Source organism: Poecile atricapillus, chromosome 2, assembly GCF_030490865.1.
Source record: "Poecile atricapillus isolate bPoeAtr1 chromosome 2, bPoeAtr1.hap1, whole genome shotgun sequence".
NCBI classification, from domain to species: domain Eukaryota; kingdom Metazoa; phylum Chordata; class Aves; order Passeriformes; family Paridae; genus Poecile; species Poecile atricapillus.
The window spans coordinates 110,235,362-110,307,450 of record NC_081250.1 but is presented as its reverse complement, the minus strand read 5'-3'; the positions used below and the strand labels follow the sequence as shown (position 1 = coordinate 110,307,450).

General features: G+C 37.2%; 3 protein-coding genes across 3 annotated transcripts in view; 1 reads left to right on the top strand and 2 right to left on the bottom strand.

Annotated features, from left to right (window-relative positions):
* The first annotated feature begins 31,239 nt into the window (after window positions 1-31,239).
* B4GALT6 (beta-1,4-galactosyltransferase 6) lies at window positions 31,240-61,974 on the top strand. Its single transcript, XM_058832590.1, has 9 exons — window positions 31,240-31,851; window positions 47,265-47,381; window positions 47,698-47,811; window positions 52,017-52,141; window positions 52,635-52,751; window positions 53,620-53,807; window positions 55,960-56,082; window positions 56,891-56,992; window positions 58,284-61,974. Exons 1-9 carry the CDS (start codon window positions 31,737-31,739, stop codon window positions 58,429-58,431), a joined length of 1,149 nt encoding a protein of 382 aa, XP_058688573.1. The 5' UTR covers window positions 31,240-31,736; the 3' UTR covers window positions 58,432-61,974.
* A 922-nt stretch (window positions 61,975-62,896) lies between these two features.
* LOC131576185 (transthyretin-like) lies at window positions 62,897-69,415 on the bottom strand. Its single transcript, XM_058832591.1, has 4 exons — window positions 69,256-69,415; window positions 67,409-67,539; window positions 64,957-65,092; window positions 62,897-63,218 (listed from the first exon to the last, which is right to left on the bottom strand). The coding sequence occupies exons 1-4, from the start codon at window positions 69,322-69,324 to the stop codon at window positions 63,111-63,113; spliced, it is 444 nt and encodes a 147-aa protein (XP_058688574.1). The 5' UTR covers window positions 69,325-69,415; the 3' UTR covers window positions 62,897-63,110.
* Window positions 69,416-71,346: 1,931 nt separating this feature from the next.
* Window positions 71,347-72,089, bottom strand: part of LOC131576504 (transthyretin) — a 7,691-nt gene continuing 6,948 nt past the window's right edge. Inside the window, exon 4 of the mRNA XM_058833292.1 lies at window positions 71,347-71,630. Coding sequence (XP_058689275.1) covers window positions 71,523-71,630 — 108 coding nt within the window. The 3' untranslated portion in view covers window positions 71,347-71,522. The remainder of the gene's footprint in view (window positions 71,631-72,089) is intronic.

The following is a 72,089-nucleotide window of genomic DNA, read 5'->3' as shown; positions in this document are numbered from 1 at the left end:
CTGATGATATTAGTAATTTAGCTCCAACAATCCAGAAGATTTTTTTTTTTGTGGTCAGAATATTGAAACAATTAAAGAGTTGCAGCTGCACTGAATAGAGATTGCAATAAAGTTAGCATTCACCTTTAAATGGAATTTCAAGAGACAGGTAACATTTGTAGTAGAACACTGCCTAATTTCAAAGAAATTATTTGGTGTGTTAGAATGACATCTAGTGACTAGTTCAGGATCTAATGCTGAATTATAAAAATAGAAACAAAGAATTAATTTAATCTTCTTATTTTTTCTTTGCTGCCCCCTAATGAAAGACATAAATATAATGAACAGTAAATCTATCCAGACACAGCAAAACTTGAAAGAAAATCAAGCTAAATTAGGGTTAAAGCCATTACTGTAAGTGGGAAAAGCAATAAAAAGACTCTATATTTCTGAGATCCTAGGAATTTAAAATTATTATTGCATCCCACTCTTCAATCTGAATTTATTCTTCAAGAAATAATAATTTTTATTTTGTCTGGAACAAATCCAGTGAAAAATTAGTTAAAAGCCCTTTAAAATAGGTTCCTGATCAGAAATGCAAATTCACCTGCATTGTGAAAAAGGTTTGACAGAAGCCCAAAACATCCCTTTGGAATGATAATCAGCAGCCTTCTTCCATTCAACATAGTCCAGCAACTGACTCACAGAGCATAGTGCAAGAGGGAAAGAGTTCAAAAGGTATCTTATGCTCATTTAATGTTCACATATTTGATCAATCCTAACAAGATGCAAATATGTTTTTTTCCATGTCTTATACTACAACTACAACCTCTTAAGAATAGAAATTTTAAAGACAAATGGAATGGTAATGAGATAAAAATAATTTCTATGGATAAAAGTGGAGACTAAACATAATTTTTAACCTTATTGTTGATTTTTATTATTTTCATTCAGTATATAATTTTATTACGTATATAATTGCCTGAAAAAGATTGAACTGTGCTCTTTTCATGGGAACTGTGAATACACTCATTAGATTATTTTCTTCCTCTGAATACACATCAGACTAGTGTTCTCAAATAAGGAGAATCTTTCCTTTATAGGATAGGACACCTGCCAGAGCCAGAGTTTTCCTCTGACAGTAAGTTTCATTTCACAAGGAAAGTTAACTCTCCAGTTGCAGTGTTTCAAAGCAAACTGTGCAAATACAATGGACACAGAATCATTACACATATATCTGTCTCAATCTGTAAAGAACTGAAACAAATAGTGGTGAGGTACAAATGTCAGTCATGATATTCTAAAGGTCACCATTACATATTTTAATGCTCATGACAGTACAAGGGAAAGAATATGCAAGACAGGTATTTTTTTCTGATTGATAAAGTACTTGTACTCTGATTCATAATGAAAATGTCTGGGGATAAATTTATAAAGCATAGGAAAATATGCTGAAGTTATAGAAGACCATGAGGACTGGTTTTGTTTTCCCCAAATAGTTTATCATTATTTCAGGTAATGTTGTACTAAATTCAAACTTGGAAACACTCAACTATAAAGCTATGCCTGATGTTGCTAAATTAACTAAATTAAAGTTTAGTACTTTGCCCTGAAATTGGTAAACTCTATAGTATCTAGATTTTACCTGGGATCTTTCTTAGTGAGTGAATATGTGTTCTGATCTGGATCTCCCAAGCCTTTTGATAAGGCATTGTTGCTCCTGTCCTATGATAAGTTCAACATCTCATTATTTGTTGAAGATGTCGAGATATTACCAGTTGCTACAGTGCTTTTGGTACTGGAATTCCTGCGGCTTTGCATCTGGTGTGGCTCAGCAATCAAGACTATCCTCACTGTTCCCAGCACTTTCTGGTTAAATTTATCTGGGAACAATTTGTGGAACCCAACCATATGAAAACCCTGGAGAAACATTCCATTTCTGAACCCCATTTTGTGTCAGGATCCTATCTACTTGGCACTGGAAAGGGTTGGATGATTTAGGGCATCCTCAGGATGTGGTTACATATCTATTGACCTTCATAGTGCAAAATTAATTATTTAAGGACTTTATTCACACATCTTTTAGTGGGTCAGTAGTAGTGTTCTAGGGTTAGGCAGTGGGCAAATTGAGATTCTAAATTCTCATCATGTTTACACCCTGATAGGGTTGCTGGGACATTATGATATCAAAATTCTTTGGCAGATCCAATCTCTATTATTTCTATACCTCAAATTTCCATCTATGGAGGAGGGAGTGTTGTAAAATGTAGGGCTACCAAGGATAAATATATTGAATAACAGGATACACTTATACAACAAGGCTGGAGAAACAATATATGCTTCAGATAGAGGGCATTCTGCACAGTCAGTGCACACAAAAATTTTTCAGCCTTATTAATTTTCTAATTGACAGAACTGAACACTGTACTGTATGAGAGACAAAGAGCTTACAAATGAATAGGCAGGCACAGAGAAAATGAGATTTGAACTGGAACACTGGAAAGAATATATTGTTATTGTGTGTATTTTAATGTTTGGTTTGATTCACTTTGTGTGAGTATTTCTTGCAAGGGAACCAGTCTCAGAAAAGGTCAGAAAATGTCAGTGTCAGATAGTAAGGGTTTGATCTGACAGGCTTTCAGAGAAAAAATAGTGTTCTGTGTTTAAGGTGTGGACAGAAAACCCCTTAAAATTTCAGTGAGAACATCCTAGATAAGTTTCTGTTCTGCAAACCTAAAGCTGGACTTAATGGAAAATGTTTCCCGTGGGGTATTAAAACTTCATGATACAGTTACTGATGAAATCAAGAGTTTTTGCAAAGCTCTTTTTAATACTTACTACACACTGCTTACCAAACAGTTTGTTCTACAACAGCCCACTATGTCTACACAAACTTTAAAATGCATTTTCAGGTGGGTATTTGCATGCGCTGGTTGGCTTCTGTAGCTGTTGCCATTTCATTTGGATAATAAACACAAAGAAATTAGTAGAGTAACACTATGAAAACACCGAGGCAAAGAGCACCACAATATTTTGCTCATCTACCCACCTATTTGCAGGACAGGCTGATCCTTCAGCTCACTGAAGTGAGCTCAGCATTGTGCTGCTAACCAACCCAACAGTGTATCACACTCCATTTTACAGTAAGAAATGTTTTAAATAAAAATTACACTTGGATATATGTGCAATTGGTATCATGTCTTTTGAAGCATCATTAATCTCTGGCAAATCACCATGTCTGGAAACTGCACTGACAAAAAGTGTGCTTGCTGTTACTGCGTCTAGAAGCATTCCACAAAGTTTTCTGGTTACTCAGCTAATCCTTTTCTGCAGTACAAGCAAGAGCATATGAAGAAGCTTGACTTTCACCCAATTTCAATTCTGTGATGATGGCATCAAAACGAGATGAGGAAACACCTGCAACACAAATCATGCTTGGGAATGTGCCAAGGCCCCAAACCTTTCCTACAATACGTCAGGTGTGTGTATTCCCCCTTAACTCAGAGCACTGACCTGTTTCCCTCGAGAGGCAGGCTTGCTCAGGGACATCACGCATCTGCTGCACCTTGCTAGGTGAGAGCTGCTGGGGGCTGCAACCCTGCACGGTGTTGCAGCAACACAGGGTGAGGTGCAGGTGTGGGAATCTTGGAATACAGACAGCACTGAAGCTTGCTTTAAGATTGTGAAGCCTGACAAGTCTTCAGCAGCCAGAGAGAACTGATTCTTTATTTTAGCCACGATCCCTTCTTCAGAAAGAGTGCTGGAGTTAATCACAGAATTACAGGATTATTTAGGTTGGAAAAGACCTCTAAAATGATTGAGTCCAACCACTAACCCAGCACTGCCAAGTCCACCAAAAAAACATGTCTCCAAGTGCCACATCCATCCATCTTTTAAATACCTGCAGGAATGGTGACTCCAACACTTCTCTGGACAGCCTGTTCTGATGCTTGACCACCTTTTCAGTGAAGAAATACCTAGTTCTAAACCTTTCTTGGTGCAGCTTGAGGCCATTCACTCTATCGCTTGCTACTTGAGACAAGAGGCTGATCTCCACCTCACTACAGAATCCCTTCTGGTACTTATAGACAGTGGTAATATGCTTTATAAAAAAGGATTCTAAGAGTAATTACAAGGAAACGTGCAAATGTAACGTATAACATAAGAGATTCTATATTTATCAGCTTTGATCTTATGTTTGTTTCCTCAGACAGATACAAATTACTGAGTTACTGATGTCTGAAGAGAGTAGAATATAATCCAGAAGGTTCATGTTAATAAATCCTGAGTTGACAGTCTAGTGCTGGCATACTGTGTGGGTCTCTGCTCTCTGCAGTGCCTTGCTGAAATCAGCTAGACTGTGTGTGGGTGTATAAAGCTAAAATTAGGGGGTTTTGACTGCCGCAAAAAGCAAAGCGAGTGAGTGGGTTTGTCCCAATTGCCTGCAGATAAGTCATTATGAGTATTTACTTCCTTTAACCAAAGTCTGGAGTAAGTGTAGGATTTTATTGGAAATTTTTCTGACAGTTCATATCAAGCACTACCCTACTGTATATTTTAGTCTTACATTGCTAGATTTTTTTTTTAAATAAGCTGAAAGGAAATGAATGACCTGAATAATTTTTATTCTCTGACCATGGAAAACATTTCTAGCAAGAACATTGCACTGAAGCAAAAGATTGTTAATATTCTGGGCTTATATATAATAAAAAGATTTGCATATTCTTCATATTTTACTGGAGAGCAAGATCAGCTCCATAGCACCACAGCACTGCAAAGCTATTCTGCTTTACAGGCAGGCAAGCTGCTTAGCTGCAGATGTCTTAAATCACGACTCTACAGTTTCTTAACTCAGGTGGGAGCTGTTTGAAAACTTGCACAAAAAGTGAAATAAGGTAATAAGCATCACATGCTAGGCTGTACTTTATGTTCAACATCTCAAACAGTTTGAAGAAAGTAATATGTGATTTTCTAGTGATTTTCTAGTTCCCATGTCAAGTAAAAATACTGTAATTGAATCTTAAAAAACATCTGTCTTCATTAATTTCAGCCAGCATATGCAGATTTGTCAATTACCTACAGGTATACTCTAATCAGAACCACACTGAGTTGCTTCTCAAGATTCTTCTTGTTTTCAATTCTTGATCCATGCACAAATGTAGTTTTGGACAGATTTTCTGTGACTGTAATTCAGGGTTTCTCAGTGTGTTTATACCTGTAGGTACAACAAATATATAAGAAGAAGTGTAATTTCCCTCCTCTTTTTTCTCCTTTAATCAGTCTAGGTATGTTGTGGCATTTCTTAACTGAAATACAGATGTAGAACCTGTCACTCTCTATGAAGTGTGTTTACCTCTCCATATGTGATTTTTAAGTCAGATTGGTTTAATTGAAAAATAGTGGGATCCAAAGCAACTAGGAATTGAATGTGTTTTGTTTCCATATAATGACTAAGAGCAATCCTTTTGAAAGGTTGTATCATTTAGATATAATCAAGATCTGTGATCCCTCTACTTAAAGAGAATCACTGGAGCTGGCAGCTTTCCTTAAATCTGGTAATGGAATGGAATATGGTAATGGAATTAGTTCTTGTACTGTCTTTGACAGGTGACAGATACTAAAAAAGCAAACTTCATCTAGGAAATGTTGATTCTCTCGTGTACTGTGGATGTGATGAAGGTAAGGCTAAATTCCCTTGCTTTGGTAAGTGGAGTGAACTGCTCTAAATGCAATATTCTCACTTTCCATGGCGAAGAGAAATGTACTTTTAGTAAAGCAAGGAACATCTTGCACTACTGCTGGTATCTCATATCTACCCTGCTATGTCAGATGGAACTGGAAGATGTTTCCCTGCAGAGCATGAGCAGGAACACATCTCCAGCTCACTCCCTGCTCTAATGGAGCGAAGGGAGGATGTATTCTTTTCTCTGGAATTGGTAGTAATTCCATAGAAATTAATGGAGCTTTCCAGAACAAAATGAATGTGAAAGAACCTAGCATAGAGGTTATAAATTAAGTGTAAGTGAAATTCAGAGAGAAGGGTTTGTGCCATAAGAAGCCAAATAAAATGTATTCTACTCGACTGGCTGAGAACAAAAATGAATCAAAATATTAATGAATACTGCAGACCAAGAAATAAGTTCTGCTTCAGTGCCTCTTTCTTTCCTCTTCTTCTGCTGTTTTCACACTGATTGAGGTTATTGAGTAAGCTAACTCATATGATCTCCCTCATGCAAGTGATTAGGAGAGTCCTTTCAGACACAAATTATAATATCTGTAACCTGGAAGGAAAGAACATACTAAATACTTATTTAAAATAAGCTCCAAATTATGAGTCTAATTCATTAAAAAGAAACTACAACATACTAATTAAAAATATGTGTCTTTTTGTTCTAGAAAATTTCCAGGGTAATTTCAGGTGATGCTGAAAGTCTGAATGTTGTTGCAGTGTATGCCAGACATTGTACTCCACTAATAACCAGCACTCAGCCTCATGGGAATAGGGAAACATAAAAGACTGTGAATCAGTGCTTCTAAAAATAGCCCTGGCTACCCCTTTCCTCCTCAAAAGAAATATAAAACCTTGAAAAAGATGAGGCTGAGAACAAGGTGAAGTAGCTGAATGGAGAAAAGCAGCTTTTGCAAAAGCACACCACTTTTCTAGGAAGTGTTACTTTTCTGCCTGCCTCAAGTGCAGTAAAATAAGTGTCCTGTGCTGATTTAATTGTTGGAGTAGTGTTGAGATGGTAAGAGAAGTCATAAAAACCTAGAAAGATGCAGAAAAACACAGAAAAACAGACGTTTTGTTTAACTGGAATTGATTTTTATAGAAAATTTTCTCTGCAGTGAACTGCTCCTCTCCTCTAAGAGATAATCCTGAGGAACAATTCCTGTTCCAGACTGGCATCTGTAGCTGAAATTAATTTTTTGTCTTGTACACATTGAGGGTTGATTATTATGGGACATATTCCTCCTGAGTGGCTTTTCATGCTCAGGAGATGCTGAAGTTTTAATTTCCCTATAAACAGACGGGCATATATAATTATGTTTAAGAGCTTGCACTGTGTAACTGTCTTAAAGTACATCTTATAAAATTTGTCAGTTAAAAAACTTAATTTTCTATTTTATTTCAAGGCTACAATTGATCAGTCTTTGATGTGAATTGATTTTCCTCTTCCTAATATGTGAGGGTGTGTTTGTCCATATACCAATCAACTTGTGCAGTACTTCCTCTTCATTCCATGTGTGGCCTAATTTCTCATTGGCTACTGACTGAAGAGAGGAGGAAGACTGTACAAGCAGGGTAACAGAACCTGCCTCCCTTCCCAAAGTCAGCTGAAAGGAACTTTGCTTCAGAGGTTAAATATAGCCACTTCACTTGGAGGGAATTACTATTACTTCTCCACAGTTCCTTTTGCTGGTTTACACTTGGAAATTACAAAAGAGTAGGAATATATCTTTTTAGGGAACCTAATTTTACATCTGTTTCAGTAATTTGAAAATACCATCAAGCAAGCAGGTTTAAAAACCTTGATTTTCCTAATGCCCCACTTGTGAAACCAGGATGTCACATTTTGCTAGCTGCAATACCTTCCTAAAAACGTTTTGAACTAGTGGCTGACAAGTTCCTTTATAAGTAATGCTCAATCTTCTAAGCAGGCAGAATAATTTTTTTGTTCTTCCTGAGTTTGCAGAAAGGGTAGCCAAATTAAACACACATGACTGAAAAATGGTATTGCGGGTTTCCTTAGAGTTTCCATGGATGATTAGAATGCTGAAATGCAAATGCTAGAAATGCTAGTGTTATATTTTCATTACAGGGTTAATCTGAATAACTGGTTAAACTGAGTGAAAATCAGGTTTATGACTCCAGTGATCTTCTGAACTATTCACAGACTCACCCACCCCATCCCCTGTGGCAATACTGGGGATGCTGAACCTCAAGGAGTTTATGGATTGTTTTGGAGGGCTGTTGGCTCCTCACAAATTCTACACCTTTAAAACAGGCGAAACTCTAAATTTTGAACTTGGGGAACCCAGGCAGTCTAAATCAGAAGCTTTTCGGTGCCCTGTAGCCAAGTTTTGGACAACATACAAGCAACATCCCAGAATATCTTCCTGGACAAGAAAGGTATTAGTACATTTGGCACTGTGCCTTAAAATCACAGAGGGATTTTCTCAATTACTAGAATTGTTCTATGCCACTGGAACATTAATTGCACATTCCACTTTCATATAATAACCAGTGTTTTTGCTGTTCATTACATTGGCCATCAAAGTTTATGTGCCATTTTGAAATCTCCTCTCTTATGCTCATTGTGTTACACATTTCAGCAGTGCTGGGGCTCAGGTTAAGCATTGCACACTCATTATTTTTCAGCAGCTTCATTTAACAACAAAAGTCTGAAAAAAACGTGCCACCTACTTGACTCAGTGTTTTTCTCCATCTGTAATCCCAATGCTACACGTGAATTTTTTTACAGGAATTCATCTGCCAGTGAACATGTCAATAGCTTTTTGCCACAATTCCCGCATTTGGGTATACACCTTACCTACTTTTTAATTTAAAAGTTTACCTGTGTCCTCTTTGAAGCTGAGATAAACTAAAACCTTGTCAAACTCAAGCATGCAGCAACTTTAAAGAAAAATAAAAATGGTCTCACCTTTCAGAAAAATATAACAATTACCTGAAAAGTAAGGAATTCATTTGTAGTACTACTGCTCTTACATTTAAAGCCCTCACACACAGCATGGAACATTTTTGCTTTGAAACAATCAAATCCAGAAATAAATTATCAGATAACCAAATAAACTGTATTTAGGGAATTTCCTCCTATCTATATTTTGGGGAGAAGGAGCAAGCCCCATTCATTTGAAAAGGGGATTATACACCATTGAAAACCATATACTTGGTTGGTAGCAGTTGGTAGCATTTTTTTAAAGCAACAAAAAGGAAGAATGAACTTATGAATGGGCTATTTTTATATTTCATATACTTCTGACCTGCTCTGCCTTTTCTATTTGTAAAGGAGAAATAACATTCCTTTGGTTTTTAGCTCTTTACAATGGTGTTTTCTTCATGCCAGAATTTTGCTGAACAATTTTTGGGAGATTTTCGTCCGTCTGAATGGTGCAGAAAAGGGTTTTTTTAGAACAATCAAAAGATAGACAAGAGAAAACACAGTACAGTATTGCATCATTCTTTTCTGAAAGGAAAAAGAAGGTTACAATATTTGGAACTTAATTAACTTGCTTTTGACACTGAAAGGCAGCAATAAGGTCCTTCATATTACACAAAAAATTCTTCAAGACAAATTCTATTTCCTGCATTGCATATGAAAATGACTATTGCAATGAGAATTCAATTTCCTTTTAGTAAAAATGTAATAAAGTGATAAGCCTGAGAAATTGGTCTTTTACTTCCTTAACACTGTGAAGTACAAAAAAAACCAGACTTGCAGATTTGGGAATTTTATCACTTGCTTACTTCTCAGTGTACACAGTATATCTCCAGCTACTTGATTTTTGCTAAAAACAAATATACATGTGGGTGGATGTACAATTCAATGCATTGACAGCCAAGTGGCAAATAAGGTAAGTGTTCTAAAAGTTGCGTAAGGATCCATGGAGTTAGGATTAGCAACGTGATTCTAATAAATATTGATGAAGTATAATTTTTCAGTCATCCTACAAGGCAATCTGCATCATTCTTTTGTAATTGAATTCAAATGATATCCTTTCCTACCATCTTAATAAATTACAATATTTCAAAGAAGTCTAACCATCCAAACCATGTATTTCATGTTCTTAAAGAAAAAAAAAACCAAAAACTGGCCTATATCTTGGTAAATAAAATAAGAAAAAATACAGTCCTGTAATTTTAACTGATAATGTATCCATTATCTCTTAATAATTTTCCTTTGGGGTATTTTTTTCCCTTTGGATTATAATAAGGACATACTACAAAATGATATTTGACATACAACTAAAGTAGATGGTCCAAACTTCTAGGTCAGTTTCCTGTTATTAGAATTAATTGTTAATTTTTTGGTTGGTTAATTACTCATAACACCACCTTTCTAGTTAATTTTAAAGACTGGAATTTCTGTTCTAGCAAGTGTAATTAAAATGAGTTACCTAGGTTACAATGGTTCATTAATACGTGGAATCAAAACGACGTTTTGTGTTGAGCCTTTAACAACTGAGGCTTCCTGCAAATAACTGCCATGGAGTGCTTTAAGTGTGTCTTTTTTGCTTTAGTCACCTGGTAGTTTATTAAAAGGTGTGTTGAGGCTGTGAAGAGTGACCTGTGACAATGAACTCAATGTTCTTTCACAGGATCTCTGCGGCATGAGATTGAAATGCAACCAAATACACGTGGCAAATAACACATGCTTTTAGAAACGGTTCTGAAGTATGGGAATAGGTGGCAAATGCCATCTGAAAGCAAACAATGGAAATGTTTGGATCAGAAGAAGATGCTGTCAAAGAAAATCCTCATTCTATTGATAGGACTGGCTCTACAATGAACTTCAGTCAATGTGCAGCCTTTGCCAACACATAAAAGTTATTTTGTCCAATTTTAGTCTCCTTTCATCCTTATCTTGGTCTTTCAGAAGGGTCTGATATTCTCTGGCCATTTATTAGAAAAGTAAGAATTTCAGCTGTAAAAATCTTAAACTCTGAAGATACGATTAAATTCCTAGTGTTTTAATAAGTTGTCTGGGCTTTGCAGTGTGCAGAAAGACAAAGAGAGAAAAAACCCCAAAACATTTATTGAAGACTACTTATTAATTCTAAGTCAGATATTTAAAATATTTCAAGATTCTAAAGGGAGAAATATGAAACTTCATTTCCCTGTTCATGGAAGAGGCAAACAACATACATATGATTTGCATTTATGCAAGCTGAATGAAAATAATCTTTAATTTCAATACTTCTCCCTCTGTCTCTCTCCTGTTGACCTACATGGTGTAAGGTAATGGAGACAGACTGCTGGTTTCATATTGATTATTCACTACTAAATAATTTCTAGATTTAGCTTTAGCATCCTGGAGAAATGAGGTACTTCTCTCCTTCTGTTTTCAGCTCTCCAGTAAAAAGAGGGCTTTATTTTTTATATTTTTGCTGTTTGTGTACTTATCATGCAATATTTAAATCTAAGAACACAGTCTCTTTCCACAGACTGAAAGCTGGATATCATATTTATCTTTGCAGGAAAATGCTCTTTTTATCTCTGCTGAAAAATACAGAAGTATGTTAACAGATGCTATTTCAGAATCCACCCTCATTTTGCTCCACAATACCTTTCTTTCCCTTTTCTCTTCCTAATATGTGTAGTCTCTATCACAGGTTTTTTCTTTCTCACTGGGAAACATTCTGTAATAAGGATTATTAATTTTGCTCCATCCCACTTTTTATTTTTAAAGGTTATTCCCTTCTGTTCAGACCCTATGACATTTTATCATTTTACAAACTGAGGCAACAGCAAATATTGACCCTTGCTAAAGAGTGAATTTCTGTTTGTCTTCTATAATCTGCTGAATAGGCTGATTGATCTTTGTGTTACTGGAACTCTGACACTGCACAGCAGCCAAGACATTCTCGACAGTGGTTTCTGGTTTCCTGTCAGGAAAGCTAATGCCATATGTCTAGGCATTGTCCCAAAATGCAATGTTTTCAGAAAATAATTCAACACTTAGCATATAATTTAGGAAATGACAGCTACACAGCCTCTAATAAAGCATTTAGAAATATAACTCAATGCCATGCCCATCTCCATGTGTTATAGCAATGCCATGATATCCATTTTGCAGGCCAGAATCTGGTGGCCAGCAAAAGAACCCAGTGAAGGTTAAATTACCCATTCAAGAATTAACTAATTACCCTATAATTAGTGTCTGAGGAACAGATTTAAAGCTTTGTTGAATCATGAAGATGTGACGGTTGTAATTCAAACTTTGATTTTCAGTTTCACAGCACTTCAAGTTTGCTTATTTGGAAAACAAATCCAGATGTCATTGTTTTTTAACAGAAAAAAAAAATCACAGTTGAATTCTGACTGGGATCTATTGTAATAAAATAAAAAGAAAAATCTTGGTTAAGTTTTTACTTTTTGGTGGGGTGGTAGTGAAATCATTAAAGGGAAACCCTTAAGCCCTTAGCTCTGAAAATTCTTATAAATAAGAATTAAAGGAAAACTTTTAGAAGTAGTAGCATCTTTGAGCTCACTCCCACAGATAAAATTGCATTCCTGGCATGAAAAAATTGATTGGATTGTAGGATTTAAAAGGAAAAAGATAATAATCTGAGATCAATATGTTTGTTTCTTCTGCTTTCACACATGCCTTTTAATGAATGGAATATAATCTTGTCAGAGAACAGAAAAATAAATTCTAGAGACTGAGATTTTTGTAGACATTTCAACAGTTATCTGAGACCTAAAGCCTGTCCACTATAAAGACAATGGACTAAATGAACACTCACTATCACCTAACTGCTCCTGCAGCAGCAAAAAATGTTTCCAGGAAAAAGAAAATTCAGGAAGGAAAAGCACATGCAGGAAAAAATCTGCTCTCTTTCTACTTCCCACCACCGAAATGTCTGATGCCATCTGTCCTCTTGCCTGGACAGGCCATCTGGAGCAGAATAGATGAGACTTAAATCACCAGCAAGGCTGACATGCTTACTTTGTACCCTTGTAAGGAAATCTGAATACATTACAAGTGAAATTTGAGAGTTGATAATTCCAAAAATGATAAAAAATCCCTCCCTTATTGTCAATTTATTTCAGTGATAACATTTTAATTTCCCTATTAGTGTAACACAATCCTGTTTTTAAAGAGAGATAGCAGTTTTTATAGCAATAGATAACTGTATAAGCATTTGGAAACATTGTCAAGACTAATGAACAAACAGGATGGGTCCAGAAAGAGTAAAGGGGAGGAAAGTCTTTTCTTGTCTGTGGTTGCTATGCTGGTAGAGCAACCACCTTACAGCACACTATTATAACCAGAAATTCTAAGCACAAACAAGAACATAATATCGGAAGAGTCAGAAGATCCTCCTAAATTAAAAAGTAGGCATTGAAAAACTATTATTTAATTTTTAATTTTAATAATGTAACTATTTAATGCCACTGTATCATCAGCATTTCTGTATCAGGTTCGGGAAGTTCCCCTATCATTTTATGGAAGTTTGGAAAACTAATCATATTTTTGTCTGAAAAATCATTGTATTTCCTCAGACCCAGGCAAAAGATGATTGCATCTGCAGCAGCTTAGCAGAACTGATACCAAGATGCTGTAGATACCTGCATCCTATTACTGTGCATGGCTCTCACAAAGGTGATTTAGCAGACCTGCAAATCTATAGGAAAGAAGTGCCAGTGTCAAGAAACTGTGTTAATGGAAGAGACAGATCTAAACATATTTTTTTTTTCATAATAGACGGGAGAATTGGAAGTGGAGAGGGACAAACTCTTTTGTGACAGGAGGTTTTCTTCTGCTGCTCCCCATTCTTTAGAAAAAATAGGCACCACTTTCCTTTTTCTGCACCACTCTGACACGCAGACTTGGGTATACCCATCAACTTGGAAGAAGGAGCAGTCTTTCAACAAAAAGGTGATCCAAGAGTAAGAGGGAAATCGTGAAGTAGAGCTTTGGCACCCAAAACAATTTCTGAAAAACAAAATGCACTGACATTCCTGGGATTTTTTCAGTTGCCCAGAAATGAGCAAGAACAGGAAATGACAATCCTGTGCCTGACTTAGACATTTTATGCAACTGTACCGGGCATTTTCCATTTGCTGGGTCTATGAATGAAAGCCTTCCTAATGTCCAGCCAGCTGCAAAACCAAGTGGATTGCAAGCCTGAGATTTAGCCACAGCTTCCCTTACTAAGATGTTCTTTCACAAGCAACGTCATATTTTGAAGTGATTGCTTATGCATTGCTTTTTTATGTCTGCTGAACATAATTGTTCAATCTGAAGTGTAGTCTTTAACCTCTATTTATATCAGTAAAACTGTAATAATTATAACCTTGGGTAATACAGATTATTAGTTGCTGATCCTTTCAAATAAAAATATTTTAAAATGAGCACAGGACTGATCTAATCACAGAAGTCACAGAATGGCTGATGGATTCCAAGAGCATAAATAATGCTGGGTAAAAATTCTGTAAGTGATTTAGTCCTGCTTCAAAACATAGGACTTCATCCCTACTTTTCTGCTCCTGGGGGCAGGTTGTCTGATAACTTCTACTGAAATCTGGGCTCTCCATATTTCAGATCTGTGTGGCGTAACAGACTCATGACGTAGTTCCTCTGTGTGGGAAGATGTCTGTTATGCCCAAGCCAGTAAATATTTCACAGATTTTGGTTCAGAGCTAAAATATCATGAAACTGTATTCCATTAACTGAGTGTTTATTTGTTTGATTATCTTGCTGTGATTGTTAATGCTAAAAAATGTTGAAATGCCCCAAATGGTCTACATTCACCTAGCTCACTGTGCTGCCCCAGACACAGAAGTTACATCAAAAAAGCGGGTGGATACATTTGCTTCTCCATGACTCAATTTCTGGGATCAGCAGGCTGACGGTTACTAGAACTAGAAATTCATACCATACCATTGAGTCCATCAGTAATTATTAAATGTATCTCCTCTGGTTCTGATTAATTTTTATCAAAATTTAATTTTTCAGTGCATGAAAATATACTTCTTTTTGTATATTTTAAACCTGCAGTCTGATCATTTGTTTGGAGGATTCCCAGTTTCTGCATTTGGAGGAAAAAAAAAAAAAGGATAAAAGGAATAATCACACACTAACTGCCTTCTAGCTGCTAGTTTTCAAAATTAGCTGTCCTGACCCATTTAGTTTCCTTTGTACAAAAGCCACCCACAGATATGCCTAGCTTTATTTCACTTCTTCTTGTGTACTTTTTTAAACTGTACTTTTTGAAGGTGCAATTATCAGAACTGGAACCATGAATTTATCCATTAAAAAGGGAAATCTTTTTATAAAACACCTAAGTATATTTCTGACTTAATTCCTGATCTATCAATGAAACCTGTGCGCAGACAAAAGACATAAATTCACTGCAGGACTGCAATAGAATGCAAACATATTTTCTGGATATTTTCATCTTCCCCATTCTGCAAATCCCCTATGCCTCTAGGATAAAGAGAACTGCCCTGGAAATTTGATAGTTTAGAGTTGTCTTAAAGCATTTGGGTCATTTAAATTCTTTCTAGACTTAGCTGAACATAAGGAGCTCTAAAATCATCAGCTGAGAATTTCGAACTAAGCCAAACCAAATGCAGGAATAACTAAAATGATCATACGATTTCAGGAAATTAAAGCAAGAAAGTATTTTCTGTTGAACCACAAACAGTATAAATTAAAAATTTTATTTTTTGTTAGAGGACTATATACCTTCAAATGTTTTTTTTTGTTCACCCTATTTTTTACAAACATCCATATTTACTAAAAAGACAATATAGGAAAAAAGAAAGATGAAACAAAGAAAACAGAAAGGACTAGAAATTCAAATAATGTAAATGTTCCGTGGTAATTGTGTCAGTATTGGTTGGTCACTTTGTACACAGTTTATCCAATAGAAATATTTTCCTGTGAATTTTTCTTTGCTTTCCACAGAAGCTGAGCTGAATTTGGTTTTTTTTTTTCTCTGTTACCTTTATTGTTGTTTTATTTCAGTGACAAACTTCAGAAACTTCTGTTGAGGCAATCAGCTGGGAACTTTGGGGAGGGTACCCCATGATATAAAAGGGTAGCTGTAGAAATCATCATGACAAACAGAGTAAGAAAATTCCAGCTCCAAAGTAAATAAAATAACCAATTTATCCCCAGTATAATAGAAAAAAAGACAGAATAGAAGGATGTTAGTTTTTCAGTGTAGTACACAATAACTTAATAAATAATCTTGCCCTCCTAGGCTGTCAAGTCTTATTCTGCACCATCCCAAAAACTAAGATTTCTCTTCTAATATGTGTTAGAAAATGGCTGCTAAGTAAGCTAGAAAGAACACTTATTTACATATATTGAAGGTATTACGAATGAGAAAACTTCTCCCTGTCACAAAACTTATTTTCCAGATTGCTTGTATCTGACTTTATGTGCCTTTCATTCCATGTCACTAACCCTAAATTTAAATATAATTTCATACTCAGTCATTGATCTGTTTTATTCTCTCCAAAAGCATTCTGAAATGCAGGTCCTATTTCCCTTGCATTCTTTTAATTTTCTCAGTTTGCATTATTTATGCATAATTTCAGTTTGCATTAAATATTTGCCATGATTCTGTCAAAAGATCTTGGGGGAAAAAAGTAGACACTTGGTCGGAAAATGTTCAGATCCAAGTTGTTGTTGGTGTTTTAGTGGATTTATTTTTGTCTGGGTTTTTTTTTGTCTGTTTTAATATTTATTCCTAAGTAAATTTAAATATTTAAAACCTTAGAAGTTTTCTTATATTGAAAACACAAAAAATAATTTCATAATCACAGCTCATAAGAATTCAATATTTATTACTGGTTTTGCCACAGGCACTTGGAAAAATTAATCTTAACAAGTTTTCACTTGTGAAAAACTCTCTGAGCAACAATACACAATTAGATCCCCTAATTAGATTTTGGCAGACTGGTTTCCACAGCAGTTTTCAGTTGTTTTTATTGAGTATATGGAGCTCCATGAACTTCATTTTTTTCACTGTGTTTCAGATCAAGATAAATTACCAGCAGTGAGAAGAAAATTAAAATAATCACATTTTTACAAGATGTAGACATGAAAGAATGTGTCTACATCCCTACAATGGAATCAGCAGGTGCTAAATGTAAAACAGATGTAAATTCCTGATCTAGGGATTATTTTAATATTTTCATTTATGCAGACCATAGGACTTGAGTTCTCTTTTGTGACTGGCACCTTTAGATACCAACACCAGCAATAAATAATATGAATAGATAGCTACCCTAAGGCTGTCTTAGAGCTTTGTAGAACACTTGTTCTTTGCTGTCTTTGCAATAGGAAGCTAACTAGCAGGAAAAACCAACCTGTTGGGCTTGGACGCCCTCAGATAGTACTACAAACAGTTTCAGTTTGCTGTAGATTATACCAAATGCTACTTTTGCCTATTTCAGACTTAATTTTTGTAGCTGATGCTATGGCCTGGAGACTGGAAAGAAGGTCTTATGACATGATGCACCACATCACCACTAATCCATGAACACACTTAGAAACATACTGCAAGGAAAGCTACCCACTGAAGGAAGCAGTTTTAGATAACTCTAACAGAGGTAGCACAAAACTGCAATTCAAAATCTACTTTAAATCTAGAACTTAATATGATTTTTTAAAATGTAACAAAACAAAACAAAACAAGTAAACAAAAAAATCCAATAACCCTTCAAGATTAGTATTCTTTTTATGTAGTCTGGAAAATTCACTGGAATTTGTAACTATTTCTAGAATTTCAGTCTGGGTGTTTTTTGTATCCAGCACAATATATATAATACTCTTTCATGCCAGAACATCTTACTTCCCCAAGGAGTAACTGCAACACTGTTATAATATCAGATTTTTTTTAATTTTTTTTTTTTTGATAAACATATATTTACTGTCAGTTTTTGAAATTCTGCGAGGCTGGCAAATGCTCAGTCAGGACAGAAAATTTAGAATTTCACTTGTTCTAGGAAATCAGCTGCATCAGCAATATTTGGGAAAGTGTTCATGCCCATGACTGAGCAAACATTAAAGGCCACTATTTCTCTATCAAAATACAGGGAAATTCAGTTATGACCAAATGATCTTGCTCTTTTTCTCTCAAGAACCGAGATGTGGAGAATTTGGAGGATTTTTGCTTTCTCTTTTTTTTTTTTTTCCTACATAGAGAGTTTTTTTCTAGGTTAGGTAAAAGCTCATCTTAGGAAAAAAACACTTTACACAGATTTTTTTTTAAAACTGAACAAGTTAATGGTTACTTAAAGGATAGCCAAATAAGTGGAAATTTTGTAGTCAGAAATATAAGCGACAACAATTATGACAGCATCACTGTCTCTACACAACTGTCACAACACGACCTTCTGACCTTCATGAATAAATGAGGTTGTATTCATGAAAATATACTTATTAATTTTTAGCCCTCCCTTATTTTTTTCATAGCATAAGCAGAAAAGTAGGAAGATGACTCTCAGGAAAACCTTAGATTATTATTTAGGTTTGCAAGACACTAAAGAGTTTTTCTGAGGACAGAAGCATTGCTTCAGCTCTTAAGAAGGTTTGAACTATTTAAACACTATCTCACAAACTAAACAAAGCTTTTATTGAGAACTGAACAAAACAGTGGCATTCCAACAACTGTAACCTTTGCTAAAGTTATCTGTGACTTATGCAACTTAAATGAGGCTGTGACAGAAAGCTTAATCAGAAAACATCTGTCTTCTAAGACATAAGATTCTTCTTTCTCTGAAGTCTGTTTAACAAACTCTGATTGCTTTTTCCTAATTGCAGTAGAATGAGTGAGACAAGATTGTTTCTATTTATATATGCAAAGGAATTGCATCTCTGAGTGATAGTAAAAGGTTCCAAAATCTTAGAAAATTCGAGGACTTAGGTTTGGAAAGCCCTGGGAAAAGCAGGCCCTGGGAAATGTTAAGCCTTGTGCTTGCTAAAGACCAGGTCAAGCTGCACCTGTGTAGTCAATATATGATAAATGATAGAATTGTTAGATGTGATTAGATATAATTATTGTTTAGAGAACATGGGGAACCATGTTAGGGGGCTAAGGGGGGATCACGAGAAATTCATGCTTGGGTAAAAACAATGCATACAATAGAACAATGTAAGATTAATAATTAATATGTAAGTTGCATAACGATAGAGTATAAAATATGTTCAACTCGAAAACCAAATCGGGTCAGATTTGGGTATGTGTACCCCTGACACCCAGAGCTCTTTAAATAAAGCACCTTCATATAACCATTCGTGGTTGTGTGTGATCCTGAACGCTAACATTTTGGCGACCCAGATGGGACCTTGTGAGTGCTGCTGAGCGAACTCGCGACCCGATCACGCTCCAGCCGGCACCGAGGGATTCTCGGGGAGCCCATCGGCCGCGACCGTCTCCGCTGCTCACAACGTCCCCGGGAGAAAAGGTAAGGTGCTTTAATTTGGTTTTGGTGCCTGCCAGTTAGACGCGGTGAAAGCTGCGCGTGGTTGGGCTAAAGGAATTCCTCTTGGTAAAAGCCTAGGCGCCGTCCGTAAGACGACTGCGAAAGCGTCGCAGGTTCGGCATTTGTGGTATATTATAGTTATAGTTATAATATGGAGAAGCTTAAAGGTATTTTGGGCAGCAGTGCTCCCATACCGGCTACTTCTCCTTTGGGGTGCTTATTAGCACATTGGAAACAAGGTAACTTTGGGAAAGAATTACATAAGGTTAAGTTAATTTCGGTGAGATCTCCCCACAGAAAAAGACCCCAGCGACCCCATCTCGTCTGTTGGTAGCTATAACCCCTTTTGTCTTTCTTTACTTTGTTTTCCTTATCTCTCTCTCTCTCCTCTATCGCATAACCCTTGTTGTTGGCACTAAAATAAAGGTATATTATTGTTGTTATGATTTAAACTGAAATCCCTTTGTGTCCTTTTTGCACTCTGAGATCAAACGAACCTCTCATGAGTCCCACTCGCGTTAGCGAGTCATGACATCTAAATTGGCGTCACGGACAGGATTTCTGACAGACAGAAGGGGCTGCAGGTTTGTTGTGCAGTCTGTATTAGGGGAAAGACGTTTTGCTCCAGCCGCACCTAGCCCGACACTCCCAAAGAGTGAGCGGTGTCTAGAAAGCAAGGGGGGCAACTCGAATTTCCCGCAAACTGCACACGCCGAGGTGAAAAGCACCCCACACTCACTTGAGGGCTCTGTCTGCAGGATTTCGCAGAACATCTCTTAGTGCAAAAGGGTGGGAATGTTTTTGTTGTTGTTGCGTGTATGAATTTTGACTGCTTGGTGTAGCAAAGAGATAACTAGAATTTTAAACTGAAGGAGTGCCTCCCAAGCAGATTTGGTCTTTTTACCCATACAGGGAAGCAAAAAGTTGTGTGTGTGTATAATTTAAGTTTATACCTCCCTGTAGTGGTTTTTCCTTTGTAAAAAATGACTGAGAACAGCAGTGCAAAAGTTAAAACTGCATTTTATGCATGTTATGCTCTGTTAGCAAAACACAATACCAGACCTTCTCCAGGAGGAAAAAGTTGGTGCTCAATAATTGGTTTAATTTGGAAAATGTGATTGATAGAGTATGTTCATTACAATATGAAACAAAATTTAAACTGGGCAAAAATAAAACTATACTCTGCTCAGTTTTGGGAGCTTGTCTTACAGCAGCTATAGAAACTCGCTGTAAGTAAAGAAGTAAAGAAAAAACTACCTCCAAAACCTAGTTCAAATTTTGCAAAGACAATTGGATGAAGAAAAAGTAAGATCAGTCTGTTGCAAGCAGCTCTCCATGATAAAAATTAAAAAAAATAAAAAATAAAAAATGCTGACTTGCTAAAAGAAACAAGAGAGGAAAACCCCTCTCCTTAATCAAATTTACCCTCAAAAAGAGCTAACTTGGATAAAATTGTGGGGAACGCTGCTGTCCTAGTTTGAAACCTCTAATTAAAAATATAATTTTTAATTAGATAATATAATTACATAACATAATTTTACAATATAATTATTATATAATATATTATAGTATAATAGAATATAATATACTATTACTACTATATTATAATATAATATAATTATATTAATGATAAGGATCTTGATCTGCATATAACTACTAAAATAGAAATAAAAAATAGGAAAAAAAAAAAATAGAAAAAAAAGAGAAAAGAAAAAGGGAGTACGGGCATCTCCCTCACGAGTCAGAGACAGAATATGTATTCCGAGTGTCTCTCACTGAACGTGATCCAATTCGATTGGGAGAACAGGAATCCAGTGGGTACTGGGGACATGAAGTATTTTTAACAACAAGAGACATACATAGCCCATGGTCCCTAACTCAGCACGCAGCTTATTGGGCAGAGGGGCTTAACCCCTTGGAAAGGGGGGACTTTATTGCTATAGTTTGTACCCCCAACCAACTACTGAAAAATATTTAGAAAGCTGCCTGCTTACAAATGATACACAAAAGAAAATTAATTGTTGGTTATGAATTACCAATGTTGTTACTTGTGAAAACTGAAATTATAGACTTGTAAAAATCCCAGAAAGAAAAATCAGAGAAAGCAAAGGGTGTTAGATACATTGGTTCTCTTAATGAAAACCCAGAAAAAGAGAAAGCAAATCTCTAATCGCCAGTATTGGTGGTCACTAGAGATAAAGAAAGGGGTCTCCAAAAACATAATGGGTGGCTTATCACTTAAAAGTTAAGCAAAGTAGTCTCTAATTGGCACTGTCCCAGGTTCATTGTATCGAATGCCCCATTGTATAACTCAGTACACCTCCACAGGCTCTGGGCTGTGAGCCCAAGCAGTCTCCTTCTCAGCTTCTGGGACTGGAGCCCAAACAGCTTTAGAATCAGGGAAACTGGTAACTCTGCCTCTCATGGGTGAGCAGAGAGGGGGAAGTTAGTTTTATGCTCACTAGAAATAACAAAACTGGAGACATACTGATTACAGCAATAGTAAGTCCTAAACGTGTACCTATTGCTTCTGTAGTTAACAGTAGAGCCCAAATTTCTGCGTTGACCAATACAGACTAGTACAGGATTTGAGAGCAATAATAGGATAACTAAAGATATTTACCCAGTGGTAGCTAATCCTTGCACATTGTTAACATCCGTAAAAGAGAAATAGAAATGGTTTACTGTAATTGATTTAAAAGATGCCTTTTTCTGCATACCCCTTGACAAAGAAAGTAGGAAACTGTTTGCCTGTGAGTGGGAAAATCCAGAAAATGGAAGGAAAACTCAGCTCACCTGAACACGACTCGTACAAAGATACAAGAACAGTCCAACACTATTTGGAAGCCAGCTGGCGAAGGAGCTGGAGATTTGGACCGAGAATGGGCAAGTACCGAGAGAACAATACCTGCTGTTACAGTATGCTAATGATACACTGGCAACTACAGAAGAGAAACAATCTGCATAAAGGTAACAATTGAAAATTTTAAATCAGCTGGGAATTGGAGGATATAAGGTATCTAAAACAAAGGTACAAATTGCCCAACAGACTGTGATTTACCTGGGGTGTGAAATCTCACAAGAGCAATAAAAGCTGGGTACTAATCATATTCAAGCTATTTGTGCCATTCCAGAACCCTAGAACCTATATGAGATACAAGTTTCCCTTGGGATGACAGAGTGGTGCTGTGGATCATGGACTATGGACTAATTGCAAAACCCCTGTATGAAGCCCAGAAGACACAGCTGATTACCTAGAGCAAACCACAGAAGGAGGCCTTCCTCAAACTGAAGGAGGCATTGACAACAGCTCCGGCGTTAAGACTGCCTGATTCATCCAAGGATTTTCACCTGTTTGTGCATGAAAGACTACACCCAGCACTGGGAGTGCTGACCCAATGTTTGGGAAGCTGGAAAAGGCCGGTAGGCTGCTTTTCCAAACAACTTGACAACGTGAGTGCTGGATGGCCTTCATGCCTGCGGGCAGCTGCAGCCACTGTGATGCTGATACAAGAAGCTAGGAAACTCATGATGAGTAGACACATAAATGTCTACATGCCACATATGGTAACCACTGTTTTAGAACAAAAGGGGGGCCATTGGCTATCTCCAAGCAGGATGATAAAATTCCAGGTAATCCTGACTGAGCAAGATAATGTCACACTAAAGACAACTAACCTCTTGAATCTAGCTTTGTTCCTAGGTACCACAACTGAAGAAGGCTGACTAGAGCATGACTGTGTAGAAGTAATAGAGGACACCTATTCAGCAAGAGAAGACCTGAAAGACATCCCACTAGAGCAACCAGAGTGAGAGCTATTCACAGATGGAAGCAGCTTCACGGAGAATGGGACCAGATACGCTGGATATGCGGTAACAACAGTCAGTACAATGGTGGAGTCAAAAGCATTATCACCAAATACATCTGCCCAGAGGGCAGAACTGGTTGCCTTAACCAGAACACTAGAACTGAGTAAAGAGAAATTGAAAAGCAGACTAGACAGCCCGACAGATTGCTCAAGAAGTGGAAACAACAATGGCATTGATACCTTTAAAGACTAATGTATCTCAATTTAATTTGCCTCCAAAACCAAAATATTCAATAGAAGATGAGAAATTGGGACATTTGCTAAATGCACAAAAGAATTCAGAAGAGTGGTATGTAACTGCACAAAGACAAATAGTATTAACCCCCTTGATAATGAGAGAAGTTCTACAAATTAAACATAACAAATATCATTGGGGTGCAGAGGCATTGGTAAAACTGCTAAAGCAAAAATTAATCTCTGTACGGATGCTAACAATGGCAAAATCAACTCAGTGGCTAGACACAGGCATAGCTAGGAAGGATTAGGATAGGAATAGAATCAAGATGACACTTAGCAAGAACCCTCTAGTAGAGTGAAAGTTGGGTGGGCTCTAGAGCAGATAGCAAACTATCAGAATAGAGAAACAGGTCAGGTAGACAGACTAGCAAGAGTCACCCAGGAAAAATTTAAAGAACTAAACATACAATTACAATTTATTACTCCTGAAAGAGCATGGAGTGTGTGAGTTTTTTTTAAAGGGACAGATTGTTGCGTCCACATCCCAAATGTAACAGAAGATGTAGAACATGACATCAATCAGTTGCAACAAATAGAGCACGAAGCATGGGAAGAGCAAAAGGATGTGACTATAAGTTGGTTAGACAAAATCTTCAAAGGGTTAGGGTGGAATGTGAATTCATGAATTAAATCTATCATTGAGAATGTGATAATTTTATTAACTGTATTTTTAGTAATTTGGTTAGTTTACAGCATTTTAAAAAGAGAAATACAGAAGAAAACATCCTGGAACCAGAAGATAATAAAGGCACTGATGCGAGACCCACACCCACCATCTTCCGGTTCTCCATTTCGTGACAGCATCCAGGACAACGTTTACATAAATCAAAGATTCAAAGAACATCAAGTATAAACTCAGAAACAAAAGACTGTATCAAGTGAAAACATTTGCACTTATGGTGAAGTGAAAATGCTTTCAAAGGGGGGAATGATAGTAAAAGGTTCCAAAATCTTAGAAAATTCGAGGACTTAGGTTTGGAAAGCCCTGGGAAAAGCAGGCCCTGGGAAATGTTAAGCCTTGTGCTTGCTAAAGACCAGGTCAAGCTGCACCTGTGTAGTCAATATATGATAAATGATAGAATTGTTAGATGTGATTAGATATAATTATTGTTTAGAGAACATGGGGAACCATGTTAGGGGGCTAAGGGGGGATCACGAGAAATTCATGCTTGGGTAAAAACAATGCATACAATAGAACAATGTAAGATTAATAATTAATATGTAAGTTGCATAACGATAGAGTATAAAATATGTTCAACTCGAAAACCAAATCGGGTCAGATTTGGGTATGTGTACCCCTGACACCCAGAGCTCTTTAAATAAAGCACCTTCATATAACCATTCGTGGTTGTGTGTGATCCTGAATGCTAACATGAGGATAAGATTTTAGCCACAAAAAAACAAAGCAAAGCAAAAGTCCTCAAGCTTTCCAGAAAATCTTCTATCAATTTATTCTCCCACTGAAGTGATTACCAGTCAAACTGCATGATTTAGTTTTGTGCTCTGGTTTTTAAGACTTGAATGACATTTTTAAAAGTGAGGTTAGGTAAGGAGTCCAAGGGTGTAAGCTTATCCTGCAGTCCTCTCTTAGTATTTCTTAGTATTTCTCCATTTCCAAAAGCATTCTATTAGTCCAAATGCAGCAAATAGAGGTTTCAGACTAGTTCTGATGTCAGTAGTTCAGTCCATTAAAATTCTGATTTCCATAAGAAAAGTATTTGATAATAGTTAATGATGATTGTCTCCTACTGCACTTATTTTTCACCTGTACAAGTTACAGTGAAAAAAATCCCATGTTTCCCAAAACTACTTTTTTTATCAATCCTTCTTCATAGTTATACACTTATACAGTGATAAAAAGAATTTTCACTTGCACCTTATCCTTGCAATGTAGATCTCAAACAACTGTGCATGCACTGTTTTAAAGGAATATGGACACCATCTAAGGCAAGATATTGTCTTTTCCACATAAGATGCTTACAATGGTATGGTATAGTAAATAGTTACATTCATGGCACAGAAAAAAAACTATAAATAGCCTAATCTCAAGATGGTAATTATAGAACCGTAGAGTCATAGGTAATCCTGAGGTCAAAGGGACACACAGGGATCACCGAAGTCCAGCTTCTGGCCCTGCACATGACAGCCCCAAGAATCACATGATGTGCATGAGAGTGCAATAAGTTTCAAGCTTGAAGCTGTAGTACAAAAGAAAACCCCAAACTTTCTCAAAGTACTTCCAATCTGACATTTGATTTAATAATTGGATTATAACAGATGTAATGAGGTTAGGTCATGTGACCCAAAACTTAAGTGTCTTGTTATATTTTTCATTATTTACTGGTGTGAGTTTTAGGTGTTTGTGCTACACACTGAAGAACACTAACTTTCCCAGTGTCTAGATCACCCTGACAAAACTTGATTTAATCTTTAATCATGATTAATCTTAATCTTTAAAAATCTTACACAGACAGTGCATTTTCTTGGAATTGTCAGGTCTCTTCTCATGTTTCTTATCCTGAGCATTTTAACTCCAGGCATTTTAACTTGTCATTGACCTTACAAGAAAGGTTACTTATAAATTATTGTGCAGGATCCTGGAATGCTGCTGCCCTGTATAACAAAGTGTGACTAATAATAATCATGCTGCTAAATCCAAATAACTGAAAAACCAAAGGTATTTACGAAAAATACCAACAAAGTAATTGCTACACGTAGGATTAGTAATGAAACCATGGTACACTCATTTATCAATTTTATTACTACAATTAAGGAAAACAGAAAAGGCAAGGAAGAGAGCTGAAACACTGATGGCAAAAGATTTAAGAAGCAAAACCACAGGGAATATTTAATGTAATTCTCTGTAGTGAGAAGAAAGCTGATCACAGAATTTTCCCTGTGCTCCAAAGGGGTTGCTTGGAACTAAGGGAGGTTTGTGCCTTGGTTGCAGTTCACCGGGTATTTTTGGGGGACAGGTAGTGTGAGTAAAAAAAAGCACTTGTGAAAAAATGTGGAAGAATCATTCTGCTTCTTGGGCCGTCAATTACAGTCTAAATAAGGCAGTTGGGTTGGCTTAGGTAAAACTGAAGACAAAGTGACAGTCAGCAACCAGAGAGCAAATAGACACGACTTGACAGTGCCAGAATGTAAAGGTAGGGTGTAAAGAAGACACCCTACCTTTGAATGATGTTGGTATTAATGATTAACTTGCAGTAGAAAAGAAAAAAATACAAGATTTTCAAGACTGGTAAGGTACTTTAGTACTTTATTGTTGATAAAAAGCATTTTAAATAGATAAATTACAAAAATTGTGACATAAACAAGCAGTCTTTCTGCCTAAAATATACAGACTATGGAGGCAGCCAGGTGAAACTTGGCAATGTGCGTAGGAATATTGATTGAAGGAGAGACAAACTCGAGACAGATCATTATGGAAGAGAAAAAACAACTAGTTAAACAAGAGTTTACTACAGCTGATTCAAAGACTGGGTACAAGCAATAAGAATTAACATGAACATGTGTCAGTAGATGACCTGGGGAATAAAATGTGAGATTTTAATTTAGTATTGCAGACTACAAAACTGGATATTACATAGGCAGCACATTCTTATGTGCACTCTTTTAACAGCCAGCTCTAACAAATGATCTAAGCAATACACCACTCTCTATCTCCTTGGATAGTCTCTGACAGTTTCAGTGATGCTGGTATCAAGCTCAGTTCTTACATTTGATGATGACAGTGGTGTAAGATACTTTTGCTTCCCTCAAGGTCTTCTGGCATTCCTTCCTGCCTGTTGTCTTACAGCACCCTATGTGCACAATTATGAAGCCACAATGGTATGACGTGTCATTCTTTCAAATGGATAAAAAAATCATTAAACCTTTCCCTCCTCCCCTATCCAAAAAAAAAAAAAAAAAAGCAAAAAAAAAAAAAGCTGTTACTTTTCTCCAAAAGATCAGTGCCTTGGTTTTGTTAACAGAACATCATCATGCACAATTGTGACTACGCAGTATGGGAAACCTGGTAATCTCGCATATGCAGTTTCTATGGCAGCATTTGTTGGACTTCATGAAATAGATGAACTTTTGAAATGACTGACAGATGTGTTTTTTTATAGAAGCTTTGGAGACATTGGTGGTTTTGCAGCTGTTGCTCTGATCAGATCTTGTTTGATTTTGTGTTTTCTGATCCATAGAAAATTAATTTTTGGATGCTTAGATTGAAAATAAGAATGAGGAAGGAGTCCTCATTTTCTGCCAGAATAGCCTATAATTGTTTAAGAACTTTCTGAAGAATTTCCATTGCAAGAGGAAACACAGCAGAGAAATACACATCCAATGGAATTTCCTCTTCTTACAATGGTAGATGAAGTGCAATATTGTTGCTTATTCAAAGAAGTGATCTACATATTGTGTAGTGATCTTTTTATTTAAGAAAGTAATATTTAAAGAAGAGGCTTCAAGTATTATGATCAGGGCAGACAACTGAATGAAGTCATCTACCACAACTGTGAGCTATGCTGCTGCTCCTGCAGTGTCCTGCTGATGGAGATTCAATTAAACATGACACATCTATCTTCCAAATTCCATTTTTTTATGCTTCCACAAACATTTCTATATAATATACTGCTCCACAGGTTGTCTCATGCTCATCACGTTAGTCTCTTAAACTCTTACAAAAGTGTAAGTAATCAAACCAAAATTAATGTTGAGCTGGAGACATGGCATTTGCCTTTACTTATGCAGAGACAATGCTGTGTAGGGCACTACTTAATGTTCCTCCAACAAAAGTTAAGGCCAGTCTTAAGATTTCTTGTACCATGGATCTCACTCCTGTATCTGACAAGATTCTGTGAGTTGTCATCCTATTGATCTTCTAATGTCCTTCCCTATGTTTACAGCATAGAAACAGATCTAAAACAGTATCAAAAAAATCTAATAAAAGTGGAATGTGGGAATCATATGCCAACTAATACTCAGTTATTCCAGTTAGCAGAGTAAATCCGTAGCTTCAATATGTAAAAATAAAGCTGCAATAATGCCACATCACATATAAAATAAATTTTACTTTAATGTGAGATAGCAACAAGACATAAAGATACAGCACGTTTTTGCTTCATAAACCCAAGTTCATGTCCTATATTACTGTCAGCTAAAGCTTCAACTTTAAATAATATATGTAAATAACAGTTCATTGTTTTATTCCTATGGCTAGTTTTGCACTCTGATCAATAAAATAAATGATATATATCAAGTTACATAGCTGTTACTGGCAATTCAGAAACAATTTTGTGACAAAATACATCACACAATCTATTCCTCTATCTGATACTGTGGTTAAAGCCCAGTCAGACACCAAGCCCCACACATGTGCTCACTCATGCTCCCCCATAGGCAGGCAGGTATTCAGTCGTCTCCAGGACAGCAGGGCTCCATTTTGTAAAGGTTACTCTGGAATACAAGCACCTTCACTCCAAATTCCCCTCACTTCCTTCTTTTTCCCTCAACTTTGTATACTGAGCATGATGTCATAGGTCTGAAATATCCCTTTGGCCACTTGGGGTCACCTGTCCCAGCTGTCTCCTCCCGACCTCCCATGTACCCCCAGTCCCCTCACCATGGTGGCAGTATGAAAAGCAGAAAAGGCCTTGGCTCTGTGCAAGCCCTGCTCAGCAGTAACCAATATGTATCTGTATTATACATCCCGTGTTCAGCACAAATCCAAAACATACTCCCATATGAGCCACTGTGAAGAAAATTAACTCCACCCCAGCCAAAACCTGCACAGATACCCATTGCAATAACATCCATCAAAATATAACTGACAAGTCTCTGTTTCAGAGCTGAAAGAATTTCTCTCTCTCTTATGAAAACCCTTACTGGAAAATCCTTGTCTACGCTCTGCATCAAAGTGATAATCAGGGAAACCTATAATGTGGCTACAGATTGTTATTGTGTGTACTATGCTCCTCTGTACAAATAAATGTTCAACATCCAGCAAGATTTTGACTAAGTGAGCATTTATTTTACTATCAGTTATTTGCATCACTACTTCACTGATTAACCAATCATTTTGTATTTCTAGCCCTGACATTTACATGTCAACTGACTCAAATCTTTTACATTTGTGGTTAAAAAATACTGATATGCTAGCCTGCAGAGTGTTTGGAAGCAATTTGCTTGTGACTGACGGAAGTGATAAGGTTGTCCTGTCAGTCTAAAGGATAAACACTACTTGACCACAAGCTGTGAAGTTTTGAAGGCTCTGTTGCTGGGGGTAGTCAAGGCCAGGCTGGATGGGGCTCTGAGCAACCTGGTCTGGTGAAAGGTGTCTCTGCCCATGCCAGGGTGATTGAAACTAGATGGTCTTTAAGGTCCCTTCTAACCCAAATGATTCTATGACTCTTTGATGATTACTGAAACAAAATGAAGCTATTAGTAATATCTATTGCATAAAAACCATAGTTCAAGTATAGTGACTGAGACAAAATTGTATTGCAGGAGTGGGACAATTCTGTATCCCCATTCTTTTTGCCCTGTGCCTGACTGAACTCCACACACACTAACACAGACCTGGATTCTTGTGCAAATAGATCCTGCTGCCACATCAAGTGTGCCCAAGCATGATCTGGACTGCTGCCAACCCCTTGGCACACATCTATCCATGACAGAATTCTCCAGAGGAACAGAGAGATTACTGGTTTAACCCTATCACCCAGCAACTTGTGGCAGCCAAGGTCGTTGCCAAAGCAAGAAAAAGCAGCTAATAGATATGGAGCTTCTCTTGCCAACTTTTAAAAAATACCTTTTTAAAGCAATGGCCTTAGGAGTGAACTGGTAATAAATTGTGTTGATCTTCACATTTAAATTCAGCAAATCCTAAAGCACAAGTGTAGCCAAACCTTCAGGCAATGCTTCCTATGCTGCTTTATGGAGAACTGTTGGTTCACAGAAAGAGAGAATCAAATCATTGTTGGTGTTGGGAGAGACCGTCTTCTGAGACAGGGTCACCTAGAGCAGGCTACACAGGACTGCATTCTGGTGGTTTTAAAAATAGTCTCTGGAGAGGAAGATCCTACGACCTCCCTGGGCACCTGTTCCAGTGCTTGGCCACCCTCAGTTTAAAGACGTTCTTCCTCTTTACACGTTGAGCTGACACTTGTGTTTTAGTTTATGGCCATTACTCCTTGTCCTGTCGCTGGGCACCACTGGGAAGAGTCTGGCACCATTCTCTTGACAGCCACCCTTGAGACGTTTTTATGCACTAATCACTTCTTCCCTCAGACCTCGTCTGTAGATTAGGCGGGCCCAGCTCGCAGCCTCTCCTCGTATGAGAGAAGCTGCCAGCCCTGACTCCCCTTCCCAACTGCTCTGTATTAAAACAGCTGGAAGCACAAGGACATCCACCCGTGTCACAGCCGCAGCGCCGGCTTAGGAAGGAAGGGGAAGAACAGGCACCAGCGCTAGAAAGTGGGCACGGGCGGGGCAGGAATACGGCCCCGCCGTGTTCTGCGCGAGGCCGAGGTGACTGGACACGGAAAAGGTAACCACGCCGGCCGGCCGGCCACAGCGGGAGCGCCTGGCGAGCAGAGCGGGCCGGGACGCGGGGCCCGGCCGAGCCGCCTCACCCGCTCCCTGCCCCCTGCCCGCAACCCGCCGATACCAACGCTCGCGCGCGCAACAGCCAATCGGCGGCCGCGGGCTCGCTTCGCCCTCGCTCCCCATTGGCCCGCGGGGCTCGCGGGGGCGGGGCAGGGGCGCGCGCGCCCGCTCGCTCGCCCGCCCGCTGCAGTCCCGCAGTGCCGCTGCCGCGCCGGGGCTCGCGCGCGCCACAACCGCCGCAGCGGCCGCGCGACTCCTCCGGGTGCGGGGCGGCTCCTCCCGGTGCGGGGCGGCTCCTCCCGGTGCGGGGCGGCTCCTCCCGGTGCGGGGCGGCTCCTCCCGGTGCGGGGCGACGCGGGAGCGGCGGGGCCGGGCCCGGCTGGGCGCAGCGCGGAGGTGACTCTGCTCTCTGGCAGCGGGGATGCTGCTGCTGCTGCGGCCGCCGCCGCCGTTAGTACGGGGACTGCAGGCGGGAGAGCGGGTGGCCACGGCGCCCGGCGGCATGTGAGCAGCGGCGGGAGCGTTCCCCGAGCCCCGCGGCAGCGCTAAGGGGGCCCCTCCCTCCGGCGGCGGTTCAGCCCGCCCGGAGGCGCAGCGCGGAGGCGGGCGGGCATCCCCGCTCCAGCCGCCCGCGGGGAGACAGCAGGACCGGCCACAAAGCGCCGCCGCCCGCCCTCCTCCGCACACCGCGGCGCTGCCCCTGCCAGCCCCGCTCCCGAGGAGGGAGGGAGGGGGCTCCCCTCGCCCCCTAGTCACCTTCTCGCCGCCCGATCCATGGGAGGAGCGGGCCGCCTCCCTCTAGGAAGCGCCGCCGCGGCTCGCCGGGACTGAGCGCAGCGGCCGGCGGCCGGCGCGGCGGGAGGATGCCACTGCTGCGGAAGGCGCTGCGCGTCTCCAACCGCTCCATGCTCGCCTTCATCTTCTTCTTCTCCTTTTCCTCATCCTGCCTCTACTTCATCTATGTGGCCCCCGGGATCGGTGAGTCCGGAGCCGCCCCCTCGGGGAGCGGGGGTGAGGGCGGTGGTGGGGGGCGCGCCCGCCTCCCCCGGGCTGCCACCGCGGCGGGGAGGGCACGGGCGGCGCCGGGCGAGGGGCGGCTCGGCTGTCGGGACGCGATCCCGCCTGCCCGGGAAGGGTCGGGGCGGCCGGCGGGGGCGGCGGTAACGTGCGCGGATCCCGCATCTTTGTTCTGCTGCTTTCAAACGCTCTAGAAGGTTCATCTGCCATCGCGAGGTAGGTGGATGCTGCCCTTGCTTCTCAGGCTGGCAAAGTGAGGCACTAAATCGGCTCAGCGCTTCGTCGTGTTACAGTGGTATGAATCGGGAAAGAACGGCAAAACTGCTGGAGTCACTTAAATGTATTGATCTTTCAAATTGTTAGTAACTTGCATTAATAATAAAGCCCGTGTGAACAAAAATGAAGAACCAGTTTGAACATTTGTTGTTTACTTCTGTTAGTGGGATCTCTCTCTCTTCACAGGTTTTACAGTTGGGTAACTTCCACTTCTGAAGGAACCACTTCAGAGGGAGACAAACCGTTGATTTAGAAGAAGCTTCATAAAATAGCTGTGCAAGTTTGTGTCTAAAACAGACCAAAAAAAAAAAAAAAGTGCTGGTTTCCTTAGTTTACTTTTCTGCTGTTACTGGGAGACCATCAGGCTGTTTCTCAGTGGATGATCCTTTTAGAAATGATTAGCATTACCCCAGAGCTAAGGCCAGTGGTATCCTCTATGGTGCTCCGTGGGATTTCCCTGTTTTGTGTGTCTCTTGATTAGAGAATGTTTTCCTTTTTTTCCCCCCCAGGGAACGTTGCCGCATTCTTCTGCACATCTTCTTTCTTATCAGGTGGTACCTAAATACTTGCAAAATCACCTGTCTCTTTATCCTTAGAGCTTAAAACTTCTCTCTGTAGTCCTTACTACAAAATGTCCACACTGAATCTTCAGGAATTGTTTCCTGGTGATTGTGTCTTTATGCTGTTTGTCTCCCTCTTGTTCACTATCTTCTGTTTAACTTGTAAACACTTTCAAGGTGCAATTGTTCCTTCTATACTTAAATAGTTCTATATAGTTCACCTATTGTTCTATAGTTCTCCATTACTTACGTACTTCCAACAATATTGACAAGTCTGCCAGTTATTCTTCTAGTTCAAATAAATACAAAAAAACAAAATTAGGAAATATGTAATATTTATAGGATTGGAGTTCTGAGTTTTCTTGTCTGTCAGTGTTTCTCTGCTGAAAGGGATGTGATGTAGTCTTCCAAGTGAGAATGATGCTGATGTCCATTTAGACATCTCAGGTCTTTGAGATGCTAGTGGAGGATACATAAATAAAGTAGACTTTAATTGCAAATAATTGATATATGATTTTAATAGCAAAGTACAGTTTCTACATCTTTATAACTGAAACTTATAGCATCTTACATAATGTTGCAGCCATAGTTTTACTTTGTTACTTAAATGTTTCTTGCCAATGGGTATTTTCTTAGGAAGTACATTGTTTCACTAAGCAAGATTTATGCAGTACCTTGTTCAGAATCAGAGCCTCTAGTGATGAGACTTTTAATTTCTGACTTCATCTTTCTTCTCAGCTATGGGATTACATGTGTATTCACTTTCCTTTGTAACAGGAATTAAATTAAATCAACTGTATGTACCAAAAGTGTTCTTGAGGCAGGTTAATTAGGTCTGATCTAATTTGAGGGGGAAAAAAAAATCAAACTAGTCTCTCTTGCTATCTCAGACACAAATACTGTAGTTGGCCCTTTCAAGATGTGATTTAACAATGCAAAAATCTTGGGTAGTTACATGAGTTTGTAAGATTACAACTCTTTCTAGCTACTGATCAATGTAGTGCTGCCCTGAATGTATCTGGTTGTGTTGTGAACTCATCCAGCTTAAGTCAAAACCCTGCAATAATGAACTTATTCTATTCCTTGTCTGTGGCACTTCTTGGGTCCATTTTGAAATGCTGCTGTGCTGTGCTGGTCTGAAGAATCCTGGGGAAGAGAATATAGAAAATGGTAAAGGAAAGGGCAGTAGGAAAGTAATATATCTCAGCCTATCAGCCTGCAGATGTAATGCTGATTTCCCAGGAATTTGCTCCTTAAAATGTTCCTGTGTGGAATGGAGAGAGAGAAGGTCAGATATTATCTAAAAACCAACAAGCTTCCTGACTGCATAGTGAAAATGTAAGAACAGAAGATTTTCAAAGCACTTAGGAACACCCAAGTTTACAGGCAGATGATTCATCTAATAATCCTATGCTGTATGCTCATGGTATTTGCATATTGTGATAGAATAGAGTATTTCACTGTGTTTGCACCTTTTTACTGAGTGTAATGAAATAGATGCATCTAAGTCAAGGCTGATTTTGTGTGTGTGGAGAGGAGGAAGGCTAAAGGTTGCTTATTGAAGTACAGCCACTTTACCTATTAGCAGCTTTTCATGAAATATATTCTGCAGCTAAGTCATAAATGGTTGGGATCTGTCATAATTTATGTGTACAGATAAGTTTTACTGGAGATCTTTAGTTCACAAGAACATTTTCTTCCTCAACAAGCTACAGGGTACAATGTCAGAGAGGAGGAAAATTCTAATTGTGTTGTAGGGAGCTGGAGCTGCTCCCTGGATGGCTTCTCTTTGTGGTAGAGGTACTGAAAAGAGAGGGAGAAGTTGGACTCCCAGATGTTTTATGGACTAGCAGTGTACTGGAAGGTGGGAGAGGGAAAGTGAGTTATGCAGCAGAATGGTTTCCTGAGATGTCAAATTTGATTGAAATTTTAAATTCTTATGGGCTAATGTAATGGGAGTTCCCCTTGGCAAGAAATTAATGGCTTATCAAAGGAAAAAGACATCTGCACCTGTAAGCCCTTGGCACTGGAAGAATTCTCAAAGAGGTCACTATCACATTCCCTCTGTCCTTCAAACTATAAAATAGTTACTGCATTTTTTTTTGATGAAACTACAAATTTTGTAAGAAATGCAGTTGAGGTCATCTTGAAATATTGACAATTTGTTTAAAGGAAAGAAATCTTAATTACATACTTTAAGGTATCTAATTATTTGTCTAATATTTAAAAGTTTTCATTTGCACCATAATTACAGATATTGCAATAATATCACTGGAGTTTTTTTGTTTGTTTTGGTTTTGTTTGTTTTTTGAAGAGACCTCTCAGAATGTTAGTTCTTTGGGAAATAGAAGCTTTTAATATTCCATGTACTTCAGAATATGAGAGGAGGCAAACCACATTTTCATGTTTTCAGACATAGTTCTGTGTTTTGAGGTGAAGACATATAGTACTGCAAATAATATAAAAATATAGGGTTTAAATGGTTGAAAAGAATTTATACACTATGTTGGGATTGTTCATTTTTTCTTTTTCTGTAAGCACAGATGATTGGATGAGGTAGAGGTAATTGCAGCCCTACCTCAGCACCCTGGTAATCTTTTGATAGTAAGAGGAGCTGAAACACAAGAGCAGATTGATTTCTAACTATTTCTAACTATTTTCCTAATTTTAATTTTTCCTTTAATTTCTTGTTTGATTCAGTGGATATTTCAGAGGAAAACCTTAAGGGATAGGATGGCAAGTTAAAATGGTCAAAAAACATTTCAAATGTTTAAAATTTAAAAATTTCATTTAAATGTTTAATGACACTTCTGTGTGATAGTCCCAAGTATTCAATGAAAGCAGATAAGAGGGGCTGCTTTTCCAGAATGACCACTTTTGTGACAGCACTTCAATTGATGCCCCTCTGGTAAAAGCAGAAACTGAAATTTCTTATTTTGAATTAATAGCCTGTGATTCTGAAACTTCATTGAAATATATAAATAAGGATATATTGAAAGTTTCAAATATTCATGTATTAGTTAAAAGCTGAAGAAACTAGCTGAGAGCAGGAATATTTGGCACCAGTAGGGGTTTTTTTTCAGTGTTATAGATAAAAGTAGTAATGAAAGGGACTCAATCCATATCTGGTCGTGACAGGTATCCAGAACCCGTGTGTAGGTTTGAGTTTACATTGTGGAAAGGATCCAAAGATTAGGAGAATAAGAGAAATTAACAAGGCAATGGTGACCAAGGGAGAGCATTTTCTGGTCTAATTTCACTGCCAAACCAACCTGAGTATTGCAAGAGACAATTTTCCCCTTTTTTTCCTGTTTTTCTCATTTGCTCTCAGCATTATAAATGAAATTACATTGGACGACATAGCAGATCTCAGAAAACAGTCTCTTATTCATCCCTGGATTATTCCTTTCTGTCTTATTGCAGCAGAGAACCTTTTCTAGATTGGGTGGAAGAATATCTTAGAGCTCTCCATATTGTAGTCAACTGCAGTCTAGTTTTTCAGCTGGAGGGTGCCTGAGTACTGGAACAGGGTCCCCAGGGAAGAGGTTACAGCATCAGGCCTGACAGAGTTCAAGAAGTGTTTAGACAACGTTCTTAGGCACATGATTATGTTCTTGGAGGGGTCCTGTGCAGGGCCAGTAGTTGCACTAGATGATCCTGATGGGTCCTTTCCAACTCAGCATATCTGTGATTCTAGCTTGTCTACCTTGGACATAATGACCTATGCAGTTCAAATAAGAACTGGTTATGAAACAGTGCAGTGATCAAAGAAGATGCAGTCTGCTTTGACATCAGTAACTAAGAATCCTGAATGGTGAAATGAGATTGAGGAGGAAAAAACAGCAAATGTTTTCTGTCTTATGGTCTTCTGCTTATTTTATTAAAATCTTTCTGCTTCTTTGTTTGTCCTAGCCAAAAGGTAGCTGTGCAGCATACATGGAACTTGGAAACATCTCTATTGGTTTTAGCTCACAATTTTATATAAATCTATTTCCTGTTCTGTTACTAGGAACTAGTTTTCCTAGGAGGAAGAATGATATCACTCCTTTTTGAACTTGTGCAGAAATGGAGGAGAGTGCTGAAAATGCTGTCAGCAAGATAAATGTTTATCAATGCTTCCTGGCTCTGAGCCCATAAATATGGGCACAGCCTTTGTGCTGATATTCTTTGTTCCTGGCATCTGTGGCAGTTGTAGTATTTCTAAAGACTTGCTGTTTGATTATAGAATAATTTAGATTGGCAGGGGCACCTGGAAGTCACCTGATCCAACCTCCTGCTGAAAGCAGATCCTACTGGATTGAATTGCTCAGGGTCGTGTCCAGTTGAGTTTTGAATAAATCCGGGGATGAAAATTTTGCTGTGTCTCTGGGAAACCTGTTCCAGTGTCAGACAACTGTGAGAAAATTGTAATATATAATTGTAACATCCCACCTTATGTTCATTGCCTTGTGTCTTTTCACTGAGTACTTTCAAATGTTCAGTTTAGTCTTCTCTGTACAACAGTACTATATTGCTGAAGACAGCAAAAAAATGCATCCTCCCTCCTCTTAGCCATTTCTATTTAAGACTGAAAAAACCCCATATCTTTTAGTTTCTGCTTGTACATAGTATGCTTGATTTTGGAAGGTTTCCTCTTGGCTTGTTCTGGTATTAATGTTTGTCTCTTTCTGGGATGTCCGAACTGAACATGGTACCCCAAATATGATTTCACAAGCTGATGAATAGACAACAGTTGCTCCTATCGATTTGCTGGTTATCCTGTTGCCAGTACAGGGCAGGATACTGTTGATTGTGTTTGCTACAATGATAGGTGGCTGGTAATACCTTGTCTGTGGGTTTTGTAATAGAGCCTGGGTATAGATAGGTTTACTGCAGCTCAACGGCTGCAGTGAAATACAATCAATACAACTGGCTTGTTTCTCATGCTGTGTGGAAGTATCTGATAAAAGGCTGATGAGTTTTGCAGGGTGTGGTAGATGTTTATGTTTGTATTTTTCTTTCCCCATTATTGCCTTCTTTTATTTCTTTCTAGGGAATTATTCTCATGGGTCTCTTAAAAGTTTCTTGAGTAAACATAACTTGTCTGTCCCATTGTTTCACAATTTCTGCAGGGAAATGCTTGTACTACAGAACTGGTTGTTGTTTAGGAGCTGGTTTTAGCCATATTCCTTTATTAGATTTCACCTGTTATCAAAGGCTTCATTTGGAGGCAGGAATACTTTCATGAGCTACAGAGGCCGCCTTCTTGCTTGCATTGCAGTTTTTCCATGTCAGTTCCACAAAATTGTCATCAAATCCTTTACCTGTGAAATTGTAGTTTACCTTCTGATTATTAGGGACTTCCCTTTTTCTCTTGTGCAAAGAGGAAATTGAGGTTTAAACACTCTGCTTGATCTCTGATTTCCAGTGATCAAACGTTCCTCAGCATTTTGACTAAGGGCTTGATCTCATTGAACCTATTGAACTCTGGCAGTATCATGGGTAAGTTTTCTGCCTGGGAGGAGCAAAGACTTTTCCATTATGTTTGCCCAGCACAGTCATTCCTAGCACCTGATGCTGAATAAATTATTGTAGTCTTGTCATTCATGACTGTTTTTCACTTTTACCAACAGATTAACTTTGACTAAATATGCATATTTATTTCTGAATCAGTAGTTCTGCATTTTTAGCTGATAGTTTTCCTAAGGCCCTTAGGTATTACTCGTTATTAGTCAGGGAACTTGCCTGCATAAGATTTCAATCAGTATTCATTTTGTGATGTTCTTCTTAGTCAGAAAACAGAAAAAACCCAGGTACTTATGGCGTGCAGCTAACTTCACAAGGACAAAGTAATTATAAGACCTCATATGAAAGGAGGTTTTTACTTAAACCAGCCAGTTATTTGAATGCATTCTTCTCATGTGTTGAGAAGGAGAGATTGCATACCCTGGGGACATTTATCTGAACTGTGATGCCTCACTGACATGGCCAAAGCTTTAACCATTTCCACATCTGTCTGTGGTGAAAGATAGTTTATTTACTGGCTTTTGAATTATAAGACTCTTTCTACAAGGGACTATTTTTGCTTGCCTTTCTATAGCTCTTACTCTTAGGTAATCTTTTGTATTCAAATTATGCAATGATATTATAGAGAGAAGCATACAATGATTATGCTTTGTGTGGGATCCAGTGCTAGATTCTTGTGAGCACAGTGCAGAGATTGGTTTCAGGACTTAAAAATGCGAAAGATGTTTTTTTTGCAAGGTATCGGCAATGATTAGTTCACTTTTAGATTTATGGTTGTCTTTTTTTTTTTTTTAGCTTCAGTTCATTGTGCATTTATTGAATTATTCTACTTATTACTTATTTTACTGTATAATCAACTAATAGCCTGAGAGGATAGAATAGTATAAAATATGTTAGAAATTATATTGAGCATTGTATACTATATCATGCTTGTAACTACTGCTAGAGAAAGAAAATTTGATTCAATTTTTTCACTGTAAATGGAGATCCCCTCATTTACTGTCTTCCAATAAACAGTAAACTGACATTTATTCAATTCCTCAGACTTGCAGTCAGAGGACTCATCCATTTGGCGTATCCCTTGTTGCAATGAGTATACAGAGGTTGTCTGAAGTATTAAAAAAACAATTTTGAAGATTCTCTGTTGCAGTTGATATAATTTGTCCATCTGCACCATTTGAATGATCACTGTTAGCCTCCAGAAACACTGGTAGCTTTTGGGGTTTTTTTTAACAGATTGAGGTGATTTATGTCTTTCTAAGATATTTTTCTTATAAGGAGGTGTACATGTACAGACACAAATGCAGTCTCACTACCCCTGTGAAATAAGATTGGATTTATTATTATTTTACAAATAGTGCAAAACTGCTATTGAATATTAAAAACCAAATCAAGTAAAGAATATATTTCAAGGCACATAATTTTTTTTTCTTTTTTTTTCATACTGTTGTATCTGTTTTAAAAAAAACTTTTAATTAACAACAAATGTGTAAAAATAAAGACATGCTACGGAAGTTGAACACTTATAATAGTATTTATTGATGTTTGTTGTAAATTTCTATTTTTGAATAGGAACTAGTTTACAGCAGTCTTACATTACTTGGAGGATTGTCCTTCACTGCTAAATTGTTTTATGAGTCAATTTCACAGACTAAAGTCATCATCTGGTGGAAAATATTCTAGCTCCTAGAATTTTAATTGTGATATTTCAAAAGCAATCTTCAATTGACCTCTATTTACTGTATATTTAGATTAATCGTAGAATTTAATCTTTAACACTTCTGTATTAATTTGCCATGCATGAACTCTGCCAGTAATATATTTCTAACTCTAGTATTGCTGAGAACGATATTGCATAACCTTGAAATAAGAAAAGATCCATGTGGGACTTGTTCTAGAAATGCCCCATGAGATGATTCCCCATTTACAATTACTACTGGAGAACTTTCTGTTAACCTGTTTGAATCCATACCAATTTTTATGCAATATGTTGAATGTGCTTTTCAGAAGTCCCATGAAAACAGGTGTTGACTAGCAGATGAGTAACTTCAGGGGCAATGGTCATTTGTCAAGACCTATTCTCTGTACAGCCATGTTTACTGCATTTGAATCTTGCAGAATCCTTGTGTTCTTTATGAAGTATTTCCTATCTGAGTTTTTCAGGAATTTCTTCCTCTGGAAAGATCAGTGTATAATGTTGCTACAACTCTTCTGATGATAGATCATCTTTGTTTCTTAAGGTCCGGGCATGTTAACTTTTTACTAATTACTTTGAAAATATTCTTGACATAATGCTTTTTTCCTATGTTTTTGGGTTTGTTTGGCCTTGGTTTTCTGGTTTTGCTCTGGCAGAATAAAAGCTACATTTTAAAATCAAGTTTGTGACCTCCAAGTTCATCTTTTGTTTGCCATTTTAAAATCATTTTTTAGTAATAATTAATACTTTTCTGTGTTTTTAAAGTAATCACATATCTAACATCCTGGTCTTGTTCAGAACATCAATCATTGACCCAGTTTCAACTTCACTTGTTCTGTTGTATATTTTACTACATTGAATGCTTCTAAGTGCGTGGCATATTTTCTTGGCTTTGCTTTAGTGTATGAGTACAGCATGATAACTTACTAAGTTTCTATATAAAAATGAGACTTGTGCTTTTCCTGTGAAGTTGTGGGATGATAAACTGATGCAGTATTGTAAGAAATGCTTTGGTTTTTGGTGTACTGCTTGGAAGGAGCTTGATTCCCTAATGGAGAGTTATCTGTGAATAATACCATTTTCTTTAAAAAAAGGTGTAAATAGTCTTTAAGTGAATACTTAAATAAAGCTACCTGATCTAAAACATTGAGCCACTTTTACAGATATTTTTATACTTCTTTTTTTTTATATTCCCCCTCAACAGTCTATCAATTAAAATAACTAGTGAGCTATAAAAATTCGAGACAAAAAATGATTCACCAGATATTTTTAATATGTCCTCTGAAATACAGGATGATCCCTTTAATGCCCTAATGTGCGTTATCAGAATGAGTTTTAAATAATGCGCTAAAACCAGGACTTTTGATGACTGATGCTGTATGCTCATGATTGCTGATGCAGATCTGTATCAATTGATAGGAAACCTTCATCTGAATTAATTATGTGCTTTGAGCTCATACTTGCAGTTGCTTGAGATGGACCACTGAGTATAGAATTGATTCCAAGGTGTCCTATATATGTATATTCTTTTATAGTCCACACTGCCCTTTCCATCTGATTAAATTGTAAACTGTATGACAGCCTGGATTCTATGTTTCTTGAGTCAGAAATTCTCTTTCTTGCTTATTATGAACCATATACAGTGAAATAAGGATATGAGTAAAATTGCTTCTAGTTGGTTACATTATTAGGTGTTTTCTTTGGTTACATGTGAAATTTGGCCTTCCTGGTTTGTGCTTTGCCTTGCACTGTGACAGCGATGGTTGGTACAAATGCAGAAAGACAGAAGGAAAAGAAAAATCACAGGTTAGTTGAGGCTGGGAGGGAGCTCTGGAGATTATCTATTCCAACCTCCCTACTCAAGAAGTGGCACCTGGAGCCAGTTGCCCAGGACCATGTCCAGAAGGCTTTAGACTATTTCTGAGGATATTCTCCACAACCACTGTGAGCAATCTGTGCCAGTGCTCCATCCCCCTCACAGTACAGGAGTGTTTCCTGGTGCTCAAGTGGAACATCCTGTGTTTCATTTTGTGCTCGCTGCCTCTGGTTCTGTCTCTGAGCAACACTGACAAGTGCCTGGCTCTGTCCCTTTTTGCAGTTTCCCTTCGTATACCTTGTATACATATACACTCGCCCTTGGTACACATAATGTGACCCCCTGAGCTTTCTCTTCCAGGCTCAACAATCCCTGCTCTCTCAGCCTTTCCTCCTAGGAGCAGTGCTTCAGTCCCTTTGTTCTCCTTCATGGCCTATTGTTAGATGTGCTCCAGGATGTCGATGTACCCTATTCCACTGTGGAGCTCAAAACTGGACATATACCAGGTGTGGCTGGAACAGTGCTGAGTGAAGGCTGTGAAGAATCACCTTGACCTGCTGGCAGCATGCTTCCTAATGCATCCCAGGATGCTGTTGGCCTTCTTTGCAGCACATTGCTGGCACATGTTCCACTTGATGTCCACCAGGACCTCCAAAGCCTCTTTTGCCAAGCTGCTCTCCAGTTGGATGCCCCTAAGCATATTTTGGCACATGGGGTTGTTCCTCCCCAGATGCAGAAATTTGCACAATTCCTTGTGAACTTCATGAAGCTTCTGTCAGCACATTTCTCCAGTGTGCTGAGGTGCCTCTGGATGGCAGCACGGCCCTTTGGCATATCAGCTACTTACCCCATTTTTGTGTCATAAATAAACTTTTTGAGGTTACGTTCTGCCTGTCATCCAGATAACTAATGAAGGTGTTAACAGGAATGAACCTGGTATTGACCTGTGGGGTACATCACTGGTCACTGACCTCACCTTTTGGGCTTGGTCATTCAGTTTTTGGTCCAGCTTACCATTTGCTCAGCCAGCAAACAACATCAACAGTTGTCTGGGAGGGTCTTATGGGGTACAGTGTGAAAGGCCTTACCGAAGTCCTGGCAACAATGCCCCCTGCTCTTTCCTTATCTGTCTTTCATCAGAGAAGGTTACCCAGTTGGTTGACTATTCCTGATGATTTTCTTGTCATTTGTGTACCTGAAGAATGATTTCCAGGATTAGCTGCTCCATCACCTTCCCTGGGATCAAGCTGAGGCTGATCAGCCTATACTTCCCTGGGTCTTCCCTCTTGAAGATAGGAGTGATACTGACTTTCTTCTAGTCCTCAGGCCCTCCTCCCACTCGTCACGATTGATCAAAGATATTCATGAGGGGCTGTGCAAAGACATTTGCCATCTCCCTTAGCACTTGGTACATCCCATAAGGGCCCATGGACTTAACCTGTGTCCTGTTTGCTTAAGTCTTCCACCAAAGGCAAGAGTACAACTTTCTTGCTCCAGACTGGTCTCAGGGAGTTGGACTTCCTGAAGACTGGTCTTGTTAATAAAGGCTGAGAAAAGGTGACATTCAGCATTGCAGGCTTATCCGTGTGTCTTTCTCATTGAGCAGTGGGTTCACATTCTCCTGAGTTTCCTTCTTGTCACCTATGTACTTACAGAAATGCTTCTTGTTGTCTTTGACATTCCTGGCCAGACTCAGTTCCATTTGGGCTTTCACTTTCCTAACTGAAATCCATCCTAATTTCCTAACATCCCTGGATGCTCAGATATTTTTTCTATATTCCTCCTGCATGGTCTGTGATTGCTTCCACCCACTGTATTATTTTTGGGTTTGATTCTTTTTTTTCCCCAGGAGGTTTTTCTTCATCCATGCAGGCCTCCTGGCATTTTACCTATTTTCATAGTCATTGAGATGGATCTCTTGTAATCTTGAAGGAGATTATCCCTGAATATTACCCAGCTCTCTTGCCCTGCCTTCACTTGAGGGCCTTATCCCATGGGACTCCACCACACAGATATTTGAAGAAGCCAAAGTCTGCTCTCTTGAAGTCCAGGGTTGTGGGCTTTCTTTTGCTTCTTCCTGCCCCTAGGATCCTGAACTCCACCATCTCATGATCTCTGCAGCCAAGGCTGCCCTTGATCTTCATATCCCCAACGAACCCTTCCTCCTTGGTAAGTGTGAGGTTCTGCAGATCACTTCCTCTCACTGGCTCTAGCACTTGTGGCAGGAAATTGCCACCAGGGCAACTCCTGGAGTTTTATCTGGCTGCCTTGTGCTGTCAGCCATCCCCCACCCCCTAGAAGAAAAGCTGTGTTTCTCTCTTGCACTGCTGGCCTGTGTGGATTGAATGCTTAGTTCCTGTTGCTGCTGATTGATGTGACACATGAACTGTGCTCTGTCACAGATCTTTGCCAACAGACCTGTACCAATAGATTAGATTTATTTTTAGGACTAAATTAATATTTTTGATTTTTGTCTGATGTTTTAGCTTCTGATGTAATTAATTGACTGCTCAAGCATCTGCTGCTACCTGAGCAGCTGCTGAAATGATAGTGGAATAAACTGAGCAGATCTGTACTCCTTGTAACTGTGATTGTGCTGGAGAGCCAGGTAGTGGGACAAAGACTGCCCAGAAAGGAGAATGTTTTATTCCTGATTCATTCCTGATGTATTTGTGTAGAGTTGGATAGTGAGTTGACAAGCAGTTCAGCAAGAAAGAGGAGGTAGACAAGAATTGATAAAAACATGGCCGGGTTAGATCTTCCTGGCAGCGAGAGCAGCTCTTGCATACTTAAACCAAGGTGGCAGCAGACTTTACCTGGTTGAGTTGTTTTTTTTTTTCAATTATGTCTTTCCATGATGTCTATTTTTAAGACAAATGCCTTTTCTAACTTTTTCTCTCACAAAGGTCTTGTGTTTGTTCAAATTTTTCTCCTCTGTGTCAGAAGGGATAAGTTGTACTTCATTAAAGGGAAGATGCTTTTGCAGAAAATCTCATTTTTCCAAGGTTTATGTCTACATTATCTGGACTGCAGTAACATTTCACATAAAAATTGAGAACATTTACATGGCCTCTTGATATTTTTGTGGACTTGTTTGAAAATCATTAGTCTGAATTCTTTACAATATCAGGTTCCTAAGACTTTTGCCCTTATTGTTTCTTCCATCTCACTTCAGGGGAGTGAGCAAACAACTGGGTGGGGACTTAGCTGTTAGCCACATCAACCTACCATACCTGGTTTATGTGAATTAAGGTTATCCTTCTATAAGCCTGCTGAAAGCTCTATAAACCTTCTGCAGATTTAACAATTCAAGTGACTTTAGCTTTTGGTATCACATAAAAAAGGAGAATAAAGCACACAGTCTTCCAGAGGTTACCTCTGAGATCAATATTTACTAACAGATTTATATAAAAAAAACCCACTTTATTTTAGGTTGGAATAGGAAGATATTGAAGAGAAGAGCTGTGCTTATTGGAGAAAAACTTATTTGGGAAAAAAGAAGGGATAATACCAATGAAAAATATGTTAAAATTTGAAGAAAGGAATTTTTTGTTAATTTGTACATTTTTTTGTACTATTTGAAAGGCAAAGATACACATGGTTTTACTTTCAGGAAAGCCTTGAATTTTGAAATTACTTGTTTGAAGGTAAAAAATTGTTCTTGGCAGAACAGATCAAATTTCCTTTATGTTGGTTCCTAAAGGAGGAGGTTTCTTGAATAGGTAACATCATATAGGAATTCAGAGATTGTACAAAATCCTTGAAATGCTTGGTAGAGACACCCTAAAAATTCCAGTATTTGAATGGAAAACTACAAATGGAATTAAATATTTGGAACTTTACGAGAATTGGTTTAAATTTCTGAGAAGTTTTTGTGTAATTTTTGTTTTAGGAAATCTGATTGTTATCTGTTGTCTTGAATCCTGGTAAGAATTTTTCTTCTGTGATTTCCTACCTGTTGTCAGGCCAAGGTTGTAGCTTTTTTGTTTTGCTTGGCTTCTGTTTTGGTGGCCAGAAGGTGCTGAGATGACTTCAGGATGGTAGCAGCTGAGTAACTTCACACTCATGTAAACTCTTGTTGACAAACACAGCTAGTCATGCTGGCCAAGGGTTTGAGAATTACATGCCATGCACGGCACCTGACAGGTTAAGAGCCTCTCTTTTAGCTGTTAATATTCCTTGTTTTAATAAAGAGTTCTTTGAAAGCTGGGACAATGCCCCCATTCATTCATTTAAAAATAAAGACATTATTGTAGGGCTTTGAAATACTGTTCCTTGAAGGACAGTGCTGATGTTTTTATCTCTGTAGGTGTTGGTAATATTGTTTGCTAATGTGGTGGAATTAATCACTGTGTTTTCTTCTCTGGATGTGCCCCCAGTCCCTTGCACACAGTTGTCTGTAGCTCCAGACTCTGCCTTGGGCTATAAGAAGTTACTGGTTGATCTGGAGTTAGTTGTGTATGGCATTGGTGCTGGGTCATCTGATGGAGTTCCTGAGATAATTTTCCAACTTTTCTTTAATCTCTTTATTTATTTTTAATCCCTGGTATGTTTAGTTCTTTCCCCCAAAGATGCAGAGCACTTTTTTTTGTTGATAGGGTGGTTGCTAGTTACAGGGAGCCAAATCCCCCACAACAGGGTGCTTAATGTAGGTGAAGTGACAGATGATCCCTTTGACCCTCTTTGCTAACTCCTGTAAAGGAAATTTCTCCTTCCCTTTGCAATATTTTTTTAGCTCTTTGAATTCTGGGTAGACATTTGCTCACTCAGATATAAATGCAGTTTCATTTCTACCTTACTTACTTCTGTTGAATACAAAGAAATGTCTTGAGATCGTATTTGGGGTTTTGGGTGCAAGATTGAGACAGAAGAATATTTCATGCTGTTGTTGTTAGTGAATCACTTAATTACTCAGAATGTTGATTTACTCACCCTTGATGCTTATAATAAATATTTCATGTATAATTATAAAACATTAATACTTTGAGATTGGCAGAGATTTGTAACAGTTGTATAACAAAGCAGCTGTTTGGAGTGAATGAATAACAGTACATTTTGACTGGAAATTGTGTTAACTACGGAGTAAAAAAAGAGACCATTATATGGGACTTAAAGATTTTCTAGGCTTTTTTCTTTGTCCTATATTTCAATGATATTTTTTGTAGATCTATATGTGAGACATGTATCTACATATGAAAATGTTTTTATTGGTAAATTAAATTTTCTTGTCACTCTTGGCTGCTTTTTGTAAGTTAAAGAGAAATGAAAGTATCATATAAAATGTTTATTGACAGTCTGTTGGTTTTGGGTTTGAACAGAGCCATGGTTATGAATCCATTTTATTATTTTCTATTGTTGCTGTTAGGTTTCACTGTGTGGACCCTCATCTCAAAGAATTATTGTTCACTGACCATGGTTTCAGACACAGTAAAAAATGTTGAATACATTATAGATGTATGTTAGAATAATTTGGAAATACATAGTTTTAATACAAATTCAAAATTGCTTTTTGTTTTATCAGCAAACACATATCTCTTTATGGTGCAAGCTCGTGGTATAATGTTGAGAGAAAATGTGAAAACAATAGGACACATGATAAGATTGTACACTAACAAAAATACTACACTGAACGGCACAGGTAAGAATACTTCTTATTTAATTTCACTAATGACATAGCTCGATCATGAAAACTTAGACCCAAGTCCTACTTCTCTGAAATTGGAGTCAAGGTCAAATAATTACTATTTTTCAGTTCACTTTAGTAAGAAAGGTTTGTATTAGCTGTAACAAAGATAATTGTTTTTAATTATAATTCCTCTAGTGCAATAAAATTATATTTTTAATCATGCTTCTAGGAATTTTTTAACCAAAAATTAATGCTCTCACCGGCATGATGATATGGTAGAATTTCAGTGGATAACAGGTTTTTACAAAAATCAATTCTTCTTTTTAAGATTATCCTGAAGGAAACAATTCTAGTGACTGGGTTGCTCAAACAACAATGTATCTTCCAGAGAACTTCACCTACTCTCCTTACCAACCTTGTCCAGAGAAGCTGCCTTATATGAGTAAGTTTTAAACTGATATTAATGTTTATCTAGTAAATTAAATTGTATTTTAAACAAGACACAGTTATTTTTATTTAAATTAAAATTGTAAGGAGCCTTAAGTGTAGAGCAGAAACTAGTGAACAAAATTCATCTGATAATGCACAATGATGCTTAGCAGAAATTTGACTGTAACTAATGTGTTCTGAAGTTTTGGTGTCTTTCTAACCACCTTTACTAATTTAAAATCAAATAATTGAACTACTGATTTGCAAGAGAGAAAATTTCATATAGTTTCTGAAGTTATTTGTGATGCATTCCAGAATTCTAATCTCTTGTGTTTTAGACACCTGACTTTATCTGTGAGCTGTCATTCAGCATGAGCGATTAATTAAATATCTAATACATCAGTTCAGATCCATACCAAAAAATGTTGCTGGCAGCTGAACTGAATTCTGATCAATTTTAATTCAAAGAAAAAGAGTAGATTTTATTAGGATAATCCAGATTCCATTATAACTTTTTTTTAAATCTCAGCTGAGCTTATCTGTTGAAGAAAACAGAAACAGGGCACGTTACCTGTGTTTCTTTTCAGTAATGTCAGATTCTAATCTTTATGTTTTATGTTTTAAATATACAGACATGGAGCCAAAAGTATAGATCAGTTGCTGTTGTTTATGAAAGTAAATCAGATAGAAAACTGTCTTAAACCTGGTAGTAATTAGGCCCATGGTATGATAATAGCCTTATTTCAACCTCTTTCCCTCCAGACATAGGGTTTGACTTTCAAAATCACATTTTTATATAGTATTGAACAGCTGAAGAAATAAAACTGAAGTATTTAATTAGAAAATGTTTTAGCTACATTTGGAAACATAAAATGTTCACCAAAGGACAAATCTGGATAATCAGAGAAACAAGATGTGATGTTTTTGATGATTGAAAAATGCATATAAATTAGTATTTTTAATGGCACTTTTAAAGGACCAGGCTGTGGGAATTCTGCCAGATTAGTTCAAAACTAAATAATTCTACTAGTAATTTCTCTATAGAGCTCCTTGTTGCTGCTCTCATTTTTCCATTATTTTTGTTGTTGTTAGTAATTGCTCTGTACTTCTTCTATCCTGTTTAATTTAATAAATAATAATTTTAATAGAAAATTATTCACTGGATAAGTTGCTTTTCAACAAAGGGATACGTGTTTCCCTTTTTGGTTTCCATGTGTGGCATTTTAATGATCATCTCTCTTTCTATTTATAATCTAAATCATCTCTGAAGATCTTTTAATCTAATGAAATGTTGTAGGAAGTGTGAAATAGCCAGGGAAGAAAGACTGTTGAGTCGTGTATACTCTGACATGCTTAATTAGTCCAAGGTTATTATAGAAGTCAACTTTTCTTCTTTGCATCCACTTGCCATATTTATATCATGAAAGGGGCATGGTAAAATCATGTTTGGTCCCAAGTCCATATGCTCTTAAAATAGGAACAGCTAATGCCTTTTGTTGTGTGACTCAGTATAACAGGTTATAACCCACTGGTTGAGCAATGATGTTGTAATTCGTAAGCAAAACACCTCTTCTTCAAGATAGAAGCAGTACCAGAATCTGTCTGTCTTTTCCTTTGTAGATGAACTGATAATTCCAGCCTTTCTAGACTGCATAGTTTCTAAAGCTCTTGTCATTCTTGAATTTTTTGCATCATAGACTGTCTTTAATTTGATTTCTTTGTAAAGCATCATAATTGGCTTAAATCCTGCCTACAAAACAAATTAGTTTTGGAAAACTCTTTTTTTTTTCACATAGCAGCAGTTAATACATTCCAGGATGAGATTTTCTATTTTTGTACAATTGCATTGCATTGGATCATATTAATGTGCAATCCATTATAAACTGTAAAACTATCTTCATGTATTCTATATCTATAATGCAGCCAGGTATGGCTTGTTATGTTGTGCATGCTTCATTTTTTCCTTCAGTAACATACCATCCTTTATTATTTTAAATTAATTTTACTTTATTGGTTTCTGTATGTAATTTGTTGAATTAATTTTTTTTATGATTTTCCTCTTCAAAATCTTTTTTGCTTTCTCAGCTTTCTTATCTTGTGGATTGTATAAATATGTTTTATTGCAGCCTGCTAGACACTGATGGAACTAGTGAATAATAAGCACAGTTATTTACAGAGATGTCTTCTCCTGCCCCCCCCCCCCCCCCCCAGTGACAGGGAGAAAATGCTGATATCTATTCATTCATCTCCTGTGTACTTTTGATAGTACCAATACTTACAATTCAGTATAATTATATACTATAATTAGTATAGAAATACTATTGCTGTTTTTTAAACACTCTGGATGGAATTTCATCATGTCCCATGGACTTAGAAGCACCTTTATCTAAAGGCTTTATCTAAATACTATTCTACCATTTAATGTTTTCTTCTAATTTAAACTGTATAATCATCTGATTGCGTCTGCACTTTTCTCAGAGGACTGAGTTATCAGAATCACATGTTATTTCCTTCACTTTCTGGTGTAGTAATTGACCTTTATTTATCTTTATTTTCTCTTTAGATTCTGTATTTGAACTGAAAGACTATTGTCGCTTTTCTGTCTCTTGGTAGTTGAAATTGATTTTTTAAATTAAATTTTTAGGTTTTTTAAAATTTATTTTGTACATTTTTATCTACTGGTCCTTTGTTGATTGACCTTGACTCTATATTTCGTAAGATTTCTTTTTTGGGTTGTTGAAGAGTTTCAGCCACAACCATTATGATAATCTAAGCTTATTTTTAAATAGTTATTTTAATTTTTAATTATTTAAAAAATTTTATTTAAATCTCTGTAGGACTAGCTTGTCCAAGTGTCTATCTATACAGGTTTTTTAGCAACTGCCGGGTTTTCTTTTTTCATAAAATAATGAAATAAATATGGGTTTCTTTGAATCTCTTGAAATAGCTTCATAATGTACTGTTATTGATAATTTTTCACCTATGATTTTACATTAAAAAAATAGTTACCTTCTTCATTTGAAAGTAGTACTATATTTAATTATACCTCAAATAAAATAGCTCTTGCAGTATCTTCTACCTTCTTCTGAAAACAATAGTTATTGCTAGTGTGTTCCAAAAATTTCAACGTTTTCAAAAGATTTAGATAACTAGTCAGTTTGGTGACACAAGCAATCTATTTGGCACAAAGAGGATCTTTTGGGTATGGACACATAGGAGAAAATGGGAGTGTTTTTATTTTTACTGACTTTAAACCAACCCTCACCAAAATACTAAACTTTTTAGACAAAAATATGAAGACTATTTTATGGTGTTTGTCAGAAAGTTCTTGCAAGATTTTTATTTGATGATTTAGAGTATAGTAGTTTCTGAAGAAAAACTTGAGCTTCCAATTAATGAGTGTTACATTCATTCATACTTCATTCATACTTCTCCCCAGATTTCCTTGATTCTTTCTATTGCTTTTGAGGGTATTTACTATGAATCATTATTTTCAGTTTTTACACAAGCATAAACGAATGACTGACAACTTTCAACTGTCAACTAAGTTAATATTTTCTCATAGTAGGTACTAATCTGATTTTTTTCAAATCTTATCGTGGTCTTTATTCAATAACTTACTGAATTTCACTCTCATGCCTTTTGCAAATGCTTTTCCCACTGGAGTCATTAGTTTTACCAATGGTAATTCTCAAATCCAGCCCATTGCTATGAATTGGTTTGAAGCAAATAGTGGTGAATTAGTGGATGAAGACTACGTGAAATGTGCACATCATCTAAAATTTAAATTGAGGAAGTTTGTGGAGTGTAGTGATGATTAATTTTCTTTTAACGTGGAAATGGAGCAGGAAGGCACACAGAATTTGAGTAAAGGTGCAGTAGTGCAGGTGATGTGGAATTGTTAATAGTGGTACTTGAAATGAAAGACAACCCAAATTTTCTCTAAAAGATGCAGAATTCAAATTATTTGCCTTGTTCTGTGTCCTCTGAAATGAGTATTTTGTTTATGGGTTTTATGGGAGGAATGTTTGTTCTTGGAAACACTAATAATTCATTCTTTAAGAATTAAAGATTACGACGATAGTATAAATTGTTTCTTATTTCGTTGTAGGTAGTGTAGCTACAAATTTCTGATGCCATTTGTCCATGATATTCCTTGTAGTGTTAGGTCAATTGTCTTAATTAAAATTAGTATATAACTTTTTTTCCTCTCTTTAGGAGGCCTTATTGATGTCAATATGAGTGAAATTAGTTTTGATGAAATTCAACAACTGTTTTCAAAAGATTTAGACATTAAACCAGGAGGACACTGGAAACCAAATGACTGTAAGCCACGATGGAAGGTTAGATGCTGATTTTCTGGTTTGGTTTATTTTTTCTTGTTGGTATGAAGGAATAATTTACCATTGCAAGCACTCAGTCTTTTGGTGCTGTATATGTAGTATATTATAGTATTTGTAGTATGCCATCTGTGCTCAGGAAGAAACTTCAGCTAGGAGAAAAATTTGAAATGGATCATCAAGAACTTTTAAGGGTTCATTAGCTGTAGTTATTAAACATTTCATTATATGGATGCAAATCTGTCCTATGTGTCTGTTGCTTGAAGTATAACTAGAAGTAAGTGAACATAAAAGGAAAATCTTATTTTTGTTTTACTCAAATTTTTTTCTTAATTATTTGAGCAAATTTCTAGCACACTTTCCTAGTGGGAACCAACATGTAAAACACTGAGCCAATTTAAGTGTAAAAGTTGAAAAGCCATAGGAAACTTAATCTATACTGAAAAACTAAAATTTTAAAATGCTGATATAATAGTTTTGTTTTTTTTTTCTGAAGGTGGCTATCCTTATTCCTTTTCGGAATCGTCACGAGCATCTTCCAATTTTTTTCCGCCATTTGATACCTATGTTGCAGAAGCAGCGGCTGGAATTTGCCTTCTATGTTGTTGAACAGGTAACAGCATCTACTTGAAAAGTGACTTTCAAGATTCCTTACTAAAAGGGATTTGGATCTTACCAAGATTTGGATGAATATAGAATTTTAAAATTGCTATTCCACTCTTCTACTCCTTTAAATGAAACAGGAAAGTTCACCTCCATTCCCCAGTTTAAGCAGTGGCCAGAGACGTGACACTTTCCTTAAAATATATTGTATTTATATTGTATTGATATATTGATATATTGATATATATATTTATATTGTACTGATATTTTTTAGGTGATAAGATGGCCTCTTAGAATCTATTGTCATTATAAATTTTCACAGCAAAAAAGTAGGTCAGCAGCAGTGTTCCTCAGGGCTCAGTTCCAGGGCCTTACGTTCAGTGTATGCAGGAGCTGAATGCACCATCAGCAAGTTTCTGATGAGATCCAGCTGGGAGGCTGTGGTTGACTTTTAAAGGATGGGATGACTTGCAGAGGGTTCTAGATGAATTGGAGCATTGGGCAGTGATTAAGGGGATGTGATTTAATAAGTCAAAATGTCCCACTCTGCTCCTGGGATGGAGTAAAGCCAGGCACAAGTGTAAAGTGGGAGTGACTGGAGAGCAGCCCTGCACAAAGGGATCTGGGGTTGCTGTTTGGCAGCAGGAGCCAGGCTCAGCCCTGGCTCACAGGAGCCAATGGTGTGTGTCCTGGCAGCCAGGAGGGCAAACCCCATCCTGGGGTGCAGCCAACCCACCATGAGCTGCAGGTCAAAAGAGGCATCATTGTCAATTGTTTTTTTAGTGTGTGTGTGTGTGTTAGAGTATGTTTTTCTCATAGTATTGAATTTTTTGTCTCTTCTTGATTTTTACAATGTCTCCTTTGTTTTCTGTATGAAGACAGGTACACAACCTTTTAATCGTGCAATGCTCTTTAATGTTGGCTTCAAAGAGGCAATGAAGGATGCTGTCTGGGACTGCATAATATTCCATGATGTGGATCACTTACCTGAAAGTGACAGAAATTACTATGGATGTGGAGAAATGCCACGCCATTTTGCAGCAAAGCTGGACAAGTACATGTACATGTAAGGAAATAGTTTTAGTTGCATTATTTCTTAAATACCCCAAAATATTTAAAAGTGTATGAATTTTGTGACACTATATACAGTAGGTGAAAACAACAAAGCAGCCTCCTACTATGCTATTTAGAGAAATGAATATTTAGTTACTAAAAGAGATTTAATTTTAGTATCTACTTTTGATGCGTCACTAATTACAATATATTAATTTTATATTATAGTTATTTTATATGATTTTCAATATTGAACTTATTGCAATGAGGTTGATCTCGAAAAAAAGAAAAGGGCTTTGTATGTCAAGGGAGAAAATCTTACCTAACTTACTAGAAATGTTTTCTGGCTACATAAACACCTGCGCTGGATGTTACAGAATAAAAACAGATAATCTGCAGGAAAATATCACATATTAATTTCTCATAAATGTACATTTCTATTTGTTTCATGCTGCTTTTTAAACTTATGATTTTCTTCCTGCTAGACCATTTTGCATATTGTCTCTCAGTCTCTACTGACATTTGGTGAATGTAGTGGGACCTGCAGTTTTCTTACCTCTTTCTCTTCTGTCAGTTTACATTAATCTTGCTTCTTAACACTCTGCTATCTCACGATATTCTTGGAATCACTTCACATAAAGCTGTGGCTTATTGTTTGCTACATGTATGTATTTGCTATTCTGAACTTTATTTGTGAAATTAATCAACTCAACAACCTGGTAAATTAACAGATCAAAACACATGGCTCTGTGTCTGGACTTCAAGTGGTCAACCAATCAGCAGTTAAATGTTTAAACATTTCACATATATTTTAAAATAAATAAATTAGCACCTATGAATAGATAAGAGATTTCATTATTTTTTTATGTATTATAAAACACTTTGTAGAAGTAAATTGATACATTTTGTATAAAAAAAAACCCAAAACAGATCTGTAAAATACAAAAATAAATAAACCTCAAAAAGCCTAACAGTCATATTCCAGTTGGTTTTGGGTTGGCAATGTTTTTTTTTTTTTTTTGGTTATTTTGGAGGTATGTATGTGGGAGAGACGGAGGAGGAGAGTTAAAACACCTGCTCTTTCAGTTAAATGTTGGAAGGCAAATAATATTGCAACCTTTTCCACATGCTATTAAGATTTGGTTGAATCCTGTGTTTCCACAGAGATCAGAAATTACATGATTGTGTATTTCTGTTTTCTTTCCCCTTGCATTCTGGACTTATTCAGTGTGGCAGTTGTGTCCTAAGCAATGGTAAATCTTTTTGTGGATGGTCTTAACTCCTTGAAGGTTCCAGATTTGGAAGTGTCTCCTAAGAGACTTTTGTTTTATGAGACTGTGTGCTGCTTCTGAAAGAAAGCTACTTTACTGTAGCTTAACTTCTGGGTTAAGGATGCAAGTCAATGTTGATGGAAGTAAATACAGATACTTAAATGTTTAATTTTTTATTTTTTTTTTTGATTAACAGAGTGTTTGGAGGACTGGAAATTGCATTGGCTGGGGCAAAACATGTTTTATAGATAGGCTGTTCATGTTGACCAACTGCTTACTGCTTAATTATATGCGTTAGCAAATACTGTTGCTTACTGACAGGAAAGCCCTTAAATCCTTTTGATTCAAAAGTTTATCTCTTAAAAACTGGAAAATGTTTGTTTTTTTTTTTAAAATCAGCATGTCATTCACTGTTTAATATGTACTGTTAAACTATTTCTGTCAAATTTTGACAGTTCTGTAGAATATAATAATGAATTAAAATTATTTAATTGATGCATTACTGATTTGCAATTTTTCAGTTGATTAAAGAGGGTTTTTTCAGTCAAACAATGTCAACATAAGTTGAGGGCTTCACTTAACACTTCAGCTATGGGTCTGAATCAGCCATCTGAAATACCTGGTAGACTTTTGTTTCATATGTGTGATACTAATTGGAGCTACATTTTAAGAGCACCTTTTATGCAAATCAGACACTACTGCAAACCTTTTGTTCAACTTGGTGTACGTTACTTAATGCTGGCAATCTGTGCACCAGTTTCCCTTAGTGAATACATTCAGCCTCTGATCATGTCCTTAGTTTGGGGCACTTGATCTTTTGGAATGGTGTTATTCAAAGAAAGGGCTACCTATCACAGTTCAGCTAACAATATAGAATTTGTCTTTTGTTTCCAGCCTTCCATACAATGAGTTCTTTGGTGGTGTAAGTGGCCTGACAGTGGAACAATTCAAGAAGATCAATGGTTTTCCAAATGCCTTTTGGGGATGGGGTGGAGAAGATGATGATCTTTGGAACAGGTGAGTGCTTAGGTCTTTCTGTACCATCCACTCTTTTTGACCAATTAGGTGCTTTCTGTTCTGTTACTTGTTACCTTTTTGTAATTTGTTTTAAATGGGCAAATTCTACATAGTTTGCTTCAGAAATATCAGAATATATAATTTGAAAGGATAAGTATGATGTTGTTTTTTTCTTGGCCTGGGGACAACTAGCAGGTTTTTAAGAGCTAAGTCTTAAAACAACAGATATAACAACAGGTAGCCATACTAAGCATATTGCATCACTCTTACTGCTAACATTATGAAATACTATGGCACAGACATGTAGTGTAAGCAGGAGGTTCATATCTTAGGGGCAGTGTTTGAGAGAGAGGTTCATTTGTGAATATATTGATAGTCCCAGGCTGGACAATGGACAGCCCTACTCATGACATTACCAACTGCTCACAGTGAATGAGTCTAAACTGTTCTAACTGAGCTATTGAAAGCATCTGTGTGAGTGTATCTATAAAGAGATACCTCTTAAAGGACAAGTTTGTTTCCATACTTTTTTTCTTGCTTTTTCTCATGTTTTTATGCTGGAACAAGCAGGAAATATTGAATAATAATTATTATTATTATTGTTGTTGTTGTTGTTATTACTATTATTCACTTTGATTTGCTAGCTTTTTTACTAGAGTTTGGACATTTGCTGGTTTTTTTAGGAAGAGAATGCCAGTGAACAGAAAGACTTAGCTTTAAAATATTTGATGTGTATTTTTCACTTTTGCTTTAACCTGTGTGGTGAGTTGTAAGATGTTTTTACAAATGTTTATGTGTTATACTGCAGGGTTCACTATGCTGGATACAATGTAACAAGACCAGAGGGTGATTTAGGGAAGTACAAATCCATTCCTCACCATCACAGAGGTGAAGTCCAGTTTTTAGGACGGTAAGACAAACAGAGAAATATTCAAATACTACACCTAAAGATGTGAAATTTTTTCCTTGAATCTACACATATGAATAAGCGGTCAGTTCTTATCAGTGCTATTTCCTCATTTGTGCTAAAATTTGTATTTTCTTAAAAACATGTTTGCTGTTCAGATTTTTTTTTTATTTAACCATGAGAGAGACTAAATTTGTGTGTCGGAAGATATTTTCATCATAACCTTTGATCCATAATGTTATGCCATAATAGTTTGGGCTTTAGTGCTGGCAGGGCTCCATTAGTTGGCTATTCTGGATATTTTGCAAAAAGGAAGCAGTGCAGCTAGGGCAAAGGACTCCTGCATGAAAACTGACTTAAAAACTCCTCAAGGATTGGTTTCTTTCCTCATATTTAATTCTTTTCTGAGATTCAGGTCTTCTCATTTCCTACATACATTGATTTAAACCTTTTCTTTTGAGGTTCCTTTCTTTTGCTCAAAGATACAAAACACTTAAACTGGCCAACTGGTTCTGGCTTCCCTGGAATGGAAGGGAAGCCAGAACCATTCTGGTTTCTATTCCTGGAATGGAATAGAATTTTATGATTCTATTTTGAATATGTTTATGATATGTGTTTGCAGGTAACTAGAAATGCTGCTCAGTTCTGTCATCAATGTCATCAATGTCATCAATCAAAAATCAATCTTTTTCTGGGAACATATTTTTTCTCTTTTATTCATAGGTTTGAATTATGAATAAAATTATAGACATGTGCAGTAGAAATGAGTAAATATGTTATAGGAAACTAAAATGTATATATGGGTAATCTGGGGGAGGGGAACTTTTTTTTAATCACCTCAAATTTAGATGTTTGCAAATGCAGGAGTATCAAGAGTGAAATGAAAATAATTTCAGACATTCAAAATTATAATGAAGAATAGTGAAGATTCCTAAATCTTTCCTAAACTCCTTACGTGAATTTTATAGCAAAACAACAAGAAGAAATGGAATAATTTAAAAAAAGCTATTTAGTTTGGGACCACAAAAAGTTTGCATATTGAATGCCTCCTAAGTTATTTAGTCTTAATGTTAACTTGTATTTGTGGCCATAAAATCTAACAGTATTAAAATTCTTTAAAAATTTGCTTTTAAACCTAAGGTAGGTTATTTGGTAATTTCAAAGGTCTGAAGAGTAATTTTAGAATTTAAGGTATACTTCAAAATCAAATGACTGTCACAGTATCATGTCTAACATCAACTGAATTGTTTCTTGCAAATCTTTCTCAACTTTCTTCTTCCAACTCCTTCTGCAGATACAAACTTCTGAGGTATTCCAGAGAACGTCAGTACATTGATGGGTTGAACAATTTAGTATATACTCCTAAAATAATTGTCAGTAGATTGTATAAAAATATAACTGTTAATCTCATACCAGAACTTGCTCCTGTTAGAGACTATTGATGGAAGTGGAGTGGCAAGATATCCTACCAGAATAAACTTTTAACACTGGAAGCTACTGATAAACACTGTAAAACAAAGCAAAACCAACAAACAGCAGCTTAAAATTAGTTTTTTGACCAACTGATGATGCATATTTGGGATGAGAAGTGATTGTATGTACCATGCATTTTGTCCTGAAAGAAAAGCCAGCAGCTACCACTCAGATGTTTACAGCATGAGACTACTGTTCAAGCCTTCATTCTTCACACTCTGTATCTTAACTATTCAACTAAACAAACTGCAGAAAACAGACTTGTAGCTTCTCTGGAAGTAAGGACAGGCCTCTTCCAGGAATTTTTTATACTAAACTGCCCCTCCTCGTATTTAAATGAATGCTTTTGTTTCTTTTTAAAATGTGTTTTGTAAATATGTGATGTAAATTAATGTGTGTACATTGCTTTTCAGTTGTTCAATATTTTATGCTTCGGTATGTATTTGAGTGTGTTCTCATTTGAATTCTATAGGAATGTTTTTATTAGCATGAAAGAACAAGTGTAAAATGTAAGTATGCTTATAAAAGGTTATACCTTATGTGAAATGAAGGAAATATTAATTTTTGGCCAGCTATGACTGTAAACTGTTATACTAGTTTTGAGCTCTAGGCCTCCTGCATATCTATATAGAAAAATCAATTTCTTATATGAACCTGCTAGAAAGAAAGCTTTTAATTTTATTTATTGCCAGCAAAATTGTATGATACCCTGCCTGCCATCTGAATTGTATTTATATGCATATTGCATGTGTATTACAAAAAATCTTGCAGTTGTTGCATATTATGATCTACAGGAACTCTTAACTGTTTCCAAGTGTGCCACTAGTGTCAATGTCAGGGATTTTAATGCCTAAAACGATGTGTCTGGGTGCGTACAGTACTTTGGTATTGGTTTTTTGTTTTTATTTTTTTTTAAATTCTAGTAAACAGCACTTTTTTTCCTCCAAAATCAGAAGAGCCAAAAATGTGTCTTCATTGGAAGAATATTAAAGTTAGATTTTTAAGAGAATAATAAAACATAGTTCTAATAGTTCAAATGCTTGCAGAGTGGGATTTTCAGAAGCACGGTGTTGGCTGCATTGTTCTGCTGATGAGGATGGTGATGACATAAGCAGAACAGAAAGCAGGCCATTCCCAAGTGCTTTTTAAAATTCCACTCATAATATATTATTCAATATAGCTATTTAAGGGCCTATTCTGGTAGAGTGCTGAGTGCTTCTATGATGCACTGAGGATCCTCAAGTCGATGACTGTCAATGAGATTGAGGTTGCACAGTCCCACTAAGGATTGGTCCTGTCTCTCTATTTTTGTGGTGTTAAATGTATGAATAACTAGCCTCTTTCCTTATCTTATTTTCTCTTTGCTTGCAATGTTATGCTACCTAAAAGTATCCCACTGCTAAGCATTATTATCTTTCCTAATATTTTTTTACATCCCTTGTTAATACAAAGGAAAAGGACCAGGTCATTTATTTTCTATGTTAATGCAAATATAGTGACCAAGATATGCTAAATTGTTTTGTTTGTCACAGTTACTCAACTCTTTAGGAACCAAAGACTGACTTCTGCTCCCATAAAGAATGGAAAGCAGTATATATAATAAGGATTGTTTATCCATAGAGTGTTCTGTAAGAGTGTTGAAAAAGAATTCTAACTTTAAGTCATTACTATATGTTGGTTTCCTGAATTGCTGCCACAAATGGTGTAGCGCTTTGTATATTTTAAGTTTGTTTGCCATAAACACCTTTTATTTCTTTGGCATCCCAGCAGCAAATTCTGCCCTTAGCCATCCTTCAGTAATGTTATGAGCTTGGCTGTAAGCATCCCAAATATTTAGTAGAAATATTATAATTTAATTTAGTAGTTGCGAACAATTATAAGGGATAGTTTATACCATACTAGAATTACCTTAATATCTACCAGTTAATCTAACATGCTTTAGGAACAATGTAATACACTGAAAATAAGTAAAAGCATAAAGTGAAGAAAACATCCTTCAAAAGCATGCATAAGTGGTTTGCTCACCTCCTGATAGATTTTTCTTTAACTGGGTGTACAGAACATTCTGAAGCATATGGAGAAAGCAGAGATAATACACTGTATGAACAATTATATCTTCAAAATAAAATTAGTCTTATTTCATAGCAGGCTATAATACAGTTCTTTAAGAACAGTTGAATACATTTTTAAATCCCTCATGTAATTTTGAAGTGATTTCTGGTTTTCAGTACAGGTTCACCTACAATTTCACACCTACAATCATGAAACATCTTTTGGTACTGTAGGTCTGTACTGTTTTCTGAAGCATGCTTTTGTGCCAATTACTTAGGCATTCTGTGAAATATATGTGCAATTAAAAAAAAATCTAATGCATATATATGTATATATACTTACATATATGCATACTATATTACACCTATGCTGTGGCTGAACTAATATAACTTTACAGCTTTAAGTGATTGATCATGTATGGTCCCAGAAAAACGTGATTTATACCAGTCTGTGAATGGATTGTGACATATAGCTGAGTTCTTAAAAAGTTTACATTTTGGTGCCCCAAAATGATGGATGTTAAATTCTGAATTGCTGACCAACACTCTTCTCTAAATACCTTTTATCACTTTGTTTGGAAGTTTTAGAAGTTGCCATCTTAAATTACATCAAACTAGTGTTTGTATACTACCTGCTTGAACTCAGTACTTTTCTGTAGTGAATTTTAACATAGACAGTGCCTTCAAACACAATAAATATGATGCAGAACTAAGAGTTGTGCACATTCCTTTTGATAATTTCATGGTTCTTGTAAAATGTAGAGAGAAGCCAATCACATTGGCTTTTGCATTGCTGACAAGGCAAATGAGGGATGTCTTCAAGGAGTGAACATGGAGTGAGAAGAAGGGAGTATTTTACAAGATTCTGAAGGTCTTGCAAATTAGCAAGTAAAAACATTACAGAAATAGTAAGAGTAGAATCTGGTTAATGTGCTAAGATACTCTCAAGCCCCTTTTCTCTATTTCAGATTTAAGTAGGAGAATATAAAATATAAAGTCCATTTTGCAAATAGGCAGTGTATTGAAAAGCAAGTGCAAAATGTCCTTTTTCTTGGATCTTGCCACTCTATTTTTCTATTGTTATGTTTACTAATTGTTGTAGTGGGTTACTAATGAGCCAGCTGTTTAAAAAAATTAAAAGGATCCATTGCATATCAGCAAGCGGAAGTGTACTTAAGATTATTTTATTTGTAGAGGTATGTAAGATAGGCTTAATGAAAAAATGCACTGAAACAAATGCTGGGAATTTCCTGTGTACTATCATAGTTTTGGGTTTTTTGTTGTTCATGAAAATGTTTGTACTTTTTTATCATTGTCTTTTATGAAATATAATGTTCTAAAGATTGTGTTGGTTTGTTTATTCTGAGATTCTGTGGAAAAGATATCATATTTGTGTTTTGTTTCTAGATAAAATGCTCATTTTTCTAGCGTCCAGTTCCCCAAAGTAATAGCAAAAAGAAAGGACACACCTGTCCAAATACATCAGGTTAGGCTGTGATGGGATCAAGCCTTAGGCTTGAAGGGCATTTTCCCTTTCTTTGTATTTATAGGCTTTCAGCTTTTGGTTTTATTAGGCTCAAGTGACTCAACCTTTTTGCATACTTTTCCAAGATAGGCTTACTATTCTGTTGAATCTCCTAATGGTTTTTCCCTATATAGGGATTACTAGAATGGCAATAGGATTCATCCAAATTTCTCCTGGCATTAAATAGGAAACTCATTTTCTCAGGATTCATCAGTTATCCTTATTTTTAATTGCGTTTTACCGCTATTATGAAAGTGTCTGATGGTTTGAGGTATGCAAGTAATTCTGGAGAGTACTTCAACTGGGGACAATATTTGCAGAATTTTCTGCAAATACATGAATGAGCTTCTTCAGGCATGTTTGAGCAATATACTTTTCTGAAACACAGGCTTCTGGTCTGTCCTTGAAAATGTTGCCAGTTATGATATATTGGAAAACAGGAAAGAAGGCATTTTAACTATGTGTAGCCTGCTTAGCATCTTTAAATGCTGTTCTACCACACTGTCACCTTTACCTGCTTTTACTTCTATGTCTCCAAAATCAGAATTGAGAGGTGAGTTTATCTGATAATTGTGTGGGGCCCTGAGGAAGTAATCCCATGTGACTTCATCTGTTGTGAGCTTCATTAATAAAACATAGGAGATGGTAGTGGTGGTTTGTATTTTCTGTCTGCTTACTTTTCATGAGATGCCTTTCACAGATGTGTTTTGTTCAACTCCTTTGCAAGAAGAAATTTAGTTTAAAAGCTTCATGAAAGTGGTTTATTCTCAGAGTCCCCATAATGGAATTTCAATAAATTTTCTCATAATGTTAATGTGTTTTTTTCAAATCCTAAACTTCTGCTCTGAAGGGCAATACTGGCAATACAGAAATGCAGAATGCTTTTATTTAGAAGAGTATTTGGAAACAAAGTCAATACACTTTCTTCCTAAGGTAAACAAAGTGAATAAAAAACTTACTGTTGGTGTTTTACTATGAAATCTAAAGCTGTTGATACAGTCAGATACCAAGTTCTTATAATTTCTGGAAATTTTAATTTACACAACTGAATTTTCATGCTTAATGTCAGCTTCTATTCCACTGGGTCACTAACTACTGCTGTAGTTGAGTAAGAGAAGGGACTAAGGACAACAGCAATCTTGTAATGCCGATTACCAGCATCGTTGGCTGTAAACACCACCTGGAAAAAGAAAAACCAAATGCGAGACAAAATGAGAAGTGATCTCTAGATAAAAGCCTAGATAGAACCATTGCGATCATTGTATGCAACTTCACATGAAACTTCAGAAATATTCTCACTCTGAACTGTGACTGCCCGCAACACACAGTTTTTCCACTGGTTAAATATCCTTTGTTAAAAGTATAAATATCACAATTTAAGAATTTATTTATTACCCAAATTGGCATTTCCTTGTTGGTACTCATAAATAGCAACAAGATTTTTTTCCTTATTGCTTCCTTATGAAGGTTTACTATGAACCCCATTGATTTTCTTTGTTAAAAACCAAACCAAACAAACAAAAGAAAACACCAAAGAACCAAAACCAGCTAGCCCATTTGTCCATTCTTTCAAGTGCTGGAGTGCTTTTGTTGCTCTTAACATGTTCTGTACTTCAAGGAACAGAATTAGACAGTGCTACACTAGCTATCATTAGGCCAGAGTATGAAACAATGAGTTTCTTTAGTTCTGCTTTAAAATCTAGTAGTTAGAGAAGCTGGCCACAGTATGATAATAACCTTATATATGAATGATTTACCACAGCCCTATTAACATCTCCCTGACCAGCACATCCTGTCCTTTGATTTCTCACTCCACATATTACATTATTTTGTGTTGTGAGATGAGAGGTGTCAGCTTTTAAAATAGACAGTTTAATAGCATTCCGTGATGCACAGCTTGTGCTCCTTTTAATCTTAATAAAAAAGATGCATATGAAAAAATCAGTGAACTGAGCAAATTATGTTCCCTACTGAGGCTTATTTTTAAGAAAGAAGGCTCTTGCACTGTAGATTAAATTAATTTACAGTCAACCATTATCTTGATATACAATCAATTTACTTGCATGCTTTAAATCTTTCATCTTCCCTTTCTTTTTTCAGTTCCCACAGAAGGCAAGACTATCCAGGATTAACCTTCATTATTGTCTAGTACAAGAATGTCATCTTCCGTTTGCTTCAGGAAGACAGAAAATTTAATCCAGGTGTTTGCCACCTTTTCTCTGCAGAGATAAGGAATAGCTGAGCAGATCTGTCACAGTCTAACAAACACAGAACAAATATAGAACCGCTGTTACTGAAAAGCCATAGGGAAGCACTAAGGCTGTTGAGGGGACAGAGACAGTCCCCAAGGAGTCCCAAATCCTTCATCAGGCCTTACTTGGTACCTGTTTTGGAACACCTTCCTCTAACCAGTTTATTTGTTCCATGCAAATAAAGAGGCATGTTGTACCTTTTTTTTTTTCTGTTGTAAACTGGGGCTCCAAGCATCCAGAACATAGTACATAATTTTGTTGTCTTTAAAAATCTAAATATGAACTTCATCTGTAGCCATACAAATACCTGCTCTGAAAGGCAGATAAATGCTTTTCCCAGGGGCCTTCACAGAGTACTCCATTTATTGTCCCTCAAACACTTTGAATAATCACAAAACCAATCATGGGCTTAAGTAGAGGTAGAAGGATGGAAAACCTCCTCATAAATATTGCATCTAGGAGCTTTGAGACTTATGGGGGAACTAGTAACTAGGTTCTGTCATGACTATGTTGCTACAAAGCTTTGAGACTGTGTACTTAAAGTGTTAATGTGAAAATATTTTAAAGTGAAAAGAAAGTTCAACATATGCAGTTAGCAACTGAAGTTACACATATTAAGTATCTTTATTCTTTGAAACTGAAATAGAGGAAAAAAGGAATACTCACATCAGCATGGTGGTGGAAGGGATTCAAGCCCATACTCTTCCAGTAAGAGGCTGTATCAAGCTCAAGCTTGTATAACCCTGCCACAAATTGTTCTCTAGTTGTAAGCTCTGGGAGGCCTCCTTTTTCATTGGTTTGTCTGTGTAATGGTAGGAGAACACACTTTTATAGTTTGGTTAAAAGCCTGAGAAAGATGCAGCTTTTAGCAATTGAACTTGAGTGATGTGTGGCTTAAGTAATAGGATGAATACTTCTATTGATCTGGAATGGCTTATATCCATCTGTATTATGGATGCCTCAGAGCTTATCTTGGCATTTGCTACTTCCACAGTGACCACAGCAGATGGCTGCCTGCCATCTCACTTACTCTGCATGGTTTGGGGGTGAGCCAAAAACTGGCATTATTGTTCATAGGCTCTTGGCAGACTCCTGGAATTAATTAAATGAACCCACTCAGAGGGAAAACTTCACTGCTGTAAGCAATGTGGAAGCTCTATGATGCACTCACTGTGCTACTAAGTAGGGTAAACTGTCCTGGTTTTTCCATGTTTCTCTTTCCTATTTAAATATATTGAGTTGTTTCATCAGTATAAATATTGTTTACAGTTGTCTATTAGAAATTTGAGATCTGCTATTTAAAGTGACCATAGGTCAGCTAGCAGTGTAGCCTCATAGAATTCTTTGTGGTTTGTATTGGCCTCAACAAACAGGCAGTTTTGTTTGATTTGAAGATACTATCAGTGTTATATAAAGCCCTAGTACTGATCTGAAACCATACATCTTTGAACACCAACCCATTTAGGGGCCCAGAAGCGATATTGAATGCTGTCTCTCAGATGTCCCTTTTTTGAAACACCTTTGTGTAAAATAAACTTTGTAATAAATAATAATAAAAAGTAATTGTAACAAAAATAATTTTTTATTAGGTAGGTTATCCACAAATAGCAGGGCTGCCAGTAATAACTGATCACTTTTCTAATAAGTTTTTTCAGATAATGCCAAATGCATCTTTGATTGTGAATATTTGTTACGGGACCTCTTGTTAGCATTCAATTATTTACAAATTATCAAGGTGGGAGAGGTTGATTTAGTATTAGCAATACTTTTGCTTCCCTAATTCTGTTTCAAATGTTAAATGTGTTTTTAAGACTTCAGTCAACATCCAGCTGTTATGAGTATCTTTATATAGAGTCTCTAAGCTCAGAAATGAAGATAAGTGAGCTGAACACTTTTACTGGAAAGTTTCACACATTTACAGTGTGTGATAATAGAATAGTGATGGGATATGTGTGAAATTGTCTTGTCACTTGAGGGTGTGAGTCAATTTAAGTAGGACAACATGAATAGATTGTTTTTCCCACACTGTATGTGTGCCCTTCACAGTACCTATATTTTTCAGGGACACATGAGAGGAGCGTTCCTTGTGCCAGTCCACTTCTCTGTGACACCAAAGATCCATATGAACAGCTTCTACTGGAATTTCTAGAAATGCATCTGAGTCTGGAAATTCACTGTTCAATTTTATGGGCTATGCTAGGCCCTTGAGAGCCCTATTTTTTTTAAGATGGAATAGACTGTTAGCATACCTGGAAAGGTCTCAGATAAGACTTTGCAGCTATCATGAGCAGCTAAGTGTGGAAGTGGAATATTGCTTGGTGAATAAAGAATGCTCATTCTGTGTATCCCCTAAGAATTTTTCCAATTTAATTTCAGACTATAAGTAAAAATTTATTTATATTTTTTTTGTGTGTTAATATATACTAAAATAGAGGGCAATTAAAAAAAAAAGTCATCTGCATTTTTAAATTCTACAATTATGTTTTTTAAAAGTCATGGCAAAATTTATGTATCTGGAGATTCTTTTCTGTTATTTGAGATGTTATTGCTTCTCTGTGGGAGAGAAGGTGAGAAAGATTTATCCCCAAATTTTCTCCTTTTGGCTAAGTCATTTATCTAGAAGTAAAGAAGGCTATCAAATACAATGTGGTATATGTTCAAAACAGTTTCTTTTTAAAACTGTGGTGTTGTAAGGAATGAAAATCCATTTAGAAAGATGGAAAATGGCCAGTAAGGGTTTGGTTCTCAACCAGAGTCTTGGATTCAAAATGTAGGAGTCTGACTCTTCTGGTAACAATGCAGCAGTTTATTGGTGGGTACTTAAAAGTAATATAGACCTTTGCAATGAAATTAAAGAGAAGTGATGACTGAATTAAAGGATAGCTGAAAACACTTTCTTGTGTTCGTAGGAATTATAAGGCATTATAAAACCATTTTGGTAGTTTAAACTGTAGTACATTTAAAAGACAGTCTGCAGCAAGTTAATTCAATTGTATGTTATCTTTCCTCTGAGTAAAACAGACATCTCACTTTAGAGAATGTGGAACTGATCTTTGAACTATTTGGCCTCTTCCTATTGCCTTTCCCATTTTTCACTCATTAGTTTAGTGTGACTTACTTTGAATTTAACAGTTCCCAAGATCCATCTGCAGCTTCTTTGTATAATTTAACTGGAACATTTGGAGCTGGACTTCCTCGGACTGAATCCACAACTTTTACGGAAAGAGGATGCTTGGCATCAAGAGGGTCCTGCAATAGGAAGAGAGAATTTTTATGTTTCAAGAAGGGTAGGTGATGGTGCATCATAAAACAGTAAGGAATACTATTATTCAGATCTAGAGTAGAGACCATATTTTCCATGAGAAGATTTCTGTGTGCTGAGGAAACATAATCCAAAGCATTCTCAGGGCTGGATATGGTGGAGCCAGGAAGGAAGATTTCAGGAGCTGCTGGGCATGTAGCCATGCACACCAGGGAGGCACTGCAGCTGTGAGACCACCTCTATTTTTTCTTTGGCATGGCTTAGTTACATATCATCTCCAGCATGAAGTTGTAACTTCATTGTTGTCTAATTGTGGCCTCAACAGGAAATAATTACATCCTCAAAGGTAGTAGGAATGTTTAAAAATCTGCCAACTCTTCCCTGGTATTTTGGTCTGGCAATTTGAGCGCATCTTTCTGGATTTGAGAGCCTCTGATACCTTGTTGCCATAGAGTTATCTCTGTTGCCACAGAGTTACAGTTCTGCTGTAAACGTGTTAAGCACCACATACAGACTCTCTCCTAACCGCATGTTGAATCAGCTTTGTCAGCCCTGGCAGCTACACAAGGACAGGAGAGAAAATCCTTCCTTCAAATACAGGATGGCTATAGTTCCATCCCAACATATTCATCACAAGTAGTGGTTATGGCCTGATGTTTTACCTTTTCAAAAATAGAGGTGAATCAAGGCTTCGAGCTTACCCAATTCTGCAGATGAATAGTGAGAAAATAGAGCTTTGTAGAAGGTGCTAAGCAGGGATGATCTCAAAATAGCAGTTGCTGATATCCATTTAATCATTGTAAAATGAATTGTGATGTAGCTAGTTAAAAATTAAGAGCCCTCTCTTTCATTCCCTCTTACAGTCTGGGACGTTTCATGGGCCAGGAACCCTGTCTAGCACCATACCAATATATCAGCATCAATCTATCCTGCCTGTATGCCCAGATTCCTCATGCTCCCTTCCTGGAATGCAGGGACTCCTCACTGGTGTTACTCATGAGGCTTCAGTAAGAAGGGCTGCACTGCCACCACTGATTTTCCTGACTTTTACAGCCTGGGAGCTCAAGGAAAGTCTAATTCGTCAACAATGTTAATCAGGTATTATTTTCCCAAAGATCACAGTTGAGAGGAAAAATGAGTAGTTGAGGAGAGAGAGAGAAGGCTTTTGTAGGAGAATTTCAGGCTGAAGCATCTCAGTCTTTAGCTTGCTTTCCTGGGATAAATGAGCCCGCTGGAAGAAGAATCCTGACTTAAGCTCTGATCTTTACTTACATGGGATTAAGCTGTAGTGGGTAGAGCAGTAAGGCAGAAGTCTAAAGAAGGCCTTTCTCCAGCATGGATTTTGCAACAGGAGATGAAATTCCTCCTGACACAGCTTGTTCACTATGTTATGAATGCTCAAGGGTTTTTGTCTAGTGAGTATGATAGTTTTCCCTTTCTTGTTTTGCGTTGCTTTTCGTATTGTTGCTATGTCTAATGACAAGTGCTACTCCTCTACCCATAAAGTCTTCTCACTAATCACTAGAGAAGGAGAAAGAAAGACCAGAAAAGAGCAGCCCCAGAGAACTACAGTCAGTACATACTGTAAAATCAAAATAATAATAATAATAAAATGGATTTTTTTCCTTACATTAATTAAAAAATAATAAAATAAAAATATTGGGGTTACATCAGTAGAAGGACTTCAGTCCTGAGACACTTACCGATGGTGCAGCTTCAGAGCAAAGTGCCAGGCCAGCTAAGAAAACCAGAAATACAGAATGAAAAGCCATTTTGCCTACCACTAGGAAGTTTCTGTCAGCAAGCAGAAACAGGTGGGAGCTGTGATTTTTATATCAAGGCCTCTCAAATGGTCTCAAAGCTACTTATCAGAAAACGCCTATGACTTTCAACACATAGATTCATACTATTTACTTAGTAAATAATGAGAAAATAAGTAACCCATACAACCCATGAACCCATGAACCTTGTTTGTGAAAATAAGTCTTTAATATCCTTGTCTGTGAAAATACTGTGAGCATGGCCTAGTTCAACTACTGTCCCAGTTTTCTTGGAAGAAATATCTATTCTGTTTTATTTTTCTTTTTTCTTTTTTAATTGAGGAATAATGCTGCATTGACCTCATAACTGAGAGAAATACAAATTTTATGTCAACTCAGCAATTTCAGTGTGAAATTCTCTGTGGTTATGGCTTGGTTTAATTGAGTCACCCATGCTTATACATTAAAAGGTTCCTCTCTGTGTCACTCTCCTCCCCACCTCTAATAAAAGGTAGGTGGATAATCTGTGGGCTATTTTGTTATCTTCTGCATTCCCTAGGAAGAAAATTATATTACTTTTGGTTTTCAACACACCAACTTCTGAAGCACATTTAAACAGTATTTTAAATTGTATCACTTGTCCCTTAGATTCAGTACAAACTCAGGACTTTCCCTGTATACCTGCAAGTCAACTCCTACCAGAAGCATCTGGTTCGACTGAGGGAAATATTGTTTCTTGAAATTAAACTTTGTCTTTCTAATCTTGGTTTAGACATATGTACATACACTCTTTAACTAGGTTTATCCTCTCTATCAAATGGATGGCTACCAGCAGAGTAGTTTTTTTCTGCTTGTTTTGTTTTTTTGCCGAGTATATCTATATGAGTAAATTTATGTCCTATTTTGAGGGCTTAACACACTTCAAATGAAACCTTTCAAGCTCCAGGGATAGCAGGATCCCATGGAATCTCCATACTTCATGGTGGGTGCTGTTTTGAAACTGTTTGCACTGCTTACAAGAGTTGTGTAACTATGGTAGCATCTAGAAATCCGTGAAAAAGTAATCAGTGAAATGTTAAAGGCAGGCTTTTGTAACTTGTGAATTCACTTGCTATGCCGTCATCCCAGCAGGCCCTGGGTATGAACTCCAAGGTCAGCTGCAAATGAGTGCTAAAGGCTTCTGGCTGGCACGACTTCAGTTTCTTTCTCTGTAATTTACGTAATCCAGTTAAAACCCAATTCCTCTGCTTCAGGATATTTTAAATACAATAGGCCATGGGTTTACAGAAATCACTGCTAAAGCCCTCAAAGTCTTTAGTCAGTTTATCAGCAATTTTATTTGAATCAGATTCACTCCATAGCTTACCTTTTCCTATTTCTAAAAATATGAAGAAAATATTAAGATGCTGCTTCTCTTTTTGGACTTCTTTTCAATGATGGCTACAGATTTGACTTATTAGGGATTTAACTGGAACACACCTGTAAAGGGTAGCCAGCTGTGTGATGTCAAATAATTACTTTAATATCAAAGATGTTAAAAAAGTGCTAACTGAAATTACTTCAGTGCTTTCTAGATTGATCGAGCAGGCAACTTTCCTCTTGAAACGCCAACGTGTTGATGTTTACCAGAAGTTTTAAGTAAAGGTACCCAGATTTTAACTCTTTCATCTCTCTGGAAATACTTATTTCACTGGTTTCTGCAGTTTGTTCTGCTGCTGGATATTCAGAATTTTACCTACACACCCTTTGAGCTGGTTGACAGTGGGACCATATTTTCTGTGTGTAAACTTGGAGTAGCACGGATGACTTTCTTATTTTGAGTACATTTACCTGGTATTTTTTTTACAGTAACACAACTATATGAATTTCCTGTTTTGAGCCAATGTATTTGGTGAGATTTCTTTAAGGTAGTGGTAGGAAGATAAAAAAACTAAATCAAATGTCATCCCACGCATGTTTTTCAGACATCCTTTGCACTTTGATGCAAATCATAATACTTTAAAAAACAATAAAATGTCACTAATTGGGTCAAAATTGTTTTAAAGAAGTAATATTTTATTGACTTGTCTGAAGTTTGCCAGGTTACAAAATGGAAAAAAAACCAAACAACTAATGTAGCAAAAAGTTATGCTTTAGCAGTAGGAAAAACCTTCCTCCTAAAAGCCTATGATAGTTCTATTGGAGGAAAGTGTGAAAAAGACAGTACATGTTTATTCCTGGGGATCAGTGACAACAGCAGTGGTTGAGTAGGAGAAAGGGCTGAGGAGAGCGGCGATGGTGTAGTGGCGGTGACCAGAATCATTAGCAGTGAACACCACCTGGAAAAGAGAAAACCTGTCGTCATGATGAACAGCATACAGCCAAAGCTACCTTATTAAAAACCAAGCAGCAACCTCTCACATCATCTGCAGAGCACTTGGCTAGTTCTGTTCAATGCTTTTACCCTTCTGAAGGGTAATGCTTCCCACTACTTTATGCCTGCCTGTGAGGAACTGAGGTGTTTGTGAGATTTGGACCGAGTTCCACTAAGAGCTGCAGTGAAGCTGGATGGAAATACCAACATCTGAGCCAGGCAAACTGCCTTGTGATGTGGAATAGGAGGGTGAGGGGGAGGTATCTCAAATGACCAGTAAGAAAGACAGGGATGAAATTCCACCCAGGGAATTTAAATACAACCCCTGTGTGACGTGTCCAAAAAAGGCAGGCAGTTGGAGCCCAAAGCTATTTTCTGTACTTCAGTGCCCCCTCCTGTTTTTAACACCACTGGTGATGGGTCA

Coding starts and splice junctions, on each gene's coding strand:
- B4GALT6 (XM_058832590.1), top strand. CDS start 31,737: ATGCCACTGCTGCGGAAGGCGCTGCGCGTCTCCAACCGCTCCATGCTC. Junction 31,852..47,264: donor CTATGTGGCCCCCGGGATCG/GTGAGTCCGGAG, acceptor TTGTTTTATCAG/CAAACACATATCTCTTTATG. Junction 56,083..56,890: donor GATGATGATCTTTGGAACAG/GTGAGTGCTTAG, acceptor GTTATACTGCAG/GGTTCACTATGCTGGATACA.
- LOC131576185 (XM_058832591.1), bottom strand. CDS start 69,324: ATGGCTTTTCATTCTGTATTTCTGGTTTTCTTAGCTGGCCTGGCACTT. Junction 67,540..69,255: donor GCTCTGAAGCTGCACCATCG/GTAAGTGTCTCA, acceptor TTCCTATTGCAG/GACCCTCTTGATGCCAAGCA. Junction 63,219..64,956: donor CCTTCCACCACCATGCTGAT/GTGAGTATTCCT, acceptor TTCTTTTTCCAG/GTGGTGTTTACAGCCAACGA.